The sequence below is a fragment of the Triticum urartu genome, chromosome 5A (genome assembly GCF_056163025.1).
Source record: "Triticum urartu cultivar PI428250 chromosome 5A, HENAU_Tu73, whole genome shotgun sequence".
NCBI lineage: Eukaryota > Viridiplantae > Streptophyta > Magnoliopsida > Poales > Poaceae > Triticum > Triticum urartu.
Window position 1 is genome coordinate 445724270 of NC_141877.1, and position 72089 is coordinate 445796358.

Consider the following 72089-nt stretch of genomic DNA (forward strand, 5'->3'; position numbering starts at 1 on the left):
GAGACAAGTAGTGTGCTCACACCCAGGCTTAGCTCTTGCCAAAGTCGCAGTTCGAAGAACCGGCTGTCCGGCTGGCAAGAGTCAAAAGCAGGAAAGGATGCCCACACGAAAAATGGCCAGGGACCAACGGACTAATATAACGAAAGCCGGTTTGCCGCCTACCACCGACCGACTACTAGAGTAGCCGGCCGGCCGGTTTCCATTCACTTCACTTCAATCCAAGAAAGCTCGAGTACTTGCCTCCCCAAAGAGGGAAGGCGGCAAAGGAAAAAGCCTAAGGATAAAAAGCATACGCGAATGGAAACCAAACATGCACATAATAATATTTACATAAAAGACCTCCAAGAGGCCAGCATTCAACATAGATTGGATACACCCCCAGTGGGTGGAACTGCGAAATCTTAATAAAGATTGTTCAAAAGACAACAAGCAGGAGAAATAAGGACGACAAGTCAAGTTGGCGGAGCGACCGACGGGCCGGGCTGGTCGGCGGAGACGGTTGTGCCGGCTGAAGGAGCGGCCGGCTAGCGAACCTCGGCTTGATCACCGCCTCCCGCAGAGGGCGCGCTTCCACGCGCCTCGTTGCTAGAGGCACGGTCGGCCTGAGGTCGGCCGGTTGTTCCACCAGCCGGTTCGACGTCTTCACCGTCCTCTTCTTCGTCATCCTCGCCCTCGTCGCTGGAGGCGATCTCCTCCGCCGAGTCTTCACCCACCGCCGGGTTCAGCCCGAACCACTCCTCCGGCTGGGCAACGCCGTCCTCATTGATTTCAGGTGCAAAAACACTGATGTCGGTGCACTCGGCGATCGTCAAAGCTCGCTGGGCGATAGCCGGCCGCACCTCCTCCAGCTCCGCGTCGGCCTCCAGCCGCCAAGTGCGCAGCTGGTCCAGGTTCAGCCCTGGGTACCAAGCCCGAACGAACTCCAACGCTCGCCCGGCTCCAAGACGGGCCGCCGACGCCTTCCAAGCTTCGAAGCGACCGACTGCGACCTCCAGCCAGTCGGCAGTCCGGCTTGGGTGCGGGGGATCGTCTCGCCGGGCCAAAGCGCGGCCAAAACCTGCGCCCCGGCACGTTGGAGCCGGCGAAGCATCCGATGAGCCGGCTGCAGCCGCGCCTGGACAGCCAAGAGCTGCTCCTCAAGCGTCTGGTTCGCGTCCGGCGCGATGTTGGCCCCCGCCTGACGGTGCGCCTCGCGATGGGCCTCGATGGTTTGGGCGGCGAAGGCGGAGTAGCCGGGAAAGTAGTCTGCACAAGAAAATAGGCAGCAGCACAAGTTAGGCCAAAAACCAGACGGCAAGGGGCAGGAGAGGAGCGAGGAAGACGGCTTACCGTCGATCAAGTCCTCAATGCAGCCGAAGCCTTCATCCAGCGCTCGCCGGGTCTCAGCCCAGCTCGCCGCCTCGGTCTCAAACTCTGCCTTCAGGGCGGCCTTGCTATCTTGCGCTTTCTGCAGGGCCGCCTTGTGGCTCCCCACTTGTTCAGCCAGCTTCTTGGCCAGGCGGTCACGCTCCTGGACCAAGGCTGCGTACTCAGCATCCTTGGTATGAAGGGCGGCCTGCGCTTCGCCGAGCTCCCTCCTCAAGTCGACGTTGGCCCCTGAAGGAAAAGAAAAAGAAAAACCAATAAGGAAAAAGTCGTCAAGGAAGATCTGACCCGACTGCTCAGCAGTCGGCCCGAATCTCGGGGACTACACCCAGTGGGTGCGCTGACGCGCCCCCACAGGAGACAGACAAGATCAAGCACTTACTTCGGCTGTCGGCCAGGTCGCCGGTCCTCCGACTCAACTCCCGAGCCTGGGAGTTGAAGGCGGGAGCACGGGAGTTATGATATTCCTGAAAGTTCAGACAGGAAGCAAAAATAAGGTAGTCGTCAAGAAAGATCCGACCCGACTGCGCAGCAGTCGGCCCGAATCTCGGGGACTACACCCAGTGGGTGTGCTGACGCGCCCCCATGGAAGAAATCAAGAGACCAAAGCGTCCAAGAATGAAAAACTCACCCGGATGGCAGCCCGCGTCGACAGGAACTCCTGGGTGAACTGCTGCAGTAGGGCGGCCTCAGCTTGAAGCCGGCTCCGGACCCCTTGAGCCGCCACATTCAGCTTGCCAGTCCCCCCGCTGGGAGTCCACTCGGACGTGGCGGTGCTGGCCGCCTCCAGATCCTCCGCCGACTGGCCGGTGCCCGCGACTCGGCGCGATTCCGGCGGAGCGGCGCCTACCCCTGCGCGCCGACGCGTCATCGGCTGCACCTCGAAGCCGGCTCCGCCCTCCGGCTCACCCCCGGCCGGCTCCTCTGGCGCCGCTGACGATTGGCCGCCTTGGCCCACTCCGATTGGCGCTGCCGGCGGCGCTCTCCCCGCGAAGACCTCGAGGTCCTCCCTCCTCTCCATCAGCGGCGGGTCTTGGACGATTTCCTCCGCCAAGGGCAATGGGGTGTCAGGGGCCACAGCTCGGAGGGGAATGGCGAGCAGCGGAGGCTGGTTACGCGAACCCCCCGCCTCCGTTCCCGCGGTCGCCGCCGCCGCCTGGGCCTTGGCTGCCGCGTCGGCCTGCTCCCTAGCCGCCTGGGCGGCCGCTTTTTCTGCCACCTCACGCTCCTCCCGCGCCTCGCGGGCGTTCCGCTCCATGGCCTCCCTGAGGTCGGCGAGGGGGTCCACGCGGCGGGAGCTCGAAGACCCTCCAGCCGGCCCAACTATGGAGGCGCCCGGACCCCGCTCAAGGAAAAGCGGTGCCCTGTCCAGCGAGCGGGAAAAGGTTAAGAAGAGTGTTCGAATAAGAGAGAACGATGAAAAGCATACGACAAGGCAATCGACGACTTACGCTGAAACCACCTGAGGCTGCTTCACCGCCTTGCGGAAGCGGGCCGCTTTCGCGGCCGCCTCATCTCGTTTGGTCGCCGCGGTGGAGGCTTTGGACTTCTTCGGCCGACTGCCGAAGAGGATTGACGCGGCCCGGCACTTCTGTGCGCCGCCGCTGGCAGCCGGCACGGTGGACGAGCCCGCTCCCTGATGGTCGGCCGCCGGCTGGCGACGCGGGGCGACTTCGGCTTCGGCGTCATCCGGCCAGTCCTCGAAGCTGGCGGTGAGCCTTGTGCCTCTGGGCTCGGCGTCGTCCCCCACGACGGCGTCTTCCATGGCGGCCGCCCCCAAATCCGGATCGTCGACGTCGTCCACCGTGCGGTCGGGGGCGTACTCGCGCTCTATCCCTGCTGCCCCGGTCGTCGGCGGAAGAAGGGGGTTCTGCTAAGAAGAACCGACCAATCAGAAGCCGGCCATCATAAAGCCGGCTACCAACAGAAAGAAGAAAGAGAGGAAAGCTTACCATGGGCGGAGGGTTGGCGGGAGAATACGGCACCTTGCCGTACTGCCAGTCCTCGGCGAGCTTGCAATTGGAGATATAATTTACCATATATGACACCTCCGCGTGAGGCATCTTCCTGGTGCTCAGCCGGCTTGGGTCGAAGCGACCGCTCATCTGACACATCATGTGGGGCCGGCTTTGGAGAGGAGATATCCGGCGCTCCACGAAGGCGGCCACCAAGTCGGCCCCGCTCAGGCCTTCCGACTGGATCATCAACCGAAGCCGGGAGACAGCAGTGTTCCCGGCCTGAGACAGTGACCGGGATCGGAAACTCCATGAGGGCAGCCTTCCAGCCGGCGGGCCGGCTACGTAAGCTGGCAGGTTGACGTGGTCTCCTTGCTAGGCGACGTTCTTCACGTAGAAGTACGACTTCTGCCAGATCTTCACCGACTGGATCAGGGGGATGGGCGGGAACGGGTTGTTCTCGCTCGACCTCCTCATGGCGATGAAGGCCCCGCAGGGGGCGGGCACGCCTGCGACGACGGTGCTGAGTTTGCTCTGGAAGAATTCCCCCCAGAGCTCCAGCGTGGGGAGCAGCCCCAAGAAACCTTCGCAGCGAGAGACGAAGGCCGACAGCGAGCAGCTGAAGGTTGTAGAACTCGAGGAACGAGCGCAGGAACCCGCTCACCGGAAGGCCGAAGCCGCGCAGGAAGTGCGAGTGGAAGACGACCCGCTCGCCCTCCTTCGGTGCCGGCGAGATCTCCGTCTCCGGCGCCAGGCGGACCCGCACGAGGTTGGCGTCGGGCAGGCGCCGAGTCTGGCGGAGGAACTCAACATGGTCCTCATGGACGTTGGAGCCATCCCACGAGCTCGACAGCGCCATGGCAGCAAGACGATGTGGCGGCGCGGTGGCGGTGAGACAGGAGGCTGCGGCGGCAACGAGAGGAAGAAAGGAGGACGAGAAGGAGCGGAGCGAGAGAGAGCGTGTGAACCTCTGTCTCTCCCCCTCCTCCTCCTACTTATAGGCTCGCCTGGCGGAGCCGAGGAGGCGCGGCGTGGGGAAACGTGGGGATCGATCGTGCCCACCCCCCCCCCCACGTCCCGCGCTTATTGCGCCCTAACGGCGAAATAAAATCGCCACGGGAAGGCGAGCGGTCCACCTGGGCCGCAGAAGATCAGCATTCGGGCCAAGGCCTAGGAGTGGCGGGCCCGGGCCTGCGGCGGCGTCCCGTCGCGCGCGTGCGCTGGTAGGGTCTCGCTGCCACGTGGCCCGTGGGAGGGCCCGCGGTCAGCACGCAGGTCGACCACTTCCCCGCCTGCAATACGCAGGGCTCCCCGAAATCGGCATACACCAGCAAAGCCGGCTCCTCAGGGTAGGAAGCTGACCAAGCTTCTCGTCCCTTTGTCCGCCTCGAAGCTCGATCAGCTTCGGGGACTACTGTCGGAGTAAATAGCCATGGGTAGCCTAGCCAGCTTCCCCTGGCCCTTCTGAAAAAATTACGAGCCCGTCTGGCTCTCAAGAATCCAAGACATGGGGCCGCCTTCCCCTTGCTGGCTGTCACCTAGGCCGGCTTTCGGAAGGCGGCCCGACTTTAGCCCTCATGAAGAAAGCCACGGGAAGGCCGACTTCGAGAAGCCGGCCGCGAGGAGGCCGAATCCAAGAAGCCGGCTCCCACAAAGCGGTCGAGACCGTACCCTCAAAGTTTGCATCCACCTAACGACGGTGCGACGGGGCGTGGCTACAGTGAAGCCAGCCACCCCCGAATCCCGGAGCATGCCTGGCACAGTGCGCCGTACGGGTGGCCATGACCCGTCCGGCGCGGCACTGTTGCCACGTTGCCCCTGATGTCATCCACGACGGGCTACCAGTACGGCCCACGGGCGGGGGGCCCCTTCGGGCAGAGAGACACCCGAAGGCGGCCATGCCTCCCCTAGTCGGCCCAAGATGGAGCCGGCTCTCCGCAGCCGGCTTGCCGCCTCCCTCGAAAGGAGATGCCCCATTAAGAAGACAAGACGCGGTGAGGCTACAGCGATCGCCCGCCGGGCGGCGGCGCTGTAGCCACGCCTACCACGACGAAGCCCATGTCACCAAGATAGAGCGACAGTGATCAGCCGCCGACCAGGTCCTGGACAGTGGGGCCTGCCTGTCGACCAAGGGGCCGGCAGCCGGCGGGACCCACCAGTCGGCGGGCCCCATCAGCCGGCACAGAAGCCGGCGAGCGCAGACACAGACGGCTGGGCCCCGCACCTAGTCGGATTACCATTGTACCCCCAGGGGGTAGGCCTATATAAACCCCCCGGGGCACCCATGCAAAGGGTTCGACCCCCTGCTAGTTTTAGACACCTTACAAGGAGAAGAAGCAAGCTAGCCGTGCCCTTCTTCCTCCTCCCACCGAACAGCTCAAGGAGCATTGTGTAGCTACTTGTCCATCTAGTGATCATGCGGAGACCCCGCAGAGCAGCAGTAGGGGTGTTATCTCCACAGAGAGCCCCGAAGCTGGGTAAGATTCGCCGGCGTGCATGTCTTCGCCTCATCCCGTTTCCAGGCACTGGCGACGTCTTACTGGCTCCCACAATGATAAGCCACCCGTTGGCATATGTCGCACCTACCACCCGACACAACCAGAGGCGTCTTCCTCCTCCTCCTCCTGTCAGATCGGCAAGTACAGCTGTGGTCAAGCATAACCCCAAGCATGCCAAGGTCAATTTGATGAATGCAGCTCAGGCAGAGGACTCGTCAGATGTGATCATGGGTAACCTTCCTGTTAATGATATTCCCGCAAAAGTACTTTTTGACTCTGGTGCATCGCATTCCTTCATGTCATTCCCATTTGCATCGGAGAACAATTTTAGTACTAAGGCTTTACCTAGAGCTATGCAAGTCGTCTCTCCGGCTAAGCGTCTGAGTTCTAGTTTGATGGTTCCAGATATTTCTATCTTGATGGGTGATTTCAAGTTTCTGGCTTCTCCAATGGTTCTTGGTAACTCGGATATTGATCTTATTCTCGGGATGGATTGGCTTTCTAAGCACAAGGCTCAACTTGATTGTGCAGCCAGGCAGATTCAATTGACTCATTCGTCTGAGGATGTAATTGTCTTTGCCGCTCGGGATAATACCATCCATCTGTTTTCTCTCAATGAGAAGGGTGAATTGGATGCTATTTCGCAAATTCCAGTCGTTTGCGAATATCAAGACGTCTTTCCAGAAGAGCTCCCAGGAATGCCTCCGCACCGGCCAGTTGAATTCGTTATTGATCTTGAGCCTGGCACGGAACCTGTGTGCAAACGTCCTTACAAGCTCGGACCTGAAGAGTTGAAGGAGCTGAAGAAGCAACTCGATATTCAAGAGAAAATGGGTCTCATCCGGCCTAGTTCTTCTCCGTGGGGTTGTGGTGTTCTTTTTGTGAAGAAGAAGAAGGATGGAACGGACCGACTTTGTGTTGATTACCGTCCAGTGAACAAGAAGACCATCAAGAACAAATACCCACTTCCCAACATCAATGAGCTATTCAAACAACTCAAAGGTGCCCAAGTATTCTCCAAGCTTGATCTCCGTATGGGTTATCACCAGATTCGCATTCGTGAAGAAGATATTCCTAAGACAGCATTCAGAACAAGCTTTGGTTCATATGAATACACTGTCATGTCTTTTGGCCTCGCCAACGATCCTCCGACGTTCTCTCGCATGATGAACTTCATCTTCGACGCCTACACCAATGACTTCATTTTGGTCTATCTCGACGACATTCTAGTTTTCTCGAAGAACAAGGAAGATCATGCCAAGCACTTGCGTTTGGTTCTCGATAAGCTCAGGGAACATCAGTTCTACGCCAAGTTCTCCAAGTGTGAATTTTGGGTTGATGAGGTTCTTTATCTTGGTCATATCATCTCTGCCAAGGGCATTGCCGTGAATCCTGAGAAGGTGTCTGCAATTGTGAATTGGGAACCTCCGCAGAACGTGAAGCAACTCCGCAGTTTTCTCGGTCTCGCAAGCTATTGCCGAAGATTCGTTGAAAACTTTTCTAAGATCGCGAAGCCTCTCTCTAATATTCTTCAGAAGCACATCAAGTACGTTTGGTCTCCGGAGTGTGATATTGCTTTCAACACTTTGAAAGAGAAATTGATCACTGCTCCAATTCTGACTCCACCTGATGAATCCAAGCCGTACGAGGTCTTTTGTGATGCCTCTCTCCAAAGTCTTGGCGCAGTATTGATGCAAGAGAAGAAAGTTGTTGCTTATACCTCTCGCCAGTTGAAGCCTAATGAGAAGAACTACCCACTCATGATCTCGAGTTGGAGGCAGTTGTGCATGCTCTTTTGACTTGGAGACATCTTCTATTGGGAAGAAAAGTGGACATTTTCACTGATCACAAGAGTCTCAAGTACATCTTCACTCAGCCTAATCTCAACCTCAGGCAAACTCGTTGGGTCGAAATGATTCAAGAGTATAATCCGAGTATTGAGTATACTCCAGGCAAGGCCAATGTGATTGCTCACGCATTGAGCAGAAAGGCCTACTGCAACAGTCTGATTCTCAAGCCTTATCAACCCGAGCTTTGTGAAGATTTCCGCAAACTTAATCTGCAAGTTGTTCCTCAAGGTTTCCTTGCCAACCTTCAAGTATCTCCTACCTTGGAAGACCAGATTCGCCAAGCCCAGCTTCTTGATGCTATGGTGAAAAAGGTGAAGATTGGGATTGCCAAGAGTCAGTCCAAGTACAAGTGCTACCGCCTTGATGATAAGGACACTCTTTTCTTCGAGGATCGTATTGTTGTGTCCAAAGGTGAACTTCGTAAAGTGATCATGAACGAGGCTCACAATTCTCTCCTCTCCATCCACCCTGGGAGCACGAAGATGTATCAGGACCTCAAGCAAGCTTATTGGTGGACTCGAATGAAGCGTGAGATCGCTCAATTCGTGAATGAATGTGATGTCTGCAGAAGAGTCAAGGCAGAACACTAAAGGCCAGCTGGTCTCCTCCAACCTCTTGCCATTCCAGAATGGAAGTTTGACCACACTGAAATGGACTTCGTGACTGGGTTTCCAAAGTCCAAGCGTGGCAATGATGCTATATTCGTTGTCATCGACAAACTCACCAAAGTGGCTCACTTTCTGCCTATCAAAGAGTCGATCACTGTAGCTCAATTGGCGGAACTCTATACCTCTCGTATTGTCTCTCTGCATGGTATTCCTCAAGTGATCTCTTCAGACCGTGGCAGCATCTTTACCTCGAAGTTTTGGGATTCTTTCCAGAAGGCCATGGGCACCAACATCCGCTTCAGCACAGCTTTCCATCCTCAAACAAGCGGTTAAGTCGAGCGTGTCAACCAGATTCTTGAAGATATGCTCAGGGCTTGTGTGATCTCCTTCGGCATGAAGTGGGAGGATTGTCTTCCTTATGCTGAATTCTCCTACAATAACAGTTTTCAAGCAAGTTCGGGCAAGGCCCCATTCGAAATCCTGTATGGCAGGAAGTGCCGTACCCCTCTCAACTCGTCTGAAACCGGTGAACGTCAGCTTTTGGGTAATGACTTAATCACGGAGGCAGAAGAAATGTGCAAAGTCATTCGTGATAACCTCAAAGCAGCCCAATCCCGCCAGAAGAGCTACTATGATAGTAAGCACCGTGATTTGGCTTTCGAGATCGGAGATCATGTTTACCTCCGTGTCTCTCCTATGAAAGGTACTCGTCGCTTCGGTATCAAAGGGAAGCTTGCCCCTAGATACGTGGGACCTTTCAAGATTGTCTGCAAGAGAGGCGACCTCGCCTATCAACTCGAGCTTCCTTCAAACTTTGCAAATGTTCATGACGTGTTCCATGTCTCTCAGCTTCGAAAGTGCTTCAAGACTCCTGACCGCACCGTCAACTTCGAGGACATTGAGCTCCAAGAAGATCTCTCCTATCGTGAGCACCTAGTTGCTATTCTTAAAGAGACTGAACGCAAGACTCGCAACAAGTCAATCAAATTTCTCAAAGTCAAGTGGTCACACCATTCCGACCGTGAAGCTACCTGGGAATGCGAGGATCACCTCCGTTCTGAGTACCTGGAGTTCTTTCAGCCCTAGATCTCGGACGAGATCCTTTCGTACTGGTGGAGTGTTGTAACACCCCGGATGTAACTTTCCCAATTTGTACTCCAACTCTTGTCGTTTCCGGCGTTAAGTTATTTTATTTCCTCGGGTTCGGGTCTTTGTCTCCGTGTGTTGTTGATGTTGTCATGCATCTCATATCATGTCATCATGTGCATTGCATTTGCATACGTGTTCGTCTCATGCATTTGCGCTTTTTCCCCGTTGTTCGTTTTGCATTCCGGCGCTTCGTTCTCCTCCGATGGTCATTTCTAGCTTTCTTTCGTGTGTGGGGATTAAACATTTCCGGATTGGACCGAGACTTGCCAAGCGGCCTTGGTTTACTACCGGTAGACCGCCTGTCAAGTTTCGTACCATTTGGACTTCGTTTGATACTCCAACGGTTAACCGAGGGACCGAAAAGGCCTCGTGTGTGTTGCAGCCCAACACCCCTCCAATTTGGCCCAAAACCCACCAAACTCTGCTCCATCATCTAGAGTGTTCAATCACGATCATGTGGCCGAAAACCGCACCTCATTTGGACTCTCCTAGCTCCCTCTGCCTATAAATATGTGGCCTCCCCCGAAATTTTCGCGGATGAAACCCTAGCTTCGTCCTCCTCGCGCCCGGACAAATCTTCCTCGCCGTCGGACATGTCCGCGCGCCGCGCCGGACCAATCCCCGCCTGCCACGTCAGCACGCCGGACCTCCTCTCTCCTCCCCGCCGCTGAAGCCCGCCGGCCCAGATCCGGCCCGCGTGGGGCCGAACCGGGCCAGACCCCGCCGCCCCGCCCGCGACCGCCCGTCGCCGCCACGGCGCATCGCCGCCTGCCTCCTCCACCGGCCGTCGCCGCCACTCCGCCTTGCCGCCATACCCCGTCGCCGCCACCGCGCGCAACCGCCGCCGCCGAGCTCTGCCACTTCTCCGCCGCCATCCGCGCTCGGCCGCCGCCCTTCTCCTCGCGCGCCAGCGCCGACCTTCGCCGCAGCGCCGTCCTCCCTCCGGCCGCCATCATCCTCTCCGGCGAGATCCGGTGGATCGAGACGAGATCCACCGGGATCTCATCCAAACACTCGTCTCGGATCCGCACCGCTCCGTCCCGCGTTGACTTTCGCGGAGGTGAAATTTCTTCTAAGTCCCGAAAATTTCAGTCCATATGCCCATGTTCGCGGCTCCATAACTTTGCATCCGTAGCTCCGATTCATGCATATAGCACATCAAAATGTTCATCTCAGAGAGTACATCATTTCATTCCATTGCATCATTTTCATTTGAGCTCATCTTGATGTCCGAAATGCTGTTAGAAGAGGGCTACTTGAGTTAATTGTCAGATCTGCTACTCCGTTTAGCACTTTTGTCATTTTTGCCATGATTAATGTGTGCATGCTATGACCTAATGCCCTACATGTGTTTTGTTAAGGGTTTTGTCATATTTCCAGAGGTGCAGCCCATGTATTTTTAGGATGTGTGAGGTGATTTGTGCAAGCTTGCAAAGTGGTGCACTTGCTAATTCTGTTTTCAGGGACTTAGTGATTTCACTAAGTCCTGGAGCTGTTTATCTCATGATGCCATATGTTCATGTTGGTTCCTAGTGATCCATGCCTCTTTTGAGGATGATCAGTAAGGGAGTTTTGTTAATATTGTAGTGCTCTATCCATCCATGTCTTTGTTTGCAATTATGGAGCACCCTAGCTTGAGTCAATCGAGCTCTACTTTTGCTACTTTGTGAATCTGGGCAGATTGTCAACTTGTTTGCAATTTTGCCGGTGTTATTGTAGTTGATCCATGCATGCTATGCCATTGTTATTGCCATGTCTAACTTGAATTTTGTGCCTTCTTAAGGTATGTATGCTTGTCTTGCCATGACTTGCACCGTGGTGAGTGCATCGAGCTCGTAAACATGCCCTCATGAGTTATGTTTCAGCATGTCCCAGTTTTTCACTAAGTCTGAAAACTGATTATGTTTTTGCTATGTTCGTGTGCTTGTTAGTATATTTTGTGATCCCTTGTGGCTCAAGGTCACTAAGGGACTTGTGTTAATCTTGTTGAGTAGCTCCATGCCATGTCTTTCTTTGTCATGTTCAGGTCCTGTAGCATGTTGTTTTGTTGCTCCGAAGAGGGCTATATGATCTGAAATTCCAGACAAGTGTTAATTTCACTAAGTCTGAGATCTGTTTTACCATTTGCGTTTTTGCCATACTTGTTTGAACCTCCTAATGGATGAATTGGCCGTAGCTTAGTGCTATACTTTTGTTAAGCATCTTGAATGCTTCCCTGCCATATATTTTGATGCCATGTTTGAATGCTGTAGCATGTTCATCTCATTGCATTTAGGTGCCTACTTGCTGTAAATCGCAGACCGGTGTCATATTTGAATCGCTTGCCATTTCCAAACCGTAACTCCGTTTCCGGTGATCTTTATATCGTTTTCAGGAGATTTAATCTCATATTTGTAGTGGCACACTTGGATTTCCAAGTTGAGGCCAGGTTCATGCATTTCCTGTCATATCTTGCATTTTGCATCCCGCATCGCATTCCGCATAGCATATCATCATTTCATCATATTGCTTGGTCTTGCACGTGGTTGATTGTATCCTTGTTGCTTATTTGTCTTGTTTGGGTAGAGTCGGGAGACGAGTTCGCTAACGAGGAGCCCATTGAGTTTGCTTTCGAGGATCCAGTCAACTCTGACAACTGTGCAGGCAAGATGATCATACCCTCGAAATCACTACTATCTTTGCTATGCTAGTTTGCTCGCTCTTTGCTATGCCATTGCTACGATGCCTACCACTTGCTTTCAAGCCTCCCAAAATTTCCATGTCAAACCTCTAACCCACCATTGTCCTAGCAAACCGTTGATTGGCTATGTTACCGCTTTGCTCAGCCCCTCTTATAGCGTTGCTAGTTGAAGGTGAAGATTGGAGGCCGTTCCTTGTTGGAACATTTATTTACTTGTTGGGATATCATTATATTATCTTGTTATCTTAATGCATCTATATACTTGGTAAAGGTTGGAAGGCTCGGTCTCTCGCCTAGTGTTTTGTTCCACTCTTGCCGCCCTAGTTTCTGTCATATCGGTGTTATGTTCCTGGATTTTGCGTTCCTTACGCGGTTGGGTTATAATGGGAACCCCTTGATAGTTCGCCTTGATTAAAGCTTTTCCAGCAATGCCCAACCATGGTTTTACCATTCGCCACCTAGCCCCTTTTTCCCTTGGGTTACCGGAGCCCAAGGGTCATCTTATTTTTAACCCCCCCCCCGGGCCAGTGCTCCCTCTGAGTGTTGGTCCGAACTGAGCTGCCTGCGAGGCCACCTCGGGGAAACTTGAGGGTTGGTTTTACTCGTAGCTAGTCTCATCTGAGTGTGCCCTAAGAACGAGATATGTGCAGCTCCTATCGGGATTTGTCGGCACATTCGGGCGGTGTTGCTGGTCTTGTTTTAACCTGTCGAAGTGTCTTGAATTACCGAGATACCGAGTCTGATCGGAACGTCTTGGGAGGAGGTCTATTCCTTCGTTGACCGTGAGTGCTTGTCATGGGCTAAGTTGGGACTCCCCTGCAGGGATTTGAACTTTCGAAAGCCGTGCCCGCGGTTATGGGCAGATGGGAATTTGTTAATGTCCGGTTGTAGATAACTTGAACCTAAACTTAATTAAAATGAATCAACTGAGTGTGTTACCGTGATGGCCTCTTCTCGGTGGAGCCCGGGAAGTGGACACGGTGTTGGAGTAATGTTTGCGCATGTTGTTCTCTAGTTTCTCGCTCGTGCTTTGCCTCCTCTTCTCGCTCTCTTTTGCGAATAAGTTAGCCACCATATATGCTAGCCGCTTGTTGCAGCTCCATATATTTACCTTGCCTTACCTATAAGCTTAAATAGTCTTGATCGCGAGGGTGCGAGATTGCTGAGTCTCTGTGGCTCACAGATTACTATTACACCAGATGCAGCGCCCGATGATTCCGCTCCAGGAGACGCGTACGAGCTCAAGTGGGAGTTCGACGAAGACTCTCAACGTTACTACGTTTCCTTTCCCGATGATCAGTAGTGGTGCCCAGTTGGGGGTGAACGGGACCGTTGTCGCATGTTGGGTTCTCTTTTATTTTGGCGCCGTAGTCGGGCCATGAGTGTTTGGATGATGTAATGTTATTTATGTACTTGATTGACGTGGCGAGTGTAAGCCAACTATGTTATCTCCCCTTTTATTATTACATTACATGGGATGTTTGTGAAGATTGCCTAACTTGCGACATATGCCTTCAATGCGATTATGTCTCTAAGTCGTGCCTCGACACGTGGGAGCTATAGTCGCATCGAGGGTGTTACAATAGACTTGCAAGATAGGATCAAGAACTCTCATATATTTATGAAAACATAATAGGTTCAGATCTGAAATCATGGCACTCGGGCCCTAGTGACAAGCATTAAGCATAGCAAAGTCATAGCAACATCAATCTCAGAACATAGTGGATACTAGGGATCAAACCCTAACAAAACTACCTCGATTACATGATAAAGCTCATCCAACCCATCACCGTCCAGCAAGCCAATGATGGAATTACTGACACACGGCGGTGAGCACCATGAAATTGGTGATGGAGGAAGGTTGATGTTGTTGGGGAACATAGTAATTTCAAAAAAAATTCCTACGTACACGCAAGATCATGGTGATGCATAGCAACGAGAGGGGAGAGTGTGATCTACGTACCCTTGTAGATCGACAACAGAAGCGTTTGGTTGATGTAGTCGTACGTCTCCATGGCCCGACCGATCAAGCACCGAAACTACGGCACCTCCGAGTTCTAGCACATGTTCAGCTCGATGACGATCCCCGGGCTCCGATCCAGCAAAGCGTCGGGGAAGAGTTCCGTCAGCACGACGGCGTGGTGACGATATTGATGTACTACCGTCGCAGGGCTTCGCCTAAGCACCGCTACAATATGACCGAGGTGGAATATGGTGGAGGGGGGCACCGCACACGGCTAAGGAACGATCACGAAGATCAACTTGGGTGTCTACGGGTGCCCCCTGCCCCCGTATATAAAGGAGCAAGGGGAGGAGGCCGGGCGGCCCCTATAGGCACGCCAGGAGGAGTCCTCCTCCTAGTAGGAGTAGGAGGGGGAAAGAAGTGGGGAGGGAGAGGGAAAGGGGGGCGCCGCCCCCCTCTCCTAGTCCAATTCGGACCAAGGGGGAGGAGGCGCGTGGCCCACCTCTGGCAGCCCCTCTATCTCTCCATTAAGGCCCATATGGCCCATTACTTCTCCCGGGGGGGTTCCGGTAACCCTCCGGCTCTCCGGTTTTCTCCGAAATCACCCGGAACACTTCCGGTGTCCGAATATAGCCGTCCAATATATCAATCTTTATGTCTCGACCATTTCGAGACTCCTCGTCATGTCCGTGATCACATCCTGGACTCCGAACTAACTTTGGTACATCCAAACTCATAAACTCATAATATAACTGTCATCAAAACCTTAAGCGTGCGGACCCTACGGGTTCGAGAACAATGTAGACATGACCGAGACATGTCTCCGGTCAATAACCAATACCGGAACCTGGATGCTCATATTGGTTCCTACATATTCTATGAAGATCTTTATCGGTCAGACCGCATAACAACATACGTTGTTCCCTTTGTCATTGGTATGTTACTTGCCCGAGATTCGATCGTCGGTATCTCAATACCTAGTTCAATCTCGTTACCGGCAAGTCTCTTTACTCGTTTCGTAATACACCATCTCACAACTAACTCATTAGTTGCAATGCTTGCAAGGCTTATGTGATGTGCAATACCGAGAGGGCCCAGAGATACCTCTTCGACAATCGGAGTGACAAATCCTAATCTTGAAATACGCCAACCCAACATGTACCTTTGGAGACACCTGTAGAGCACCTTTATAATCACCCATTTACGTTGTGACGTTTGGTAGCACACAAAGTGTTCCTCCGGCAAACGGGAGTTGCATAATCTCATAGTCATAGGAATATGTATAAGTCATGAAGAAAGCAATAGCAACATACTAAACGATCGGGTGCTAAGCTAATGGAATGGGTCATGTCAATCAGATCATTCACCTAATGATGTGATCTCATTAATCAAATAACAACTCCTTGTTCATGGTTAGGAAACATAACCGTCTTTGATTAACGAGCTAGTCAAGTAGAGGCATACTAGTGACACTCTATTTGTCTATGTATTCACACATGTATTATGTTTCCGGTTAATACAGTTCTAGCATGAATAATAAACATTTATCATGATATAAGGAAATAAATAATAACTTTATTATTGCCTCTAGGGCATATTTCCTTCAGTCTCCTACTTGCACTAGAGTCAGTAATCTAGATTACACAGTAATGATTCTAACACTCATGGAGCCTTGGTGCTGATCATGTTTTGCTCGTGGAAGAGGCTTAGTCAACGGGTCTGCAACATTCAGATCCGTATGTATCTTGCAAATCTCTATGTCTCCCACCTGGACTAGATCCCTGATGGAATTGAAGCGTCTCTTGATGTGCTTGGTTCTCTTGTGAAATCTGGATTCCTTTGCCAAGGCAATTGCACCAGTATTGTCACAAAAGATTTTCATTGGACCCGATGCACTAGGTATGACACCTAGATCGGATATGAACTCCTTCATCCAGACTCCTTCATTTGCTGCTTCCAAAGCAGCTATGTACTCCACTTCACATGTAGATCCTGCTACAACACTTTGTTTAGAACTGCACCAACTGACAGCTCCACCGTTTAATGTAAACACGTATCCGGTTTGCGATTTAGAATCGTCCGAATCAATGTCAAAGCTTGCATCAACGTAACCTTTTACGATGAGCTCTTTGTCACCTCCATATATGAGAAACATATCCTTAGTCCTTTTCAGGTATTTCAGGATGTTCTTGACCGCTGTCCAGTGATCCATTCCTGGATTACTTTGGTACCTCCCTGCTAGACTTATAGCAAGGCACACATCAGGTCTGGTACACAGCATTGCATACATGATAGAGCCTATGGCTCAAGCATAGGGAACATCTTTCATATTCTCTCTATCTTCCGAAGTGGTCGGGCATTGAGTCCTACTCAACTTCACACCTTGTAACACAGGCAAGAACCCTTTCTTTGCTTGATCCATTTTGAACTTCTTCAAAACTTTGTCAAGGTATGTGGTTTGTGAAAGTCCAATTAAGCGTCTTGATCTATCTCTATAGATCTTAATGCCTAATATGTAAGCAGCTTCACCGAGGTCTTTCATTGAAAAACTCTTATTCAAGTATCCCTTTATGCTATCCAGAAATTCTATATCATTTCCAATTAGTAATATGTCATCCACATATAATATCAGAAATGCTACAGAGCTCCCACTCACTTTCTTGTAAATACAGGCTTCTCCAAAAGTCTGTATAAAACCAAATGCTTTGATCACACTATCAAAGCGTTTATTCCAACTCCGAGAGGCTTGCACCAGTCCATAAATGGATCGCTGGAGCTTGCACACTTTGTTAGCTCCCTTTGGATCGACAAAACCTTCTGGTTGCATCATATACAACTCTTCTTCCAGAAATCCATTCAGGAATGCAGTTTTGACATCCATCTGCCAAATTTCATAATCATAAAATGTGGCAATTGCTAACATGATTCGGACAGACTTAAGCATCGCTACGGGTGAAAAGGTCTCATCGTAGTCAATCCCTTGAACTTGCCGAAAACCTTTTGCGACAAGTCGAGCTTTGTAGACAGTAATATTACCGTCAGCGTCAGTCTTCTTCTTGAAGATCCATTTATTCTCAATTGTTTGCCGATCATCGGGCAAGTCAACCAAAGTCCATACTTTGTTCTCATACATGGATCCCATCTCAGATTTCATCGCTTCAAGCCATTTTGCGGAATCTGGGCTCACCATCGCTTCTTCATAGTTCGTAGGTTCATCATGATCTAGTAGCATGACTTCCAGAACAGGATTACCGTACCACTCTGGCGCGGATCTCACTCTGGTTGATCTACGAGGTTCATTAGTATCTTGTTCTGAAGTTTCATGATCATCATCATTAGCTTCCTCACTAACTGGTGTAGGTGTCACAGAAACAGTTTTCTGTGATGCACAACTTTCCAATAAGGGAGTAGGTACAGTTACCTCGTCAAGTTCTACTTTCCTCCCACTCACTTCTTTCGAGAGAAACTCCTTCTGTAGAAAGTTTCCGAACTTAGCAACAAAAGTTTTGCCTTTGGATCTATGATAGAAGGTGTATCCAATAGTTTCCTTTGGATATCCTATGAAGACACATTTCTCCGATTTGGGTTCGAGCTTATCAGGTTGAAGCTTTTTCACATAAGCATCGCAGCCCCAAACTTTCAGAAACGACAACTTTGGTTTCTTGCCAAACCACAGTTCATAAGGCGTCGTCCCAACGGATTTTGATGGTGCCCTATTTAACGTGAATGCGGCCGTCTCTAGAGCGTGTCCCCAAAACGATAGCGGTAAATCAGTAAGAGACATCATAGATCGCACCATATCTAGTAAAGTACGATTACGACGTTTGGACACACCATTACGCTGTGGTGTTCCGGGTGGCGTGAGTTGCGAAACTATTCCACAATTTTTCAAATGTACACCAAACTCGTAACTCAAATATTGTCCTCCACGATCAGATCGTAGAAACTTTATTTTCTTGTTACGATGATTTTCAACTTCACTCTGAAATTCTTTGAACTTTTCAAATGTTTCAGACTTATGTTTCATTAAGTAGATATACCCATATCTGCTTAAGTCATCTGTGAAGGTGAGAAAATAACGATATCCGCCACGAGCCTCAATATTCATCGGACCACATACATCTGTATGTATGATTTCCAATAAATCTGTTGCTCTCTCCATAGTACCGGAGAACGATGTTTTAGTCATCTTGCCCATGAGGCACGGTTTGCAAGTACCAAGTGATTCATAATCAAGTGGTTCCAAAAGTCCATCAGTATGGAGTTTCTTCATGCGCTTTACACCGGTATGACCTAAACGGCAGTGCCACAAATAAGTTGCACTATCATTATCAACTCTGCATCTTTTGGCTTCAACACTATGAATATGTGTGTCACTACTATCGAGATTCAATAAAAATAGACCACTCTTTAAGGGTGCATGACCATAAAAGATATTACTCATATAAATAGAACAACCATTATTCTCAGATTTAAATGAATAACCGTCTCGCATCAAACAAGATCCAGATATAATGTTCATGCTTAACGCTAGCACCAAATAACAATTATTTAGGTCTAATATTAATCCCGAAGGTAGATGTAGAGGTAGCGTGCCGACTGCGATCACATCGACTTTGGAACCGTTTCCCACGCGCATCGTCACCTCATCCTTAGCATTCGCTTAATCCGTAGTCCCTGTTTCGAGTTGCAAATATTAGCAACAGAACCAGTATCAAATACCCAGGTGCTACTACGAGCATTAGTAAGGTACACATCAATAACATGTATATCACATATACCTTTGTTCACCTTGCCATCCTTCTTATCCGCCAAATACTTGGGGCAGTTCCGCTTCCAGTGACCAATCTGCTTGCAGTAGAAGCACTCAGTTTCAGGCTTAGGTCCAGGTTTGGGTTTCTTCTCTTGAGTAGCAACTTGCTTGCCGTTCTTTTTGAAGTTCCCCTTCTTCTTCCCTTTGCCCTTTTTCTTGAATAGTGGTCTTGTTGACCATCAACACTTGATGCTCCTTCTTGATTTCTACCTCCGCAGCTTTTAGCATTGCGAAGAGCTCGGGAATAGTCTTATTCATCCCTTGCATATTATAGTTCATCACGAAGCTCTTGTAGCTTGGTGGCAGTGATTGGAGAATTCTGTCAATGACGCAATCATCTGGAAGATTAACTCCCAATTGAATCAAGTGATTATTATACCCAGACATTTTGAGTATATGCTCACTGACAGAACTGTTCTCCTCCATCTTGCAGCTATAGAACTTATTGGAGACTTCATATCTCTCAATCCGGGCATTTGCTTGAAATATTAACTTCAACTCCTGGAACATCTCATATGCTCCATGACGTTTAAAACGTCGTTGAAGTCCCGATTCTAAGCCGTAAAGCATGGCACACTGAACTATCGAGTAGTCATCAGCTTTGCTCTGCCAGATGTTCATAACATCTGGTGTTGCTCCAGCAGCAGGCCTGGCACCCAGCGGTGCTTCCAGGATGTAATTCTTCTGTGCAGCAATGAGGATAATCCTCAAGTTACTGACCCAGTCCGTGTAATTGCTACCATCATCTTTCAACTTTGCTTTCTCAAGGAACGCATTAAAATTCAACGGAACAACAGCACGAGCCATCTATCTACAATCAAGCATAAACAAGCAAGATACTATCAGGTACTAAGTTTCATGATAAATTTAGGTTCAATTAATTTACTTAAAGAACTCCCACTTAGATAGACATCCCTCTAATCCTCTAAGTGATTACGTGATCCAAATCAACTAAACCATGTCCGATCATCACGTGAGATGGAGTAGTTTCATTGGTGAACATCATTATGTTGATCATATCTACTATATGATTCACGCTCGACCTTTCGGTCTCCGTGTTCCGAGGCCATATCTGTATATGCTTGGCTCGTCAAGTATAACCTGAGTATTCCGTGTGTGCAACTGTTTTGCACCCGTTGTATTTGAACGTAGAGCCTATCACACCCGATCATCACGTGGTGTCTCAGCACGAAGAACTTTCGCAACGGTGCATACTCAGGGAGAACACTTCTTGATAATTAGTGAGGGATCATCTTATAATGCTACCGTCAATCAAAGCAAGATAAGATGCATAAAAGATAAACATCACATGCAATCAATATAAGTGATATGATATGGCCATCATCATCTTGTGCTTGTGATCTCCATCTCCAAAGCACCGTCATGATCACCATCGTCACCGGCGCGACACCTTGATCTCCATCGTAGCATCGTTGTCGTCTCGCCAATCTTATGCTTCCACGACTATCGCTACCGCTTAGTGATAAAGTAAAGCATTACAGCGTGATTGCATTGCATACAATAAAGCGACAACCATATGGCTCCTGCCAGTTGCCGATAACTCGGTTACAAAACATGATCATCTCATACAATAAAATTTAGTATCATGTCTTGACCATATCACATCACAACATGCCCTGCAAAAACAAGTTAGACGTCCTCTACTTTGTTGTTGCAAGTTTTACGTGGCTGCTACGGGCTTAAGCAAGAACCAATCTTACCTACGCATCAAAACCACAACGATAGTTTGTCAAGTTGGTGCTGTTTTAACCTTCGCAAGGACCGGGCGTAGCCACACTCGATTCAACTAAAGTTGGAGAAACTATCACCCGCAAGCCACCTATGTGCAAAGCACGTCGGGAGAACCGGTCTCGCGTAAGCGTACGCGTAATGTCGGTCCGGGCCGCTTCGTCCAACAATACCGCCGAACCAAAGTATGACATGCTGGTAAGCAGTATGACTTATATCGCCCACAACTCACTTGTGTTCTACTCGTGCATATAACATCAACATATAAAACCTAGGCTCGGATGCCACTGTTGGGGAACGTAATAATTTCAAAAAATTTCCTAGGTACACGCCAGATCATGGTGATGCATAGCAACGACAGGGGAGAGTGTGATCTACGTACCCTTGTAGATCGACAACGGAAGCGTTTGGTTGATGTAGTCGTACGTCTCCACGGCCCGACCGATCAAGCACCGAAACTACGGCACCTCCGAGTTCTAGCACACGTTCAGCTCGATGACGATCCCCGGGCTTCGATCCAGCAAAGCGTCGGGGAAGAGTTCCGTCAGCACGACGGCGTGGTGACGATCTTGATGTACTACCGTCGCAGGGCTTCGCCTAAGCACCGCTACAATATGACCGAGGTGGAATATGGTGGAGGGGGGCACCGCACACGGCTAAGGAACGATCACGAAGATCAACTTGTGTGTCTAGGGGTGCCCCCTGCCCCCGTATATAAAGGAGCAAGGGGAGGAGGCCGGCCGGCCCCTATAGGCGCGCCAGGAGGAGTCCTCCTCCTAGTAGGAGTAGGACTCCTACTAGGAGGGGGAAAGAAGTGGGGAGGGAGAGGGAAAGGGGGGCGCCACCCCCCCCCCTCTCCTAGTCCAATTCGGACCAAGGGGGAGGAGGCGCGCGCCCACCTCTGGCAGCCCCTCTCTCTCTCCATTAAGGCCCATATGGCCCATTACTTCTCCTGGGGGGGTTCCGGTAACCCTCCGGCTCTCCGGTTTTCTCCGAAATCACCCGGAACACTTCCGGTGTCCGAATATAGCCGTCCAATATATCAATCTTTATGTCTCGACCATTTAGAGACTCCTCGTCATGTCCGTGATCACATACGGTACTCCGAACTAACTTCGGTACATCAAAACTCATAAACTCATAATATAACTGTCATCAAAACCTTAAGCGTGCGGACCCTACGGGTTCGAGAACAATGTAGACATGACCGAGACACGTCTCCGGTCAATAACCAATAGCGGAACCTGGATGCTCATATTGGCTCCTACATATTCTACGAAGATCTTTATCGGTCAGACCGCATAACAACATACGTTGTTCCCTTTGTCATCGGTATGTTACTTGCCCGAGATTCGATCGTCGGTATCTCAATACCTAGTTCAATCTCGTTACCGGCAAGTCTCTTTACTCGTTTCGTAATACATCATCTCGCAACTAACTCATTAGTTGCAATGCTTGCAAGGCTTATGTGATGTGCATTACCGAGAGGGCCCAGAGATACCTCTCCGACAATCGGAGTGACAAATCCTAATCTCGAAATATGCCAACCCAACATGTACCTTTGGAGACACCTGTAGAGCACCTTTATAATCACCCATTTACGTTGTGATGTTTGGTAGCACACAAAGTGTTCCTCCGGCAAACGGGAGTTGCATAATCTCATAGTCATAGGAACATGTATAAGTCATGAAGAAAGCAATAGCAACATACTAAACGATCGGGTGCTAAGCTAATGGAATGGGTCATGTCAATCAGATCATTCACCTAATGATGTGATCTCGTTAATCAAATAACAACTCCTTGTTCATGGTTAGGAAACATAACCATCTTTGATTAACGAGCTAGTCAAGTAGAGGCATACTAGTGACACTCTGTTTGTCTATGTATTCACACATGTATTATGTTTCCGGTTAATACAGTTCTAGCATGAATAATAAACATTTATCATGATATAAGGAAATAAATAATAACTTTATTATTGCCTCTAGGGCATATTTCCTTCAGATGCTGACGATGGTGACGGATTCCCCTCTTCGGAGCCCCGAACGGACTCCAGATCAGCCCTCCCGAGAGAGTTTAGGGCTTGGCGGCGGCTCCGTATCGTAAAACACGATGAACCCTTCTCTCTGATTTTTTTCTCCCCGAACACGAATATATGGAGTTGGAGTTGAGGTCGGTGGAGCCTCAGGGGGCCCATGAGGCAGGGGGCGCGCCCCCACCCTCGTGTACAGGGTGTGGGCCCCCTGATGTAGATCTTTCTTCCAGTATTTTTTATATATTCCAAAAATAATCTCCATTGATTTTCAGGTCATTCCAAGAACTTTTATTTCTGCACAAAAATAACACCATGGCAATTCTGTTGAAAACATCATCAGTCCGGGTTAGTTCCATTCAAATCATGCAAGTTAGAGTCCAAAACAAGGGCAAAAGTGTTTGGAAAAGTAGATACGACGGAGACGTATCAGAGACTGAAGGAAATATGCCCTAGAGGCAATAATAAAGTTATTATTTATTTCTTCATATCATGATAAATGTTTATTATTCATGCTAGAATTGTATTAACCAGAAACATAATACATGTGTGAATACATAGACAAACAGAGTGTCACTGGTATGCCTCTACTTGACTAGCTTGTTGATCAAAGATGGTTGAGTTTCCTAGGCATATACATGAGTTGTCGTTTGATCAACGAGATCACATCATTAGGAGAATGATGTGATTGACATGACCCATTCCGTTAGCTTAGCACTTGGTCGTTTAGTTTACTGCTATTGCTTTCTTCATGACTTATGCATGTTCCTATGACTATGAGGTTATGCAACTCCCGATTAGCGGAAGAACACTTTGTGTGCTACCAAACGTCACAACATAACTAGGTGATTATAAAGGTGCTCTACAGGTGTCTCCGATGGTGTTCGTTGAGTTGGCATAGATCGAGAATAGGATTTGTCACTCCGGTTGTCAGAGAGGTATCTCTAGGCCCTCTCGGTAATGCACATCACTATAAGCATTGCAAGCAATGTGACTAATGAGTTAGTTACGGGATGATGCATTACGGAACGAGTAAAGATACTTGTCGGTAACGAGATTGAACTAGGTATTGAGATGCCGACGATCGAATCTCGGGCAAGTAACAGACCGATGACAAAGGGAACAACGTATGTTGTTATGCGGTTTGACCGATAAAGATCTTCGTAGAATATGTAGGAACCAATATGAGCATCCAGGTTCCGCTATTTGTTATTGACCGGAGATGTGTCTCGGTCATGTCTACATAGTTCTCGAACCCGTAGGGTCCGCACGCTTAAAGATCTGTGACGATCGGTATTATGAGTTTTTGTGTTTTGATGTACCGAAGGTAGTTCGGAGTCCCGGATATGATCACGGACATAACGAGGAGTCTCAAAATGGTCGAGACGTAAAGATCGATATATTGGACGACTATGTTCAGACACCGGAAGTGTTTCGAGAGGTTTCAGACATATACCGGAGTACCGGGGGGTTACCGGAACCCCCCGGGGGAATATATTGGGCCTAATGGGCCTTAGTGGGAGAATAGGAGGGGCGGCCAGGGCAGCCACGCGCCCCTCCCCCTCTAGTCCGAATTGGACAAGGAGGGGGGCGGCGCCCCCCTTTCCTTCTCTTCTTCTCTCCCTTCCTCTCCAACTCCTACTCCTACTTGGAAGGGGGAGTCCTACTCCCGGTGGGAGTAGGACTCCTCATGGGGCGCGCCATAGGAGGCCGGCCCTCTTCCCCTCCTCCACTCCTTTATATACGGGGAGGGGGGCACCCCTTGGTGACACAACAATTGATCATTGATCTTTTAGCCGTGTGCGGTGCCCCCCTCCATCGTAATCCACCTCGGTCATATCGTAGCGGTGCTTAGGCGAAGCCCTGCGTCGGTAGCTTCATCAACACCGTCACCACGCCGTCGCGCTGATGAAGCTCTTTCCGGAAGCTCTACTGGATCGTGAGTTCGCGGGATGTCACCGAAATGAACGTGTGCTGAGCGCGGAGGTGCCGTACGTTCGGTACTAAGGATCGGTCGATCGTGAAGATGTACGACTACATCAACCGCGTTGTCATAACGCTTCCGCTTACGGTCTACGAGGGTACGAAGACGACACTCTCCCCTCTCGTTGCTATGCATCACCATGATCTTGCGTGTGCGTAGGAATTTTTTTGAATTTACTACGTTCCCCAACACGGCTTCGGCCGCCACTCGCTGCAAACGTGGGAGGCGCACCTTCTATTCGAGGCCAACGTTCCGGCGCCTCCAGACATGCGTGCTAGGCCGACAGGATGGAGGCGCAGCACCGGAGGCGTCCCCATCCCCCCACCGGTCGTCGTCACGCGCCTCGATTACTTCGCCGGCGAGGTCGGCCGCGTTCAGTCGTCGTTGACCAAGGAACAGCGCGCCTCCCCGCAGTACGCCGCCGACAACCACGAGGCATGGGCGGCATACTTCCAATGCCGTCAGGAGCAACGCCTCTCCTCCACCAACGGGGCGCCGGTGGTGGCGGGCGGCCGGTGGAACAGCGAGGGCCGACGCCTGTGGTGGTCCGTTCCCGACCGGACGCTCCGCGAGGTTCTCGCGCACCTCGAGGGTGGCAACAACCCACCGCTCACATACCCTCGAGGACTGGTCGTCGCTCCGGTGCCCCGCCGCGGCGCCGGGCAATGGATGCCAAGGAGGTTTGTCTCCGTTTCGTCGCCCTCATCCCGTTCCTCCTCCCACTCCTCCTCCCACTCCTCCGGCTCTCCGGCGGTGTTCGGCGTCAAGGCCGAGCCCGCAGCGGAGACCCCGCTCGGTCGGCGCACCCGCTCGGCCGACATCGTCATCAACGAAGGAGGCGGCCGCGCCTCGTCCTCGGCTCCTCCCCGACTCGTCAAGCCGAAGACGGAGCCAGGGCTCCCCGTCGTGAAGAAGGAGCCCGGGCTCGCCAGCGGCGTCAAGGAGGAGGTGCTCGACGACGAAGCGGCCCTCAATTGGGTGCGCGACGACTGGGTGCTGATGGAGAGGGAGCGCCAGTGCGCCGTGCTCGCGTGGTTCGAAGCTCGTCGCCATGGCCGGGACGAGGGAGGCATCGTCGTCCTCGATGACAGCAACAATGACGACAACGCGCCGCCACCGTCTGTTCGGCATGGAGACGCCGGATAGGGGTCCAGCAATGGCGGCCGCGCCATCAAGAAGGAGAAGGCCGCCGATGACGACGAGGACGGCGGCGACTTCGCCGCGCTGCTCGAGTTCTTCGCCCCATAGATTAGTTCTTTAAATAATTTATGTAAAACGCCGAACATGTTTAATATGAATATCAAGTTTACCGGATTTTAGCCTAACTTTGCCGAATTCAGCTTTTTTAAAATAAAATAAAACACGTCCGGGGCGACCCTGGGGCGAGCGGCTGGGAACCCGCTCGCCCCCGTGCCGATTTAAGCGCCGGCTCGCCCCTACGGGGCGCGTAAAATCGCCGCCTGGGGGGCCAACGGCTGGAGATGCTCTTAAGCAGGTAGATGTGCAGAACTCGTCTCCATGGTGTTATGTAGAAGTCTACTTGTGCCAACCACAAGGTCATGAGAATTCTAAAGTTCCACATTATGTCTACAAGCTTGATAAAGCCCTATATGGTGTCAAAGAAGCACTCAGAGTTCGGAATTCAAAACTCAGACCAAGTTTCAGGAAATTGGTTTCATTGCTTTGAAATCATACACTGCACTGTTCATTTTCGACAAATCTATAGTAACATTGGTTGTGATTATTTATGTTGATGATATTATTGTCACCAACTTTTCACAATATGTTATTTTAGCCTTACTCACGGATCTCAACGCTGAATTTGCTCTCAAAGATTGCGAGATTTGCATTATTTTTGGGGCATTGTAGTAAGGAGGAGAAAAGTTAATCCACTTCTAACCCAAAACAAATATGCCAATCCAAATTTTGTTGAAAACAAACATGCACACATGCAAGTCATGGCCTACTCCACCCTTGGTTATTGAAAAACTTTTGGCCCATGTTGGTTACCCTCTTAGTGACGAGGGTTCTATAAGATATGTGAGTGATACGTGAGTACAGTAGGCGATCTTCAGTTTAAAACTCTCACGCCTACCTCTTCTAGCCAGGAGACGAGGGTTCGATCCTCTTCGAGCCCATGTGCGGGGCTTGACCCCCTGCTTTTTTTCATTTTGTTTTTTATCTTTTCTTTTCCCATTCTGTTTTTGTCCTATTTTAAATGAATTCAGGATTTCCAAATTTCAAAAGTTGAGTGTTTTCACAAAAAATGTTGAAGAAATAATAAAATGTTTGTGAATTTTTTATCTTTTCTTTTCCCATTCTGTTTTTGTCCTATTTTAAATGAATTCAGGATTTCCAAATTTCAAAAGTTGAGTGTTTTCACAAAAAATGTTGAAGAAATAATAAAATGTTTGTGAATTCAAAAAATGTTTATGAAATCATAAAATTTTTGTGGATTAAAAAAAGTTGGTGGTTTTACAAAAATGTTCGTAAATTATAAAAAAAATCATGATTTGGAAAAGAATGGTTGGGCAATAAAATCGTGTTCATGATTTTGAAAAAACTGATCGTGTATTCAAAACATATTCGGGAATCTGAAAAAAATTGTAAATGAAATTTTAGAAAATGTTCACAAAAATTCAAAAAAACACGAATTTTAATTTTGTTGCCAAATTTTCAAAAAAATTCATCGATTCAAATACTATTTTTTGAGTCAATTTTTTTTCATGAATTCATAAACTGTTCATGCATTTCAAAAAATGTTCTTAACAAAAGTAATGTTTGTATTTTTTTTGAGAAAATCCAAAAAAAATGTTTGTCGATTCAAAAGTATTTTCTGTCTCGGATTTGATTAGTTTTTGAAAAGTCTTTATATGTCTAGGCGTTGGGAGTAGTTCACGGTCGATGCGGTTTGTTTTTAAAGCTTTAAAATTCCCTTGCGCAACATAATGACAAGTGTGGCGTGCAGTGGCAAGCCCACAGCCTTGGGATTTACCACGTCAAATGCATTGCGATCCTGTGGACATCGCGAGTATCGTCCGCAAGGGTGGGAAGAAAGATAAGTGACAACATACTGAGCCACCGTGTTAAAATAGAGGACGCTCATATGTCAAGGTATTGAGTCATACTTATATTTGGCCAGCGCATAATTGTTTTTGTCTCCCGTTGCAACGCACGGACATACTGTATTTGCTAGTAGACCTAATGAGCATAATCATATTTTCTTACTACTCATTGTTCATTTTGCTACTTTAACAACAATATTATGTACTCCATTTCGAAGCATGGAGTGCTTCCTTACTCAAGTTCAAATGCAAAGCCGACCACTACCTCCATTTCGGGTGCGCAGGAGGTTTTGCCAAAATTTGACAATTCAGATATGTTAGGCACAAGGACATTAACTCTACCCAATTTCAGGTCAAAAAATTAACTCCACCCAAGTAGGAGTACTACCTCCACCAGAACTCCCTTTGCATGCAGCCAGTGCATTCAAGTTTCTCTTGTCATTTTTTGGCAATGCCTGGGAAGAAATAGGAGTGAATTACTCGCATTAAACAACTACATGCTCATCCTGGTCGAGGTGCAACGGCTGAAACGCCCAAATATACAGCGCAGCGGATGGGGCAACTGAAGCAAACAAAAATGATCAGCTCATGCTATTAGTGTGTGCTGCTGCTACTACTAGTAGTAGTACTTTATGGCATGTCATCAGTGCCACGATCCTCAAAACTGAAAGCCACGGCCTCTCCTCTGCTCTAGACCTGGCAGGCAACCAGCCAGCCCCTTTCCCCCCCCCCCCCCCTGGTTTTACAGCCCTCTCCCATCATCATTTGGAATCGGAATCCTGTTTGTGTGTCTGTCGATTGCTTGTTCCCGTGATCTTCCTCCATCCTAGCCTAGCCCCCCTCATCGCAGGTCAATAACACCCGGTCATCCTCCAAGTATCTTGTCACCTGGCTCATCCTTTCCAGGTTCTTGCTTGCCGCACAGCCCCCTATTAATGCTTCCTCCTGTCAATCTCATGCTCAAATCCGCCTTTCTCCCCCCGTCTGGTTGCCGCTTGCTTGTTTTCGAAGCTGTTCCGATTGGCTATGTTGATGCAAGAGTTTTCATCTTGATTGACTTGAGGTGTTCTTGATTGGGCAGCCTTGCTCTGTTCGTCGCTTGGCTTTTCTTTTCGGTAATCCCTTCCCCGAGCCCTGAATTTGAGCTGGTTCTTGGTCCACGAAAGCAACGTCGATTTAGGGAAAAAGATCTTCCGTCTATAAAATATTTTGTCCTGATCTTAATTCCCTGCCATGTATAGCAGGGTTGGCGCTAGTTCTTGATTGGTGGGAAAGAAAACGCTCGTATTAATTCCCGGCCAGTTTTTGATCGGTTCTTGTTCCAAAGGTCGGCAAGGAATCCCAAGCTCCTGCCATCGACCGGCTCCCTATCCGACCAAGCTAGCGAGCGGGCGTGCGATCGGAATAAATGGGGGTCGCCGGCGGCAGCGGCTGCGTGGCCAAGGCGGCGGCGGTGGCGGTGGTGGTGCTGTGCATGGCTCGGTGGTCGGCCGGTGGCATGGGCGTGAACTGGGGCACGCAGCTGAGCCACCCGCTGCCGGCGAGCACGGTGGTGCGGCTGCTCAAGGACAACGGCTTCGACCGGGTGAAGCTGTTCGACGCCGAGGACGGCATCCTGGGCGCGCTCAAGGGGTCGGGGATCCAGGTGATGGTCGGCATCCCCAACGACATGCTCTCCGACCTCGCCGGCAGCACCAAGGCCGCCGAGCGCTGGGTCACGGCCAACGTCTCCAAGCACGTCAACGACGGCGTCGACATAAGGTACATTTGCTTCTGTGTTCTTTTTTCCTTTTCTTCGCTGTTTTTCCTTTTGTCCACGTCGATTTGGTCGAAGAAATATATCCCTGGCCGCTTGACAAGAAAATGAACGGCTTCGATGCATAAATTTTCCTTGTTCAATGCAGAAATTGAATGGCTTCTAATTAAAGGCTCCACTAGTGTAATTTTTCCAGTGGAATTCATGTGTATCCTGTGTACTACTCCACTCCCTCAAGATTTTACATTTGTACTCTTTTTTTCTGAACCAAAAAACCTTGTGTGGTAGTCGCCTAAGTTCTGGTCAGTTCGGGCGAGTTGTGCAGTGGGGTCCAGCCACAACTTTGGCATGCTACATCACACATTAAGGTTAAGGCGATCCTTTCTATCTTCTCCAGATGTCTGTCTTAAAACAAGTTGCGCAGCAGCAAGCTAGCAAGTGTTGCTGTCAAACCAAATCAGAAGCTTCAAAAGACATCGAGCAAAGCTAGCTTGCTAGGCCCCTTCACTTTAACGGGGAAGACCACAGCGCCAAGCAACTGAAATTCTCGTCTGCCCATAATTCTTTTTTCCTTTGCAACCAACAATTGTTTATATTTTAAAAGATTCCAATTTCTCGCAAAACATTTTGATTGAAAACAAATGACATGTGTGAATTCGGCAGTGTTTTTTATGCTTGCAATGTTCCATGGAAAACGTTTTTGTGCTTAAATTTTACTTTTGAAGCACTTCTTCTGGTGAAAATTTAAAGCATTTTCAAATTTCCACTACTCATGACGGGAGCACTTGCATGTGCCATGCATATAAAAGTTAGGCTTTCCTTCTTTCCTTGTCGTGCACTTCCTTCGCCAAGTGCTTACCTTAGGGTGAAAAACGATAACCCTATCTCTTTTGGTGATACTGATTCTGCCACTGCCGTGGGTTTGCCCTGATTGAGGCATCAATTTATCGGCAGTGAACAAAAGGCTGAAAGCTCAAAAGAAACCACAGCCGCTCCGAGAGAGAGTTTGACACGTTGGGCAATAGACTCATTATCTGCATCTATGTGCTTTTCAAAGTTATCTTGTCAAAGTCCAGCAATCCAGAAAGGTCATGCACCATCTCCAATTCTCCATGTATCTGAATTATTACTGCTTTTTCGCGTAGAATTATTACAGCCTTGTTGCCTGTGAATTTTTTGTGTTCGAGATTATTGGGTTATTCAATTCTGATTTTTCCATTATGGAGGTAAATTTCTTTTGTTCAAAGGAAACAAAACTTTCATGGCCGTTCAGCTGTCCCAATCTTCGTCTCACGAATATCCAGCTTCATTGCACAAATAATTCTCAAGACATTCTTTTTTGGGGGAAATGATCATCATGAGAACTCAGCATCAGGAACCTGTGTGCCAAATAATTCTTAGCACAAATATATAGTGACTATTTCTTGTTTGTGTGTGTGTATTTTTCCATGGTCGGTCATGCCATCATATGTGATGCAGATATATATCACAATCATCTCACCTCATATTCCACCTCTAATCACGATGCATTTAGCAGATTGCTCTGAAATTTAAATCACAGCAGCCAATTGTTGCCGTGCCAGTCCTGCTACTGAGTAACAACACTGACGCGATCGGTGACGGGTGCAGGTTGGTGGCCGTCGGGAACGAGCCGTTCCTGCAGACGTTCAACGGCACGTACCTGAACACGACGTTCCCGGCGATGCAGAACATCCAGGCGGCGCTGATGGCGGCCGGGCTGGGCGGCCAGGTGAAGGTGACGGTGGCGCTGAACGCCGACGTCTACCAGTCGGCGACGGGGAAGCCGTCGGACGGCGACTTCCGTGCGGACATCCACGGGCTCATGCTCGACATCGTGCAGTTCCTGGCGTCCAGCGGCGCGCCGTTCGTGGCCAACGTGTACCCGTTCATCAGCCTGTACGCGGACCCCAACTTCCCGCTGGACTACGCCTTCTTCCAGGGCTCCACCTCGCCGGTGGTGGACGGCGGCGTGACGTACCAGAACACCTTCGACGCCAACCACGACACGCTGGTGGCGGCGCTGCGCAGGAACGGGTTCCCCAACGTGACCGTCGTGGTCGGCGAGGTCGGCTGGCCCACGGACGGCGACGCCAACGCCAACCCGGCGTACGCGCAGCGGTTCAACCAGGGCCTCCTGGACCACGTCGCCTCCGGGAAGGGCACGCCGCTGACGCCGGGCGCCCCCGTCGACGCCTACCTCTTCAGCCTGATCGACGAGGACAGGAAGAGCATCCAGCCGGGCAACTTCGAGCGCCACTGGGGCATCTTCTTCTACGACGGGAAGCCCAAGTACCAGCTCAGCCTCCGCGGCAACGGCGGCGGCATGCTCGTGCCGGCGAGGGGCGTCGAGTACCTCCAGAGGCGGTGGTGCGTGCTCAAGCCCGGCGCCGACCTCGGCGACCAGAAGGTCGGCGACAGCGTCAGCTACGCCTGCGGCAGCGCCGACTGCACCAGCCTCGGGTACAAGACGTCGTGCGGCGGCCTCGACGCCAAGGGCAACGTGTCGTACGCGTTCAACAGCTACTACCAGACCGAGGACCAGGACGACCGGGCCTGCGACTTCCGCGGACTCGCCACCACCACCACCGTCGACCCCTCTACCGGGACGTGCCGGTTCATCGTCGGGATCGCCCCGACCAGCGCGGCGACGAGGAACGTCGCCGCCAGGGCAGCGGCCGTCCTCTTCGCGGTGTTGCTCGCGGGCGTGTTCTGAGTTCAGGATCGTGGTCGATGCTTTATTAGTTTAGCTGTCAATCTTTCAGCTTTTCCTTTTTCTTGGCAGAAATAGTTGTTCATCTTGATTGTCATTCGTGAGTAGGGTGTGAGCCGTATCCGGTGGAGTTATTGCATCTTTCTTTCTTTTTTGCCACCTTGGACATGCTAAGAAAATACAATGAGAAATACATGGTTTAGTAGCCTGCATATAGCACTACACCGTAATTTGTCCTCGTATAAGGTACGCATTCCGCTAGTCCCCAAATAATGATTACAGTGTAGATGCTTTCAAATTAAACAGTACAAGGAGTAGATGCTTTCAAATTACTTCATTAATGATTTACCATTTGTCTCTTATTCTAGTTGATAGATTCATATGAAAGTAACAGTTATGGAATAATATAAATTACTTCTATCGCTTTCGTAAGAGGTATTGTGCATCGAACCAAAATTATATAAATTTCAGAACTGCTATGAAATAACCTAGTACTTAAGCAGTTGGTCATAATTGATTCATATGCTATCTTGTTGTAGCTTCACTGATTTCACTGACTGCCTAGGCATAGCTGAAAACATGGGATTGTATGAGATTTATTTATCAATGCAGTACTGTGAAGAATAAATTCAAATGATTGCTTTGATATTTCACTTCAACATCTTACTCGTTCCTTTTATGTTGTAACATAGTCTTGAAATGGATACAAATGGATGTTTTAGTGATTTGTTATGGTCTTATGGATGCCTCGGAGATAGCACAAAATATCCAAAACTTGAGAAAGTGTGACAATCCTTTAAATTCGCATGTTGTCCGTTAGACTTAGTGGTTAACTAAAGTCTAATTATTGCGTGTATTGATGCATCCTAAGATTTGTTTGAATGTATTGTGTCACCGTGTTGGCATCCCATTTGATCCTCTATGTACATCAGCTTTAGAGAACCTTGTTTTTATCATATTACTAAGATGAGGAAAATCAACGTCGACAAATATTTGATATCGACATTGGTGGAGCGTTGGTGGCCTGAGACAAATAGTTTTCACGTACCTGGAGGAGAAATGGCTATTATGTTGCAAGATGTCAGTTGTTTATGGGGGTAGCCTATCAATGGTAAACCATTTGTTGGCTAAGCATTTGTCACATTACCACCAGTAGAAGATGGAGCATGTGCCCTGTCGAAATCAGGACCATGTGTATTACAATTTGAAAAGGCCTTGACAGATGTTTGATGCAATAATGAATGTATTGCACTTTCATACCTTTGTGATTGCCTTTTAATTATTGGTATGTTGCTTCCACCGCCGACTTGGCTCAACATGTCTCAGTTTGGCATGAAATTAACATATAACTCTATCACTTGCCACATTGTCCAGGATTTGGTCTTCTCAAAAATCATGTTCCATAATCTTTCCTCATATAATGAAATTAATTGAAAATAATATGATCCTGGGGATCCAATATCATAGCGAGCTTGGATATTCGGGTTGTTTTGAGCACTGACATTAACTTGTCTAAATCATCGACATGTCTCACTTTTGATGTCTTCAAAATTGGTTTTCTCGGATGCTGGAAATGTTAATTTCGGAGAAACACTATACTCCACACCCATGGATCTATGTTGCACTTCACCATCCATGTAAACCAGAATGATTAACATGTTCTTATACTATAGTCTGACAACTGAAAATTGGTCTACTATAGTCTGACAACTGAAAATTTGGCTTCTCGTAGACTAGCCAACTAAGAACCATAACCCAGGAATAAGAATCCAATCATTTACAAAGTATCCACTTGTAAATCATTGAATTAATCAAATTTTTTTGCGCGGCATTGAACTAATTGTATAGAAGATTCAAACAAATGAGATGCAATAAGATCGTCGAACAACTAACATGAACCAACCACAAAATCGATTGGAGGATCCTAATGAAGAGCGAACGGTGAGATGATGCCGCTCCTCGGTGTTGTCGGCTGCTGAAGGTTGCTTACCGTACGGTGGTCAAGGAGCACTGACTTCATGCATACTAAGGTTTATAGCTCACTTTCATATATGTCACTAGGAAACGACCATGTTTAGTCCGATATGACGGCTGGGCAAACCTCAAAACTCGACGTCGTTAGTAATAGCGTTCAGAGTTGAACGCTGTCTACAATGGCATCCGGCCGTGGACGCTGTCCTCAATTGCGTCCTTCTTATTTTTCAAACTTTCACCCAGCCTTTGACCGGTTTCAGAACTACTGGTTTGTCAATTACTTTCTCCGTTTTAAAATAGATTACTTAACTTTGTATTAACTTTTGGAGGGAGTTATTTATTTTAAAACGGAGGAAGTATTATCTATGGACTGGACTAACTATCGATCAGTCGTTAGTTAGTAACAGATCCTGACGATTTTCCACCTGTGCTCACCGAGGCTGCATGCACCGGAGCAAAAGCGTGACTTCATATACACACTTGCATACTATTTTATTCTTCATGCACAGTAACTCATTGGATGCATGCAAAAAAGACGAAATTGCTTACGTCAGCAAAGGTATAATCTAAATTCAATATTCAAAATGTTTTGTAGACCAAACAGTAACTCCGATTCAAAATCTGTTTTCACACAAAATATTCGTCATGACGAGATCTTCAAAATTAGATCCCATGTTGATATGTTCCGACAACTTTTTTTTCCGAACAAAAGTTACCACATCGGCTATGTAAGTTATCACGCATGTGCTACATATGTTACCATGTTGTTTACACAGGTATTACCGGGGCATAAAACTGATTTCTCTAACCTTCTTATCAGATACACATGCATGCATGCACAGGGACAAAAAGGTTGTCATTCTAGATTCTTCCTAGATGATTTTTTTTTAAAAAAAATTGTAGCTCAAAGATCACCTCGGATTGAAAAACTATTTTTATATAAAAAATCATCATGATGAGACCTTCCAAATTAGATCATATGTTTATATGTTCCGATGACTGCTTTTAAAAAAGTTACCATGCCTATGCTTTACACAGAAAATTAATAGAGCGTAAAAATGATTCCTCCAACTTTCTCATCACATGCACATGCATGCATGCACTACAGATAAAAAAGTTGATCTCATACTTTTTCGAAACTTCAAAAATATTTATAGCTTAAACCGTCGGTCCCGGAAAATCGTTTTAACATAAAAAATCCTTCGCGACAAGAGTTTCGAAGTTAGATCTCATATTAGTATGTTCCAACGGCTTTTCTCTAAAATGTTTCAACGCCTGTGCTATGTAAGTTATCAGCACTATTATGTGCATATTACCATACTATTTAGACGGAAGTTATCAGGGGGTGTGTTTCCATAACATTTCCGCCGAATCAAAAGGTGCCACTACATTTTTACATGAGTTATCATCTTTGTTGTGCGTAAGTTACCGTGTTATTTACACAAAAGTTATCGAGGGGGGTGTTTACAACAACTTTTTTTCCATGTCAAACTTTACATAGTGTTTGTATATAAGTTATCATGTCTATGAAGTTTATATTACCATGCTGTTTACACAACAATTACCGGGTTATGTTTCCAGGGTCAAAAAAGTTGTCGCAGTGTTCATACCTAAGTTATCAGGTCTGTAGTGCGTATATTACCATGACATTTACACATAAGTTACCGTGGTATGTTTTCAATAACTTTTTTCCAAGGTGAAAATTGCCGTGGTGTTTGTGACCTAAGTTATAAGTTATGTGGTGCATATATTGCCATGTTTTTTTACACATAAGTTATCAGGGGTATATTTGCATAAACTTTTCTCCTAGTTCAAAAAAACATTACCACGGTGTTTGGGTGTGAGTTATCAGATCAGGATTCGTATATTACCATGATGTTTACACATAAGTTACCGGGGTATATTTTCATCAACTTTTTTTTCTCAGGTCATAGTTACCGTAGAATTTGTATCTTAGTTATCTGGTCCACGATGCATATATTACCACGCTATTTATATCGAAGTTATCGAAGGTATGTTTGCAACAACTTTTTCCCTCGTCTCAAAAGTTATGAAGGTGTTTATGCATGAGTTATCAGTACTGTGATGTGTATAGAGATTAATGGGCTTATGGTTTTAACAACTATTTTTCCCAATTTAAAGTTACCGCAGTGTTTCTGCGTAAGTTAACAGGTCTGCGACTATGATGCGTGTTTATCATGTTATTTACACAGAAGTGACTGAGAGATGTTTTCAACAACTTTTTTCCTTGGTCAAATTTACCGCAGTGTTTTATACCTAAGTTATCAGGTCTGCGATGAATATATTATCATGTATGTAATTCTCAAGTCTGCAGCGCGTAAATTGCCATGCTAATTACAAAACAAAAGACCGGAGTATGTTTCAACAACTCTTTTCACCCAATTAGCAACATGCTAACTTTTGCATTAGCATCGCGGTAGCTATACATGAACAACTTGGTAACTTAAAAATTAGCAACCTGGTAACCCGTAGAATAATTCAAGAGATTTTTTTTGAAACAGCATAGTAATAAAGGTTCAACTACGTTGTTTATCTAGTGTGGACAACAACAAACGACGGTTGAATTGGTTGAGGGGCATGAAGTAAGCTCAGCCAACCTGAGTTCAAATCCCCTTTCTTGAATTGCCCTTGATGACCACCGTGGGATGACGATCGGACGCCTCCGAGGTCGTTCGGACCTGTTGCAAAATTCCGGCAGAATTTTAGCTTTCTCGATTATCTATTAATAAAAATTTCTTCACATTCCCACCGGTAGCGTTCGATCGATGCTAAAAAAAAGTAGCGTTCGATTGAAACCCGACCCGCACCAGATCTCACCAGATCCCATCGTCCAGCTCCCTTTCCGTAACAGCGACCAGCCAACAAACGGACCAGAAAATGCCAATTTCAGCTCCAGAATCGTGGCGACGATTGCTGTGGGCAGCTCTCCTCGTCGCTCCGCTCGCCGCTCTGCTCTACCAGTTCCCGATCCAATTCCCCGGCGCCCCGTACACAAAGGCCGTCCCCGCCATGGACGCCGGCGCCGAGCTGGAGCTGGAGTACGACATGCCGGGCGTCCTGCGCGTGCACAAGAGCGGCCGCGTCGAGCGCTTCGACGGCGTCGAGACCGTCCCGCCCTGCCCCTCCGGGGACCCCGCCAACGGCGTCGCCTCCAAGGACGTCGTCCTCGACCCCGCGGCCAGCATCCACGCCCGCCTCTACCTCCCCTCCGCCGCCGCCGCCGCCGCGGAGCCCGGCAAGAAGCTCCCCGTCGTCGTCTTCTTCCACGGCGGCGCCTTCTTCGTCCACACCGCCGCCTCCCCGCTCTACCACAGGTACTGCGCCTCCCTCGCCGCCGCGGTCCCCGCCGTCGTCGTCTCGGCCGACTACCGCCTCGCCCCGGAGCACCCACTCCCGGCCGCCTACGACGACGCCTTCGCGGCCCTCAAGGCGGTCGTCGGCGCGTGCCGCCCCGACGGCGCCGAGCCCTGGCTCGCCGCGCACGGGGACGCCTCCCGCGTCGTCCTCGCGGGGGACAGCGCCGGGGCCAACATGGCGCACGCCACGGCGATACGGCTGGGGAAGGAGGGCATCGACGGCCACGGCGGCAAGGTGAGCGGCGTGGCGCTCCTGAACCCCTACTTCTGGGGGAAGGAGCCGGTGGGCGGGGAGCCGACCGACGCCGGGTACCGCGGCGGCTTCGAGCGCGCGTGGGAGGTGATCTGCAGCGGCAGGTTCGGGCCCGACCACCCGTACATCAACCCGGCGGCGTCCCCGGAGGAGTGGGGGCGGCTCGGGAGCGGCCGCGTGCTGGTGACCACGGCGGAGCACTGCTGGTTCGTGGAGCGGGCGCGCGCGTACGCGGAGGGGATCAAGGCGTGCGGGTGGGACGGCGAGCTCCAGTTCCACGAGACCAAGGGCGAGGCGCATGTCTACTTCCTGCCCAAGTACGACTCGGACACCGCCGTCAAGGAGCTCGCCATGGTGGCCGATTTCGTCAGGCGCTGTTGAGATTTTGCTTCTTCGCCCGGTGAATGATTCGGCAGCGAAGGAGCACACAGTTTGTGATGTATTTCATGCTTTTTTTGTTATACATTTGTATGAAGTTCGTAAGACTGGTTGATGAATACTCCCTCCGTCCTGAAATTCATGTCGCAGCGGCCGTTTTGCAATTTACTCCTCATCCTTTTCCCGACAAAACCCGAAGTCCCTCTGTGTAGTCGCTTTCTTCCTCCTTACTCTCCGACCGGCCGGCGCCGCCTGTGCCGCTCCCCTCCACGCAGCTCCAAGCCGCCTGCGCCTTCTCTCCCTTCCCCGTGGTTCCTCTCCCTCCCTAGCGCCGGCGCCCTCTACCTTGCGCGCGTCACCGGCGCTCTCTTCCTCTCGCATGTCCCTCCGCATCGGTGAAAATGTGATTTTTTTCCCTCCGGCACTCCGATCTGCAGCGGCCGTGCTCAATCTACGTCGGGGACTACCAAGACGGTGCGACGGAGCTGCTTCTGCCGGTCGCCTGCACGGAGCTGCTGCTACCGGTCGTCAGGTGAGGAGCGCGTCTCTTGCAGCCGCGGCTACCTGGCCACGCAGCAGCGGCGACGGGATGGTGGCGGCAAGGGGGATCCTCCGTCCGCTCTAGGACTCCACACGGCCAAGGGGGCGAGCTCCTCCGTCCGCTCTAGGACTCCACACGACCAAGGGGGCGAGCTCCTCCGTCCACTCTAGGACTCCACCGCCAAGGGGGCACGCCCTTGCATCCGGGAGGTGCTCGAGCTTGTCAAAGGTGCCCCTCCCCTTCCCCCTCTAGATCTGATTTGCTGGTGAATTGCAGGTTCAAGTCACTATCTTTAAGCAAGATTTCAGATTTCTGATAATTATACTGAATCTTGAAGTGTACTGTCAACTGAACGTATTGGCAGAGTTCATATTTAGACTGAATGTTTACTACTCCTGTCAATAACATACTGAATTTTTAGACAATTTAATCTTGAAGTATAAACTGAATGTTTAGACAGAGTTCTTATTCATGTCTAAGTATGTAGGGACCAGACCTCAAACAGTCTGATCTCTGTGCTCCGGTGTCATCCCTGGATCAGTAATGCTGACACCACACAGTACTCGGAGGATTTATAGCAGAGTAGCAATCACACACTTATTACATCGAGTGTCTCAATAGAGAACTTATTACAATTAATATGGCTTAAGGCCATCTAATAACAATAACAGCGGAAGGCTTGGAAGATAAGTGAGTCCATCAACTCCAACGGCATCACTGAGTATAGAACCATGACCTAAAAACTCCTTAATCGTCGTCTGAAAAGTCTGCAACATTAACGTTGCAGCCCGAAACGGGTCAGCACAAGAAATATGCTGGCAATGTAACACATAGAGAGTAATGGAATGAAATAGCTATACTATATGCATATTTGGCTGGTGGAAAGCTCTATGGTTACAGTTTTGCGTAAAGCCAATTTTTCCCTACTTCAAAGGAATAAAATTTATTTAACTATCATGGTAGTTGTTAAACATTGAGAATGGTTGACAGCATTCTTAATCCCAATTAAGCATCATCATTAAACATAACCCAACAAAATTAATTTAGAGTAACATGTTGAGATTCACATGATAATCCAGGTACTAGATACTCAAGATGTCCATAACCGGGGACACGGCTAACCATGATTAGTTTGTTACACTCTGCAGAGGTTTGCGCACTTTTCCCCACAAGACTTGATCGCCTCCGTTTGGTTTCTTGCACTACATGGTGTTTGAGAAGACGGATGACCGAGACATAGTCTTTCAGAAGTGCTAGCACCTTACGATCGGGTAGACCGTACCACCTACATCCCCTACATCTGCTAGTCCACCACTGTAAGAGTTCGCACGACTTAGTCAACTATGCTAGAGCCCATAATAGCTTGTGGCTGCACACGGAAGTTTCTAGTATGAATAGTCTCATGATCCCTTTGAGCCTGGGTGGCGGTCCAAAAGAAAACAGGCAAGTCCTGGAATACCCAGGTGCCTCAATCCACCCAGATGTGTGTTTAAGTTGCCACCTTAGATAAACCATTAATTAACAAAACTCACATCTGTCATGGATATCACTCACCCAATCCACGTCTACTAGCATAGCATGGCATAATAAGCAAACGTAGAAGTAACTCCCAAAGGTTTGATAATAACAGGTAATAGGTACTACCTCAACTACTTCTCATCCCACAATTTAATTAGATTCTAATCATGCAATGTGTGAGGAATGATCTTATGCAATAAAACTGGGTAGTAGAAAAGATATGATCAAAGTGTTACTTGCCTTGCTGATGATCCGCGAAACCTAGAGATTCGAAGTAACAGGCGGCGCACTCCGGGTATTCTATCGCAGACAAACAAACAAGCATACAATAAGTACTCATCTAATGCACTGGTAAAACTCAAATAAGAGATCTAACCAGAAGGTTCAATTTAAGAACTCCGGTTGGCAAAAAGAATCAAATCAAACGAAGCAACGAAAGTCAAACGGTGAAAGAAAACAACTTCGTTCTACAAATCTGGATCTAGGGCAAATTTTACAGTAGCAAAATCTTATTTAAGTTGGTTAAACGGATAGATGGTTTCGAGACGAAACTCTAGGCGCTTGAATCGCCTGATTCCGATAAACGAGCGAAAAGTTACACTAAAACGAAAATCGGATCAGGAATCGCGATCAGAAAAATCGCGGATTTAATCCGAGAAAAAGAAAAATGACGAACCCTCGCTAGAACGAACGAACAGACGAACGCTCACTATTTAAATAAACCAAAAAACCGATCTATTTAAAGAAAACCGAATCTAAAAAAACCGACGAAAAAACCGATCTATTTTTTTTAAAAAACCGATGGCACGGAAGTCGAGGCGCGGCGAACCTCGGCGCGCGGAATCCGGCAGCGGCGGCTGTGGCGGGCGGCGGCGACGCGGGTGGCGGCGGGGTCGAGCGGCTGGGGCTAGGGTTCCCGGGTGGGCCGGCTTATAAAGCCACCTCGGGCCGGAGTCTTATCCGGACACGGCCCGTAGGTCGGTTCGTTTTTTTTATTTACGCGCGAAAAAAAAACTAAACGGACTCCAAAAATTACGAAATAAATTTTCACGGGCTTCTAAAATCAAGCCGCATAAGGTGAACATTTATTTGGGACCTAAATACAATTTTGAAAAACGCACATTTTTTCCTAAATTCAAATAAAACATCAAAAAACTCCGAAATAAAATCTTATTTGATTTTATTATTAAATCCTCAATATTTCTCTATTTTAGGAAAGTCATTTTATTCCCTTTCTCATATTTTTGTAATAGAAATAATTGATGATAAAATAAATAAAATCAAATGATCCTATTCTCAAAATTTGAGAAAACTCAAATATGAAAATAACGAAATCCCCAACTCTCTCTATGGTCATTGAGTTGCGTACAATTTCTAGGATCAACCAAAATACAAAAATAAAAATATGATATGCAATGATGATCTAATGTATAACATTCCAAATTGAAAATTTGGGATGTTACAAACCTACCCCCGTTAAGACGAATCTCGTCCTCGAGATTCGGGTTGGCTAGAAAATAGGTGAGGGTGGTCCTTGAGCAAATCTTCCTCTCGTTCCCAGGTGGCTTCATCCTCCGTGTGGTGTCTCCACTGAACCTTGCAAAACTTGATAACCTTGCTGCGAGTGACTCGGTTGGCAAACTCGAGAATCTTAATTGGTTTCTCCTCGTAGGTCAAATCGTTATCTAACTGAATTGTTTCCAATGGCACTATGTCTCTCAAGGGTATGTCAGCCATCTCCGCGTGGCACTTCTTCAACTGGGAAACGTGGAACACATCATGAACTCCTGACAATCCTTCGGGCAATTCCAACTTGTAGGCCACTTCTCCCATACGCTCCAAAACTCGATATGGTCCTACAAATCGTGGCGCTAACTTCCCTTTAACTCCAAAACGCTTTGTTCCTCGAAGTGGAGATACTCGAATATAAGCTCTATCTCCGACTTCGTAAACTGTCTCCTTGCGTTTAGAATCTGCATAGTTCTTCTGTCTGGACTGGGTTATCTTGAGCCTATCGCGAATCAGCTTCACCTTCTGTTCAGACTCTTTAATCAAGTCAGGTCCAAACAACTGGCGGTCTCCAACTTCGTCCCATGACAACGGTGTCCTGCACCTCCTTCCGTACAAAGCTTCGAAAGGGGCCATCTTTAAACTGGTTTGGTAACTGTTGTTGTAAGAGAACTCTGCATATGGCAAATTGTCGTCCCAACTAGATCCGCAATCTAGCACACAAACTCTCAGCATATCCTCCAAAATCTGATTGACTCTCTCGTTCTGTCCATCTGTCTATGGATGAAAAGTTGTACTAAATTCTAGCCTGGTTCCCAAAGTTTCGTGCAACTGCTTCCAGAATTTTGAGGTAAACTGGGTTCCTCTATCTGATACGATACTCCTCGGAACTCCATGCAGACATACGATCCTAGTCATGTATATCTTTGCCAACTTAGCACTGGTGTAAGTGGTCTTTACTGGGATGAAATAAGCTACTTTCGTCAATCGATCAACTACAACCCAAATCGAGTCATAGCCTGAACGAGTCCTGGGCAATCCCGTGATAAAATCCATGCCTAGCTTATCCCACTTCCATTCGGGTATCGGCAATGGTTGTAACAATCCTGCTGGCTTCTGATGCTCTGCCTTTACTCTCTGGCATACATCACAAACTGCTACATACTCTGCAATATCCTTCTTCATTCCGGTCCACCAGAAAATATCCTTCAGATCCAAATACATCTTAGTATTTCCTGGGTGAATTGAATATGGTGAATCGTGTGCCTCTTGCAGAATCAACTTCCTGATCTCCGGGTCATTGGGAACGTAAACACGGTCTTCAAACCATAGGGTGTCGTGCTCATCCTCACGAAATACTTTAACTTTTCCTTTGCTCAGTTTCTCCTTTATAGCGGCAATCTCTTTGTCGGTCTTCTGAGCTTCCCTGATTCTATCCATCAAGGTTGACTGAATCTCCAATGCTGCTACATAGCCTCTCGGAACTATTTCCACACATAGTTCACGAAGATTTTCTGCTAACTCCTTGGGTACTTCTCCCGTCATTAACTTATTGACGTGGCTCTTACGGCTTAATGCGTCCGCTACTACATTAGCCTTTCCGGGGTGATAATGCAATTTCATATCATAATCCTTGATAAGCTCCAACCATCTCCTTTGTCTGAGATTCAACTCCTTCTGGGTGAAAATGTACTTCAAACTCTTATGATTCGTGTACACCTCACAATGATTTCCAATGAGGAAATGCCTCCATGTTTTCAATGCATGCACTATGGCTGCTAACTCCAAATCATGTGTGGCATAATTTAACTCATGAGGCTTCAGTTGTCTTGAGGCATATGAAACAACTCTCCCTTCCTGCATAAGCACTGCTCCAAGTCCTCGACGTGAAGCGTCGCAATACACCTCATAATCTTTGGTCTAGTCTGGCAAGATCAACACTGGTGAGGTAGCTAAGCGTTTCTTCAACTCTTGGAAACTAGTCTCACATTCCTCTGTCCATATGAACTTGGTATCTTTCTTCAACAACTCAGTCATAGGCTTCGCAATCTTTGAGAAATTCGCAATAAATCTCCGGTAGTATCCTGCGAGTCTAAGAAAACTTCGGATCTCTCCAACTGTTGTTGGGGCTTCCCACTTGGTCACGGTTTCAACTTTAGCGGGATCTACTGCTATTCCTTCTCCGGATATAACGTGTCCGAGGAATCCTACTTCCTTCAACCAAAACTCACATTTGTTGAACTTGGCATATAATTGATGTTCTCTGAGCTTTCCAAGTACCAAACGCAAATGCTCCTTATGCTCCTCTTCATTCTTCGAATAAACCAGGATATCATCAATGAACACTACGACGAACTTATCTAAGAACTCCATAAACACTTTGTTCATCATGTTCATAAAATAGGCAGGTGCGTTAGTCAGAACAAATGACATAACGGTATACTCATACAGCCCATACCTGGTGGTAAAAGCTGTCTTCGGAATATCCTGTTCTCGAATCTTCAACTGGTGGTATCCTGATCGCAGATCGATCTTGGAAAATACCTTAGCTCCTTGCAATCGATCAAACAGATCGTTGATCATTGGTAGTGGGTACTTGTTTTTGATGGTTACTTCATTCAATCCTCGATAATCAACAATCATCCTTAATGATCCATCTTTCTTCTCCACTAGAAGTACTGGCGATCCCCAAGGCGAAGAACTTGGGCGAATATATCCCTTATCCAGTAACTCCTTAATCTGCTTCTTAATTTCCACCAAATCCTTTGCTGGCATCCTATATGGTCTCTTTGATATTGGCCCTGTGCCTGGCAATAGCTCAATCAAAAACTCAATATCTCTATCCGGTGGCATGCCTGGCAACTCCTCTGGAAATACTTCAGGGAAATCCCTTACCACTGGTACTTCCTCCTGCACAACTCCTGTTAGGCAATTTACTTGAGTCCTCGTTGGCACATGCCGGGATACATACTTGATCCTTCTCCCTTCTGGGGTGGTAAGCAAAATTGACTTACTAGCACATTCAATATTCCCTTCATACTTTGATAACCAATCCATGCCTAATATCACATCCAATCCTTGGGATTCCAATACTATTAGGTCTGAGGGAAAAATATAGTTACCAATCCTTAATGGTAACTGATCACACCATAGACTAGCCACATACTCTGCTCCAAGCGAGGTTACTAACATGGGTGACCTAAGGGCTTGGGTTGATAGGTTATGCTTATCCACAAATCCCCTTGAGATGTATGAATGCGATGCACAAGTATCAAAAAGAACGAGTGCAGTAAATGACTTAACCAAAAACTTACCTATTACTGCATCAGGCTGAGCTTCAACCTCCTCCACGCTAACGTGGTTCACCTATCCCCTGTTGAAAGGGTTCGGCTTCTTCCCAGAACTTCCATTGCCATTTTGGCCTTCAGGACATTCATTGGCATAATGTCCGGTCTTCTGACACTTAAAACAAGTGACTTGGCTCAGGTCCTTCTTGGCTGGGGTTGATGGGTTGGTGCGGTTCTGGCCGTTGCTTCCTTCATTGCCATTTCCATTCTTGGTGCCATTGTGATTGTGTGAGATACCTCCTCCACGGGTATGCTGAAAATGTCCTCCCGGTCTAGGGGTAAAACGTGGCTTCTGCTGAGCTCATGAATTGTACTTTCCTTGTCCATACTTCCTCTTGCGATTCTCAATTTGCTACTGCTTGCCTTCAATCATAAGAGCACGATCTACCAACTCCTGGTAGTTGTTGAAGGTGGCTACCATCAACTGCATGCTCAACTCATCATTCAGTCCTTCCAGAAACTACTCCTGCTTAGCTGCATCCGTAGCGACGTCATCTGGGGCATAACGTGCTAACTTACTAAAATCCTCCACATACTGGCCAACTGTTCGTCCTCCTTGGCGCAAGTTGCGAAACTCACGCTTCTTCATGGCCATAGCTCCTGCTGAAACATGTGCAGTACGAAAAGCCTGCTGAAACTGGTCCCATGTGACAGTGTCGACTGGGAAAGTGGCTGTGAAATTCTACCACCATGATGCTGCGGGTCCTTCAAGCTGATGTGCGGCAAACTTCACCTTCTCCGTATCTGTGCATCCTGTTGTGGTCAACTCCCTAGCTGTCTTGCGGAGCCAATCATCTGCTACTATCAGCTCAGTGCTACTGGAAAACACCGGCGGATTCAGCCTAAGAAAACGGGCTAAGTGGTCAACAGGTGGTGGTGGTGGTGGGTTATTGTTGTTGTTCCCCTGATTCTGATTCTGGACTAGCAACTGCATCAATGTGTTCTGCTGCTAGATCAACTGGGTGAGCTCCGGTGGAAAGGCAAATCCGGGGTCACGTCTCGGAGGCATCTGAGGGTTTAGAAAAGATGAGATGTAAGAATAGAGGGGGTCTAAAGAGAAAACACTACCCATATACACATGAGGCAAAAGCAAACAATTCACTTCATTCAATCAAACAAGGGCATACAATCGATCTAACTATCGCAAAAGTGCTCGGACTACTATATTTACATGGTGTACTACTACTACTGATGAGGTGGTCTACTAGAAATATTCTTCGGTTGCAGACTCCATGATATCTGCTCCAGCTTCATCAACATAGTCATCATCGCTTCCGTCTTGATCCAAATCAGTGTCGTCGATGATGATGTAGTCTTCCGGGCTAATCTGCTTGGGTTCTTCGTCTTTCTTTACTGGTGTAGGGCCTCCCATAAATATTCCAATCTTCTTGATTAGGTCATCATTCTTCTCCACCAATACTTCAATTTCCTCCTCATAATCTTCACGTGTAGCCTTGAGTTCTTTCTCCAGTTCTTTGATTCTAGTCTTAGCCTTCTTCAGATCTATCATATCGGCGCACATCTGGTTCTCCTGTCGTCGAATATGCTGATTTAGCTCCTGGATAAAAGCTGCGATTGATCTATCCTTCCTGGTGCTGATCATCTCCCAGTGTTCATCTCGGCGCCCACAAATCTGGTAGATAGTATCCTTGAGATCATTGCGGTAGACTTCTCCAATGCGTCCCATGGCGATGTGAGCTGCCATGCTCTTTCCTAGACTCCAAGTTGGTGCATCAAAAGAAAACTCTATGGGCTCAGTGACTGGCATGAACGTCCTTCCTGGAACTTGAACTTGAATCATCCAGTGCTCTTCTTCAGGTAAAGTGGCGTTGTAGGTTCCGGTGAAGCTTGGTATTCCTATGTTCAGGTATCTAGTGACTTCCTTCAAGTGACATCCAAAGGGTGTATCTTCATCCGGTTGCATGAACTTGTTCCTTGCATCCACCATCCTAAAAGGGTAGAAAAGATGAGAAGTCAGAAGAGAAGAGATGAATAGTGATCTAGGTCTGTAGCTTAGTGGTCGTGTCCTACAGTCAGCGTGTGCTCTGATATCATCTCTGTAGCGACCAGACCTCAAACCGTCTGATCTTTGTGCTCCGGTGTCATCCCTGGATCAGTAATGCTGACACCACATAGTACTCGGAGAATTTATAGCAGAGTAGCACTCACACACTTATTACATCGAGTGTCTCAATAGAGAACTTATTACAATTAATATGGCTTAAGGCCATCTAATAACGATAACAGCGGAAGGCTTGGAAGATAAGCGAGTCCATCAACTCCAACGGCATCATTGAGTATAGAACCATGACCTAAAAACTCCTTAATCATCGTCTGAAAATTCTGCAACATTAACGTTGCAGCCTGAAACGGGTCAGCACATGGAATATGCTGGCAATGTAACACATAGAGAGTAATGGAATGAAATAGCTATACTATATGCATATTTGGCTGGGGGAAAGCTCTATGGTTACAGTTTTGCGTAAAGCCAATTTTTCCCTACTTCAAAAGAATAAAATTTATTTAACTATCATGGTAGTTGTTAAACATTGAGAATGGTTGACAGCATTCTCAATCCCAATTAAGCATCATCATTAAACATAACCCAACAAAATTAATTTAGAGTAACATGTTCAGATTCACATGATTATCCAGGTACTAGATACTCAAGATGTCCATAGCCGGGGACACGGCTGTAACGCCCCAGATACGACTTTCCAAATTTGTATCCAACTCTTGCCGTTTCCGGCGTTAAGTTATATTTATTTCCTCGGGTTCAGGTTTTGTCTCCGTGTGTTGTTTCGTTTTCATGCATCTCATATCATGCCATCATGTGCATTGCATTTGCATACGTGTTCATCTCATGCATCCGAGCATTTTCCCCGTTGTCCGTTTTGCATTCCGGCGCTTCGTTCTCCTCCGGTGGTCATTTCTACCTTTCTTTTGTGTGTGGGGATTAAACATTTCCGGATTGGACCGAGATTTGTCATGCGGCCTTGGTTTACTACCGGTAGACCGCCTGTCAAGTTTCGTATCATTTGGACTTCGTTCGATACTCCAACGGTTAACCGAGGGACCGAAAAGGCCTCGTGTGTGTTGCAGCCCAACACCCCTCCATTTTGGCCCAAAACCCACCAAACTCTGCTCCATGTCCTAGAGCGTTCGATCACGATCGCGTGGCCGAAAACCGCACCTCATTTGGACTCTCCTAGCTCCACTTATGCCTATATATACCCCCTCCATTTTCGGATCTCGTCTTCCCCCTCGAAACCCTAATTCTAAAAAAAACCCGCACCGACGGACGTGTCCGCCCCGGCCGGACAGCGTCCGCCGCCGCAGCCCTCCCACTCGCCAGCCGCCACGTGGCACGGACCACTTCGCCGCGCCGCCGAAGCCCGCCGGCCCGCGGGAGGCCCGCCCCTCGCCCCGACGGGCCAGAACCGGCGCCGCCCGGCTCCCTCGTCCGACCGCCCGCGCCCGACCTCCTCTTTCCCGACACCGGCGCCGGAGCCCGCCGCGCCGCCGCCACCTCGGCGCGGTCCGGCCGCCCTGCCGCGCCACTCCACGCCGCCGCTCGCCGCCCTGAGCCGCCCAGCTCGACGCCGGAGCTCGCCGCCGCCTCCACGCCGCCACTCGCCGCTCGTCGCTGGCCCGGCGACCGCTCCTCCCCGCCGGCCTCGTTGCTCTTCTCCGGCGAAGGTTCCCGACGAACCTCGATCCACGTGCAGATCCATTCCGGATCGGGATCAGATCCACCCGCGCGTCCAACCAAACGCCACCCTCAGATCTGCACCGCTCCGTCCCGGATCCCTCCGTCCCGGGTTGACTTTCACGGAGGTATATTTTCACTAAGTCCCGGAGATTCCTGATCCAAGTTGCTATGTTCGCGGCCCCGTAACTTTGCATCCGTAGCTCCGATTTGGGCATATGATATAGCAAAATGTTCGTCTCGATGATTAAATCATTTCATTCCATTGCATCATTTTCATTTGAGCTCATCTTGATGCCCTAAATGTTGTTAGAAGGAGGCTTCGTGAGTTAATTGTCTGATCTGCTAGTTCATCTTAGACTTTTGTCATTTTTGCCATGATTATTGTGTGCATGATATGCCTATGAGTCCTTCATATGTTTTGTTAAGCATTTTGTATTATTTCCAGAGGTGAAACCCATGCATTTTTAGGATGTGTGTGGTGACTTGTGCAAGCTTGCAAAGTGAGGCACCCGGTAAATCTGTTTTCAGGGACTTAATAGTTTTCACTAAGTCTGGGATGTTTTAGTTCGTGATGCCATATGTTCAGCTAGTTTCCTAATGATCCGTGCCTCTTTTGAGGATGATCAGTAAGGGACTTGTGTTATTCATGTTATGCTCTATCCATCCATGTCTTTGTTTGAAATTATGGAGCACTCTAGCTTGAGTAAATCGAGCTCTACTTTTGCTTCGTGGTGAATCTGGGCAGATCGTCAACTCGTTTGCGATTTTGCCGGCGTTATTGTAGTTGATCCGTGCATGCTATGCCATTGTTCTTGTCATGTCTAGCTTGTATTTTGTGCCTTCTTAATGGATGTATGCCTGACTTGCCATGACTTGCACCGTGGTGAGTGCATCGAGCTCGTTTACATGCCTTCGTGAGTTATATTTCAGCATGTCTCAGTTTTCACTAAGTCTGAAAACTGATTGTGTTTTAGCTATGTTCATGTGCCCGTTAATATATTTTGTGATCCCTTTTGGCCCCAGGTCACTTTGGGACTTTTGTTAAGCTTGTTGAGTAGCTCCATGCCATGTTCTTACTTGTCATGTTCAGGTCATTTATCATATTGTTTTGCTGCTCCGAAGAGGGCTTCGTGATCTGAAATTTCAGATTAGTGTTAATTTCACTAAGTCTGGAATCTGTTTTGCATTTGCGTTTTTGCCATGCTTGTTTGAACCTCTTAATGAATGAATTGGCCGTGGCTCAGTGCTAGTCTTTTGTTAAGCATCTTGTGTGCATCCCTGCCATGTATTTTGTTGTCATGTTTGGTGGATGTAGCATGTTCATTTCGTTGCATTTAGATGCCTACTTGCTGTAAATCGCAGACCGGTGTCATATCTTAAAACGCTTGCCATTTCCAAACCGTAACTCCGATTCCAATGATCTTTATATCGTTTTCAAGCGATTTCATCCCCTCTATCCAGTGGCACCCTTGGAATTCCAAGTTGAGGCCAGGTTCATGCATTTCCTGTCATATCTTGCATTTTGCATCCCGCATCGCATCCCGCATAGCATATCATCATTTCATCTTGTTGCTTGGTCTTGCACGTGGTTGATTGTATCCTTGTTGCTTGTTTGTCTTGTTTGGGTAGAGCCGGGAGACGAGTTCGCTACCGAGGAGCCCATTGAGTTTGCTTGTGAGGATCCAATCAACTCTGACAACTGTGCAGGCAAGATGATCATACCCTCGAAATCACTACTATCTTTGCTATGCTAGTTTGCTCGCTCTTGCTTTGCCAATGCTACGATGCCTACCTTTTGCTTGTCAGCCCCTTAATTGCCATGTCAACCTATAACCCACCTTGTCCTAGCAAACCGTTGATTGGCTATGTTACCGCTTTGCTCAGCCCCTCTTATAGCGTTGCTAGTTGCAGGTGAAGCTTGGAGGCCGTTCCTTGTTGGAACATCTTTTATTTACTTGTTGGGGATACCATTATATTGCTATGTTGTCTTAATGCATCTATATACTTGGTAAAGTGTGGAAGGCTCGGCCTCTCGCCTAGTGTTTTGTTCCACTCTTGCCGCCCTAGTTTCCGTCATATCGGTGTTATGTTCCCGGATTTTTGCGTTCCTTACGCGGTTGGGTTATAATGGGAACCCCTTGATATTTTGCCTTGATTAAAGCTTTTCCAGCAATGCCCAACCTTGGTTTTACCATTCGCCACCTAGCCTTTTCTTTCCCTTGGGTTCTGCAGACTCAAGGGTCATCTTATTTTACCCCCCCCGGGCCAGTGCTCCTCTGAGTGTTGGTCCGAACTGGGCAGCCTGCGGGGCCACCTCGGGGAAACTTGAGGGTTGGTTTTACTCATAGCTTGACCTATCTGAGTGTGCCCTGAGAAAGAGATATGTGCAGCTCCTATCGGGATTTGTCGGCACATTCGGGCGGTGTTGCTGGTCTTGTTTTAACCTGTCGAATTGTCTTGTTGTACCGGGTTACCGAGTCTGATCGGTGTGTCTCGGGTGGAGGTCTATTCCTTCGTTGACCGTGAGAGCTTGTCATGGGCTAAGTTGGGACTCCCCTGCAGGGATTGAACTTTCGAAAGCCGTGCCCGCGGTTATGGGCAGATGGGAATTTGTTAATGTCCGGTTGTAGATAACTTGAATCTTAATTAATTAAAATGAATCAACTGAGTGTGTTACCGTGACGGCCTCTTCTCGGCGGAGTCCGGGAAGTGGACACGGTGTTGGAGTTATGCTTGCGCAGGTTGTCCTTCTAGATTCTCGCTCGCGCTTTGCCTCCTCTTCTCGCTCTCTTTTGTGTATAAGATAGCCACCATATATGCTAGTCGCTTGTTGCAGCTCCACATATATTTGCCTCATCCATTCCTATACGCTTAAATAGTTTTGATCGCGAGGGTGCGAGATTGCTGAGTCCCTGTGGCTCACAAATACTAATTCCAGATGCAGGTCCAGGTGATTTCGCTCCAGGTGACAAGTACGAGCTCAAGTGGGAGTTCGACGAGGACTCTCAGCGTTATTATGTTTTCTTTCCCGATGATCAGTAGTGGTGCCTAGTTGGGGTTCGATTCAGGGCCTTGTCGCATGTTGGGTTTTTCTTCTATTTTGGCGCCGTAGTCGGGACATGAGTGATTGTTTGATGGATGTTATTTATGTACTCTGATGTGACGTGGCGAGTGTAAGCTAACTATGTATCTCCCCCTTTTATTATGTATTACATGGGATGTTGTAATGATTGCCTGACTTGCGACATTGCTTTCAATGCGGTTATGTCTTTAAGTCGTGCCTCGACACGTGGGAGCTATAGCCGCATCGAGGGCGTTACAACGGCTAACCATGATTAGTTTGTTACACTCTGCAGAGATTTGCGCACTTTTCCCCACAAGACTCGATCGCCTCCGTTTGGTTTCTTGCACTACATGGTGTTTGAGAAGACGGATGACCGAGACATAGTCTTTCAGAAGTGCTAGCACCTTACGATCGGGTAGACCGTACCACCTACATCCCCTACATCTGCTAGTCCACCACTGTAAGAGTTCGCACGACTTAGTCAACTATGCTAGAGCCCATAATAGCTTGTGGCTGCACACGGAAGTTTCTAGTATGAATAGTCTCATGATCCCTTTGAGCCTGGGTGGCGGTCCAAAAGAAAACAGGCAAGTCCTGGAATACCCAGGTGCCTCAATCCACCCAGATGTGTGTTTAAGTTGCCACCTTAGATAAACCATTAATTAACAAAACTCACATCTGTCATGGATATCACTCACCCAATCCACGTCTACTAGCATAGCATGGCATAATAAGCAAACGTAGAAGTAACTCCCAAAGGTTTGATAATAACAGGTAATAGGTACTACCTCAACTACTTCCCATCCCACAATTTAATTAGATCCTAATCATGCAATGTGTGAGGAATGATCTTATGCAATAAAACTGGGTAGTAGAAAAGATATGATCAAAGTGTTACTTGCCTTGCTGATGATCCGCGAAACCTAGAGATTCGAAGTAACAGGCGGCGCACTCCGGGTATTCTATCGCAGACAAACAAACAAGCATACAATAAGTACTCATCTAATGCACTGGTAAAACTCAAATAAGAGATCTAACCAGAAGGTTCAATTTAAGAACTCCGGTTGGCAAAAAGAATCAAATCAAACGAAGCAACGAAAGTCAAACGGTGAAAGAAAACAACTTTGTTCTACAAATCTGGATCTAGGGCAAATTTTACAGTAGCAAAATCTTGTTTAAGTTGGTTAAACGGATAGAGGGTTTCGAGACGAAACTCTAGGCGCTTGAATCGCCTGATTCCGATAAACGAGCGAAAAGTTATACTAAAACGAAAATTGGATCAGGAATCGCGATCAGAAAAATCGCGGATTTAATCCGAGGAAAAGAAAAACGACGAACGCTCGCTAGAACGAGCGAACGGACGAATGCTCACTATTTAAATAAACCAGAAAAACCAATCTATTAAAAAACGAATCTAAAAAAACCGATGGAAAAACCGACGAAAACCGATCTATTTTTTAAAAAAATCGATGGCACGGAAGTCGAGGCGCGGCGAAACTCGGCGCGCGGAATCCGGCGGCGACGGCGACAGCGTCCGGCGGCGGCGCGGGTGGCGGCGGGGTCGGGCGGCTGGGGCTAGGGTTCCCGGGTGGGCCGGCTTATAAAGCCACCTCGGGCCGGAGTCCTATCGGGACACGGCCCGTAGGTCGGTTCGTATTTTTTATTATTTACGTGCGGAAGAAAAATAAAAAGAAATACTAAATGGACTCCAAAAATTCCGAAATAAATTTTCACGGGCTTCTAAAATCAAGCCGCACAAGGTGAACATTTATTTGGGACCTAAATGCAATTTTGAACAACGTACATTTTTTCCTAAATTCAAATAAAACACCGAAAAACTTCGAAATAAAATCTTATTTGATTTTATTATTAAATCCTCAATATTTCTCTATTTGGGAAAGTCATTTTATTCCCTCTCTCATATTTTTGTAATAGAAATAATTGATGATAAAATAAATAAAATCAAATGATCCTATTCTCAAAATTTGAGAAAACTCAAAATTGAAAATAACGAAATTCCCAACTCTCTCCGTGGTCATTGAGTTGCGTAGAATTTCTAGGATCAACCAAAATGCAAAAATAAAAATATGATATGCAATGATGATCTAATGTATAATATTCCAAATTGAAAATTTGGGATGTTACAAAGTATAAACTGAATGATGCTCGTCTTTAGTACTGCTACTGCCTGCGGCTTGAAGTGTCGTGGCGGGGGAGCTAAGGGAGGTGGCCAGGTCCTGCTGATTCGCTCGGTGCCTCTGACAGTCTGATGTCCTGAGGTTTTGAGGCGATTCTGCTCTCGTTTTGCTCGGTGGTTTCTGTCTGCGGAGCTGCTAATTTGGTAGTCTGCCTCTAGAAATGTTTGGAGTTTGTCTGGTAGTCCATGCGTGCTTCATCATGAATTTTCAGAGCATTTGCTGGTGGTTCAGATTTTTGTCTGGGCTTCAGACCTCGGTCTGAATTTGTACTAGTTTTGAACTGAAAAAACAAAGAGATCTAGGTGTGAACTATGAACTAGGAGTTGTACTCACACTGCACATAAAGAAGATGTTGTAAACTGTCTTGGTGAATTTGTCCCAATTGCAGAAAATTCAGTCATTCTAACTGCACATAAAGTAAATTTTAGAATGACTGAATTTTAGAATTTGTTCCAATTTGCTAAAAATACTCCGTGTTCAAGTTGAAAATGGCTGTGAAGGATTTTAGAAAATGGTTGTGGAGGATTTTAGAAAGTGTCATTTGTAATCAGTGTGCTATCTTTTGAGTTGCTGTTCATGGTGGGGAAAAAAGAATGCAGCTTAATCCTGCTATCAAACACTTTGCTCTAACCACTTCTACTCATAATTGTTTGAAACATTATTCACTGTAGTCTCAGTTAACTGAATTTTCTGAAGTCATTTTCCTGCTCACAAGTTGACAGAAAACTGTTTGAAAAAAAATTTGACACAAGTTGACTGAAACAAATTTAGAAATCATAGTGCTCCTGTGATTTAGATTCAGTAAACATGACAGTAAAATTGCTCTAAGAGTGCTGACTAAATAAAGGGCTTGCTGTATTAAGCAAATCAATTGACTAAATGCATCTTTAGCTGAATTTACTAAGGTAATATTGGTTGTGTGAGCTGAATTCACAAGGTGAGCATGTGCTACGGCTGTGCACTAACAGTGAGCACATTACCAGTTCTAGTGCATCCTAGTGAAAATCTACCCCAGTCCAGTGCATCCTTTCATATAAATCCATGATGCACAAAAATTTGGTCACAGTAAGTACTCCAACAGTGATTACAGTCAAAGTGAATTTCAGATGATTGCTTTTTCAATTACCAGTTCCAATTTCCATTCAGTGTAATTCACTTTCAATTTCAGTTTTTAGTGCAATTCACTTTGAATTTCAACTAACTTTCATCTGCACTACTGTATGACTTTCCTATCAGCCGCCAGCAGCAGCAGCAGCACAGGCATGGGAAGGCAATAGGAGGCAGCAGCAGAGTTCGTGAATCGGGGGGCGTCGGCGTCGGCCACCACCAGAAGAGGCGTCGCCGACCAGCAGCAGCAGGTGGTTCCCCTTCTTCTTGGTGCTACTCGTCAGCAGCAGCTGGCGGGCAAAGCGGGCCTTCGCGGGGGCGATGCGCGGCAGAATCAGGGGCGGCGACCTGTGTCCTAGGTGGCGCCGGTCCTGCTCATTGGTGGGCGGGTGGCAGAGATCCTGCTCGTGGGTGGCGGAACGGCGCGCCAGCGGTGGGCGGCGGAACCAATTGGCCGAGGCCCCGCTCGTGGTGGGTGGGTGGCGGAGGTCCTCCTGGGCGGGCTTGTCGGCTGCGCAGGGCATGTATGTCGGCGTCCTCCTGGGCGGGCTCGTCGGCGGCGCAGGACCTGCTCGAGCAACGGGCGGCTGGCCGTGGGGGGTGGGGCCGCATGGGCGATGGATAGAGGAGGAAGAAGGGGACGGGGACTTATTTGTCAGAGCTTTAAAAGCATAAGGGCTTTCTTGGAAAAACGCCACTGTACTGCGCTCACGACATGAATTTCGGGACGGAGGGAGTACTTCTTCTGATTACAATTATTAACACGAAGCAAGGGATCAATTTTGCAATGGCAACAAAAACACACGGCAGTGTCCTCTGACCTCTGAATGAACAACTGCCGACAAGGAAGCGTCCACTCGGTCCATCAGAGTTGAAGACTCATCCGACATGTGTCAAATTCATGACTGCACAAGTGCAGCTATTCTACCCGCCTGGGACATTATGGGCGTGCTTGGTTGCCCGCATGCAGCCAATCAGGCCCGTGCAGACTGGTTCTTGTAGAGGGCTTATCCAGAGAGCGGGCAGACTGATTCTTGCAAAGTCTCCATTTCTGCTCGGCCAATCCATCAGCTCTTGGTGCTGCAGCCGCCCGTGTGGGTTCTCGAAGACATAAACAGCTAGATGCGGTCGTTTTTTGGGCCGGGAAGGACAAGGTTCATGGCGGGCAGTGTTTGGTTGCTTGGGACAAAATCTGCCGCCCGTTGAATTATGGAGGGCTCAGTATCAAAAACTTAAGAGTTCAAGCGCTTGCCTTGCGAATTAGGTGGGAATGGTTGAGACGCATTGAGCCTGAGCGGCCTTGGCAAGGTCTCGGCATGATGATTGATCCGGAAGCTCGAGCCATTTTTGATTGCTTGGTGCGCATTGAGGTGGGACGAGGAGATAGAGTCCTCTTTTGGAAGGATCGCTGGATACATGGCCACTCTGTGCAAGACATCGCGCCTCTCATTTTTGAGATGGTCGATACACGCCGCATCAACGCCAAGACAATGCAATGGGCACTCGAGGAGGAGCATTGGTCCCTGGACATCCCCATCATTTCTTCACACATGGCTCTTATCCAGCTCATGCATTTGAGGTACGCCATTGCTTCGGTGCAGCGAGATGACCGGTCGCCTGACAGTTTCCTGTGGCCTTGCGCATCCTCTATGGCATACTCGGCAAAATCCGCCTACTCTCGTCTTTGTGAGGGTCTGCCGAGCTGCCCTTACGCTGTAGCCATCTGGAGAAGCCTTGCACCTCTCAAATGCAAGGTTTTTGCTTGGTTGGCTTGCCAACTTCGCTTGTGGACGGCGGACCGACGCACTCGTCATGGGTTGCAAGATCACACCTCGGTTGCTATACTTGCTTACAGGACGAAGACACTGTTGACCACATCTTGGTGCAATGTGGCTACTCGCAAGCCACTTGGATGGGTTGTTTTGACAAGTTACGTATTCAGATCTCTTGCCCCGTGAGTACGGATTCCTTTGTGGAATGGTGGATGTCGCAACGATTGGGTTTCGCAAAGGAAGACAAATGTGGGTTCGACACCATGGTCATTTGCACGGCACGGTCACTTTGGAAGCAAAGGAATGCCAGGGTGTTCAACAGAGCGGAGCAACAAGTGGACGCACAAGTACTCGTGGAGAAGATCCTTGAGGAGCTTAGCGAGTGGAAGTTGGCGATTCAGGGAGGCGGTAGTTTACAACGCTTTGTGAGAGATTAGCTTCTGTATTCTGGCAAGAGTGGGGGCGTGTGTGCGTTGTCTTCGGGTGCCTCGCACTCGTTAGACTCTCTTGTAAATTGTGTTTGCTCTCTTCTATAAAAGTAAGGCACGCGCTTTGCATGCTCTCGAAAAAAATGCCCGTGTAGAATGTGCGTGGCCTATTTGGTTGGCTAGGCTACATGCGGTTTGTGGCCTACACGAAGCTTAAAGCAGCCTATAGCCTTGCGTGACGGAAACTGCCAAATCGGCAGTTTCTCACAAGCCTAGCTGGGCGCGGCCACACGTGCGAGGCAGTTGCACGCCTCGGGCAGCGCGGGAGACGGAGGGGGCGTCTCATAACTTGCCCCCACTCTTCTGTCATCGCCCAGACGCACCGTTCCCACCGCTCCCTCTCTCTTCCTCACCCTCCCTTCCTTTCCTCTCCTTCGATGGCTCCGCCACGCCCACCGCCGCGCCGCCTTCTGACGCCCGTCGACCAGCGCATCGCCAGCATCCAGGAGCGTTGGCTGGCCAGGCTCCAGAACTCAGGCCGCGACCTAGCGTCGACGTTGCGAGCACCGTCCCCCATCTGCTGCCGGTCAGCACGAGCGCCGACCAATGCGGTGCCGGCCGCTCCTGCTCCGCCGTCGATTCCGGACCTCATGGTCCAGGACTCGGCACTGGTGCCGTCCATGGAGCCGCCCCTTCTCGGGACCCCATTGGGCAGGGGGTTTTCTTGACCCCCGTCCAAGGGTTTTCTCCTGTCGGCGGGCCGTCCTTCTCGACCTCCAACGTGGCGATGAGAACGGGGCCGATGCCGCAGGCCATCGCCAGGGCCGGCTCCTCCTCTGCTTCGCCACCTATCTCCTTCCCGCCGGGGTTTTCACCTCGGCCTCGGTTCGCCGCGGCTGCGCATGCTCCGGTGAGTCAAACCCTCTCAATGCTTGCTCGTAGATGTAGATTAGGGGTTTATTTCTTAGGCATGTGCTAGTAGTTACTGGATTCGATAGGATTATATAGGATTCTAGCAGATCCGATTGGTTGCGATCCCAATCGAATCTAATCGGACTGATTTGTTCTTGTTTTGTACAGTGTGTGTGCTAGGATAATTTTCTTATGCTACTGCTAGTGTGTCCTATGATCTGTGTTCATGCTAGTACCTGTGTTGATGCTAGAATCATGTTCATGTTGACTGATGAATGTTATACTGATGGCATGTTCATGTTGACTGAATAATGCTAGAATCATGTTGACTCATGGCATGTTCATGTTCAAGCTAGGATCATGTTCATGTTGTTGTTCCTGTTGCTAATATACATGTTCAAGCTAGGGTTTGTGTTGAATGTTATACGTGCATGTAGTAGGACCATTTTAGGATGCTGCCAAATGTACATGGCTACACATGGGTGCTATTGGCACTTGTTGTTGCTATTTTTAGATGTTTCCATGTTTAGGATAGTGCACTAATGAGTGGCAGTTGCAGCAAAGCAGATGCCACTGATCAGTGGACTTGCCCAACAGCAAGTGACATTGATAAGTGGAGGCAAATCCCACTTATCAATGGCACTTGCTGTTGGGAAAAATGCCACTTATAAATGGCACTTGCTGTTGGGCAAGCCCACTGATCAGTGGCATTTGCCCAACAACAAGTGGCATTTGTCACTGATCAGTGGCATTTACAGCCAGTGCCATTGATAAGTGGCATTAGCTAAAAGAGTTTGTGCACTGATCAGTGGCATTTGCTCTTGGGAAAATGTCTCTGATTAGTGCAATTTTGCAAAGAGTTTGTGCACTAATACTTGTCATCTTACCAGATGATAACCCACAACTATAGGAGATTGCAACAGTTTTCGAGGTAGAGTATTCAACCCAAATTTATTGATTCGACACAAGGGGAACCAAAGAATATTCTCAAGTATATTAACAGTTGAGTTGTCAATTCAATCGCACCTGAAAGACTTAATATCTGCAGCAAAGTTTTTAGTATCAAAGTAATATGGAAGTAACGGTAACGGTGGCAAAAGTAACAGTATTGGTTTTGTAGTGATTGTAACAGTGGCAACGGTAAAGTAACTAAGCAGAGATCAACATGTAAAAAGCTCGTAGGCATTGGATCAGTGATGGATAATTATGTCGGATGTGATTCCTCATGCAACAGTTATAACATAGGGTGACATAGAACTAGCTCCAGTTCATCAATGTAATGTAGGCATGTATTCCGAATATAGTCATATGTGCTTATGGAAAAGAACTTGCATGACATCTTTTGTCCTACCCTCCCGTGATAGCGGGGTCCTATTGGAAACTAAGGGATATTAAGGCCTCCTTTTAATAGAGTACCGGACTAAAGCATTAACACTTAGTGAATACATGAACTCCTCAAACTATAGTCATCACCGGGAGTGGTCCCGATTATTGTCACTTCGGAGTTACCGGATCATAACACATAGTAGGTGACTATTGACTTGCAAGATAGGATCAAGAACTCACATATATTCATGAAAACATAATAGGTTCAGATCTGAAATCATGGCACTTGGGCCCTAGTGACAAGTATTAAGCATAGCAAAGTCATAGCAACATCAATCTCAGAATATAATGGATACTAGGGATCAAACCCTAACAAAACTAACTCGATTACATGATATATCTCATCCAACCCATCACCGTCCAGCAAGCCTACGATGGAATTACTCACGCATGGCGGTGAGCATCATGAAATTGGTGATGGAGGAAGGGTGATGATGACGATGGCGACGGATTCCCCTCTCCAGAGCCCCGAACGGACTCCAGATCAGCCCTCCCGAGAGAGATTAGGGCTTGGCGGTGGCTCTGTATCATAAAACGCGATGAATCCTTCTCCCTTATGTTTTTCTCCTCGAACGTGAATATATAGAGTTGGAGTTGAGGTCGGTGGAGCATCAGGGGGCCCACGAGGCAGGGGGCGTGCCCCCACCCTCGTGGACAGGGTGTGGGCCCTCTGGTGTTGATTCTTTCGCTAGTATTTTTTATAAATTCCCAAAATATTCTCCGTGAAGTTTTAGGTCATTCCGAGAACTTTTATTTCTGCACAAAAATAACACCAATGCAATTCTGCTGAAAACAGCGTCAGTCCGGGTTAGTTCCATTCAAATCATGCAAGTTAGAGTCCAAACCAAGGTCAAAAGTGTTTGTAAAATTAGATACGATGGAGGCATATCAACTCCCCCAAGTTTAAACCTTTGCTTGTCCTCAAGCAATTCAGTTGACAAACTGAAAGTGATAAAAAACTTTTACAAACTCTGTTTGATCTTGTTGTTGTAAATATGTAAAGTCAGCATTCAAGTTTTCAACAAAGATTATGAACTAACCATATTCACAATAACACTTAGGTCTCATGTTTACTCATGTCAATGGCATAATCAACTAGCGAGCAATAATAGTAAACCTCGGATGACAACACTTTCTCAAAACAATCATAATATGATATAACAATATGGTATCTCGCTAGCCCTTTCTGAGACCGCAAAACATAAATGCACAGCACCTTTCAAGTTCAAGGACTGACTAAACATTGTAATTCATGGTAAAAGAGATCCAGTCACAGTCATACTCAATGTAAACTAATAGTAATACATGCAAATAACAGCGGTGCTCTCCAACTGGTGCTTTTTAATAAGAGGATGATGACTCAACATAAAAGTAAATAGATAGGCCCTTCTCAGAGGGAAGCAGGGATTTGTAGAGGTGCCAGAGCTTGATTTTGAAATAGAGATGAATAATATTTTGAGAGGTATACTTTCTTTGTCAACATAACAACCGAGAGATCTCGATATCTTCCATGCTACACACATTATAGGCGGTTCCCAAATAGAATGCTAAAGTTTATACTCCCCCTACCACCAACAAACATCAATCCATGGCTTGTCCAAAACAACGGGTGCCTCCAACTAACAACAATCCCGGGGGAGTTCTGTTTGCAATTATTTTAATTTAAGCAAGGGACTGGGCATCCCGGTTACCAGCCATTTTCTCATGAGTGAGGAGCGGAGTCCACTCCTCTTGAGAATAACCCGCCTAGCATGGAAGATATAGACAACCCTAGTTAATACATGAGCTATTCGAGCATACAAAACATAATTTCATTTGAAGGTTTAGATTTGGCACATACAAATTTACTTGGAACAGCAGGTAGATACCGCATAGAGGAAGGTATGGTGGACTCATATGGAATAACTTTTGGGGTTTATGGAAGTGGATGCACAAGCGGTATTCCCGCTTAGTGCAAGTGAAGTCTAGAAAGAGACTGGGAAGCGACCAACTAGAGAGTGACAACAGTCATGAACATGCATTAAAATTAATCAACACTGAGTGCAAGCATGAGTAGGATATAATTCACCATGAACATAAATATCGCGGAGGCTATGTTGATTTTGTTTTAACTACATGCGTGAACATGTGCCAAGTCAAGCCACTCGAATCGTTCAAAGAAGGATACCAACCTATCATAACACATCACAGCCATTTTAATAGCATGTTGGCACGCAAGGTAAACCATTATAAACTCCTAGCTAATTAAGCATTGCATGAGCAACTATAATCTCTAATTTTTATTTCAAACACGTTTCATTCATAATAGGCTGAATCAGGAAAGATGAACTAATCATATTTACAAAAACAAGATAGGTCGAGTTCATACCAGCTTCTCTCATCTCAATCAATCCATCATATATCGTCATTGTTGCCTTTCACTTGCACGACCAAACGGTGTGGATAATAATAATAGTGCATGTGCATTGGACTAAGCTGGAATCTACAAGCATTCAATACAAGAGAGAAGACAAGGTAATATGGGCTCTCTGTTAGATCAACAATAATGCATATGAGGGCCTCTCAACATTTTCATCATGGTCTTCTCCTCTCGACCCCCAAAGAAAAGAAAAGGAACAAAACTATTTACACGGGAAAGCTCCCAACAAGCAAAAGAAGAACGAGAAATCTTTTTGGGTTTTATTTTAATTACTACTACTACAGGCATGGAAAGTAAACTAGCTAAAAGCTATAACTAATTTTTTGGTTTTTCTTAAGGTTTTTCAAACACACACGAAGAATGCTGGAAAAAGAAAATAAACTAGCATGGATGATACAATGGAAAGTATGAACACCCACAACTGGCATGAGTGTGTGAACATGAATATAATGTCGGTGAGAAATACGTACTCCCCCAAGCTTAGGCTTTTGGCCTAAGTTGGTCTATGCGCACGGATCAAAGCTACTCTCTCCGGTAAACGAAGGAGTGTCCTCTGGGTGCCACTGGTTGGCGATCTCCTCCGGATTCCACTGATAAACAGACTGTCGATAAGGGTCAGGAGATGGCTCAGGCTCAGGCTCTGGGGATCGTGTTCGCTCCCAGTATGCATAAATGTCATCGGGCAAGATGATGTATGTGCCTGAATAAATGTTAAACAAAGAAGGTGCAAGCAGGGTAATAATCTGACAAGTCTTTTCACTGAACCAGGTTATAAATGAGACTCTTCTCCTTATCATCGCAAATAAATTCATGTGCTACCATACTTTTATAGTCTAAGAAAATAGGGGCAACACCTTTTCTTCTTTCTCGTAGTGTCTAATAGGTATCTCAAAATATTTAGCAAGACGCGAAGCAAAGATACCTCCAAAAACGGGGCCCTTTGTACGGTTTAGACTCAACCGTTTAGCAACCATAGCACCTAAACTGAAAGTTCTGTCACGGAGTAAAGCATGGCGCAAAATGACGAGCTCAGGGGCATTGAGGCCCTCACTGTTCCCATCGCCAATTAAACATCTACTAGCAAATATTGCATAATAACATAGAACAGGAAAATGTATTCTAGTAGTTCTTGCATCCGACACTTTTCTCGTTTCCCCTATAGCAATCATATCAATAAATCCTGCCACATCCCTAGGATGTGGTTCCTCAACGCTGCCCTCAAAAGGCAACTTGCAAACCGCACAAAAATCATAAAGTGACATCTCCTTAAACTCACCATATAAATAAAAATCCACCGAAGGTGGCGATCTCCTAGCATGGAAATGGAAATTTTGCACAAAAATATTAGTGAGTAGGAGATATTGTTAGCTCGTCGTGGAGGAAGTCGGTGAGGCCTGCATTCTCAGCCAAATAATAAAAGTCCTCATAAATCCCGGCTACTCTCAAGAACTCATCACAAGGCCATTCGCACGGCCGGACCTTCGCAGTGCGAGGGAGATTATATTTGCGCTTCTTATTCTCTTCACTTTGCTTATCCTTCGAGCTTCGGCTCGAAGAGACCCTCAACAATCTCTTCATCATTTTCTTTCTCTGGAAAATTTCTGAAATTTTTAGTGACTCAAAATAAAAGTGAACCAAACTAAACAAGATTGATAGCAACTACTCCTACAAGTGCCTAGAGGACATATCATGCATTAAAACTACTTTTGACCACATAAATTTGACATGCAAGCTCAAGAACAGGGTCACCTAAGCAGCAAAAATTTGCAATAAATAAAGCACTAGAACAAAAACTAATTGGACCATTGGAGGAGTCACATACTGAAGAACAATCCCCCAAAGCAGTTTTGTGAATGGAGCTTTGAGCTAGGAGATCGAAAATGGCAGCAAGATGAGCTAGAACTCGGGTTTGAGCTGGTGGATGATTTTTTTTAGAGGAAGACAAAGTGTGTGGGTGCAAGAATATGTGGAGGGGGCCCACATGGGACCCACGAGGAAGGGGGCTCGTCCTGGACCCTCGTGGCCAGGTGGTGAGGCCCTCAGGCGTGTTCTTAGTGCCAATAATTCTTAAATATTCTAGAAAAAATCATATAAAATTTCCAGGGCATTTGGAGAACTTTTATTTTCAGGGTATTTTTTATTGCAAGGATAATTCAGAAAAGAGACAAAAAAAACTATTTTGGCTTTATTTAATCTAAATAACAGAAAGTAAAAGGATGGTACAGAGAGTTGTGCTTTCTAACTTCATCAATCTCATGCTCATCAAAAGGAATCCACTAAAAAGGTTGATCAAGTCTTGTTAACGAACTCTTTCCGAATAACATGAAACCGGAGAATTTTCGAATAGCACTAAGTTACCTCAACGGGGATATGCACACCCCAACAATAAGAATATCATATTTCTTCTTGACATTAGGAAGAGGAAATTCAAAACCTCCAATAGTAATCATTGGAATTTTCCAATATAATTGATAATGTGGACTTGAGGTTGTTTCCTCGGAAAGTGTACCATATGCTAGTATATGGTCAAGAGGCTGTTTTACCGGTGGAAGTAAATTTGAATGCTTTGAGAATAGCCAAACAAAATGATTTATCGGTAGTAGACTTTTATAACTTGATGATGGACAATATTGATGAGGTTGCCAATAAACGTTTGGCTGCTTTGAAGGCCATAGAGAAGGACAAGTTGAGGGTAGCAAGGGCTTACAATAAGAAAGTTAAGTTGAAGAATTTTCAAGTTGGCGATCTCGTCTGGAAAGTAATTCTCCTGATTGGTTCAAGAGACAGAAAATTCGGGAAGTGGTCTCTGAGTTGGGAAGGTCCTTTTAGAATTGCAAGAATAGTTCCCAGAAACTCTTATTTGGTGGAATCCGTACAAGGGGAACTGTTACCTCGAGCTCTCAATGGCAAGTACTTGAAGAAATACCACCCAAGTGTGTGGCAAGAAGCCTGAGTGGGCAATGGCCGATATATGATTATCGCCCTTAGCACAAACATGGCCGATACCTGATTATTGTCCTAAGGAAAATAAATGGCCGATGGAGTGTTGACATCGTCCTTAGAACAAACACAATACAAGTTATTTTTCGGCACACAAGCTTTGCCGAAAAATAGGGGGGCATGTGTTGACACCAGATTTTGGCATGGTCACGAATCAGGGTTCGTATGCAAAAGTTAGAGGCAACACTTCGCGGGCCGGGCCTGAGTGAGAAAGTATTCGACCTTTGCCGGCTGAATGAAACCTTGCCGGGGTAAAACCTTGCCGATGTGAGGGCTTACCGGCGTGGAAAGCTTGCCGGCGGAGAAGCTTGCCGGCGTGGAAAGCTTGCCGGCGGAGAAGCTTGCCGGTGTGAAATCTTGCCGAGGGAGAAACCTTGCCGAAGAGGAACTCTTGCCGGGGTAGAAACCTTGCCGAGGAGGAATCTTGCCAGGGTAGAAACCTTGTCGAGCTAGGGAGAACCCTTGTCAGTGTAAAAACCTTGCCGGGGTGAAACCTTGTCGGTGCGGAAAACTTACCCGGGTGGAAGGCCTGCCGGGGTGGAGGTTGTGATAGTCAATCCGACCAGAAGCTGAAGATGGGCTCAAATGATTATCTAGATGGACTCAAATGGAGAAGTGATCTACATGAAAGAGTTCTGTATTATTGATATGAACGTCTTTGAAATTTGGGTCATCGCCGTCCGATTTCAGCTCGAAGGCCGAAACTATGCTCGAAGTACCAAGATCTTATATTCAAAGTACAGTTTAGCCGATTAAGCCCCCAAGACAACCTCAAATGAAAAAATGATCTACACGGGTTGTCTTCGTCTCGTCGAAACAATCAATTTTGATATAAAAATCATTCAAATCCGAGTTCGTATGCAAAAGTTAGAGCAATCGGAGTGCAGCCCTATCACGAGGCGAGATGTGGCGCGCCCCACCACACACATGTCTGACGGGTAGCGCGAGGAGATAGTCTGTGTTGCGAGACCGATCTGACCCTCAAGATGATCTCTGATCAAAAAACCTTCAACATGAAAGTTGTTCGTCTCGTCAAAACGGTCAAGATTGCTTTTGGGCTTGTTTTCATCCGAGATCGTTTACCACCGCAAAAAGGACCGGCAAGGTGCAGCCAGTTTAAACCGAACAGTTTTGGAAAGTTCGGATAAAACCAGTCCGAATTTGACTAGGGTTTCGGACGTGAATTGATGTAATTTTTTTGTAAGGAAAGCCTAGATAAATCCTTTGCTTGTACGGGAAGTCCAGCCGCCTCTTATATATGTTGGGGGTGACGGCCGATTGAAACAACACACAATCGAACAAATCAATATACTACTTTTTCATCTACGTTTTATCTCTCCACCGTTTTTCTCTCTCGTTCTTCGTTGTTCTTCGTGTTTGAGAGCTGCGAATCCCGAGGCTCTAGGGGCGAGCGAATCAACCTAGGGTAGCCCATAGCCGCCGCAATCCCTGAAGGGGTCCCTCCCGGGTGCGCGGGGTTTCGGGTCTGCAAAAGCGCCCGCCGACTGTCTTGCGTATCGCGCTGTCGGTCGGGTCTCCTTCGACGTGAGCTGCGGTGCATCACCCCCGGTGTTGAGGGTACACGTGACGTGTTTGTGTGTCAACACACTTTTTTGGCGACTCCGCTGGGGATCGAAGATCAATTGTCATCATCCACCATGTCTGATATTCCCAAGCCATCTGAGGCAGACGCCGATAACATCATTAAGCCCACTCTTGATGAGATATCGGCCGATCATCGCCAAGTTTATGAGGAGTACAAGAAGGCGCGCGAGGAGAAGGACTTGCAGGAGTTCCTTGCAAAATTCAAGAAGGATCGCCAAGGCAACATCACTCCGATTGAAGAAATCAAGTTCCCTCCTCTTCAAGCCGAGCAGGTTAAACCCTCTGTAAGTACTGCCTTTTCTCCTGAGCAGTGGGCTGAGATTGAAAGTCGTATTGCTGATGGTAACAATATAGTCTACCAAACTTTCATAGAAAATACTAATTCTCAGAAGAATACATCTCAATCGTCTAGAGGTAATGATGGTGTAGCTGCTAGTGTGCAAAACCCTAATCTGGCTTTACCTATTGCATCGGCGCCTCCCGTGCCGATGGCTTATTATCCTACCCAAACAAATCAGATTGTGGCTGCACCCATTAGTCCTATCATGAGCATGCCAGGTTCGGTGGCAACGCCGAACCAAACCCTACCTACAGCTACAACCACTCGACCACTACCAAATTATGGGTCGACATACATACCACAATTCTTAACCTACAGCTAGTAACCCTACTCCTCCTATGCCACTGCCACAAACTTCATCGTCCACTATGGATGATGGTCTAGCTAATCTTAGAGAGGAGATGGCTAAGATGCTTCGAGAGAATTTTGGAGTTGAGTTACCTCAGAATCGGATTTACCAAAAGCCGTACCCCGAGTACTTTGATGCCATCCAGTGCCCTCCAGGATATAAAATTCCAGATTTTGTTAAGTTTAATGGAGAAGGCACAAAAACCACATGGGAGCATGTTAGTCAGTATTTAGCACAATTGGGTGAGGCAGGCTCATTGAATGAATTGAAAGTGCATTTATTTCCTTTATCATTAACTGGTACCGCATTTTCATGGTTTTCTTCTTTACCCCATGGTTCCATTCGGGTTTGGTCGCAGCTAGAGCAGAAGTTTCATGATCACTTTTATAGCGGCGACAATGAACTCAAGTTGTCACATCTAACATCGGTTAAATAGAAGCATGATGAATCGGTCTCCGATTATGTCAAGAGATTCAGAGAAACAAAAAACCGGTGTTTTAGTTTGGTGATAACCGAGAGGGACTTGGCAGACCTAGTGCTGAGTGGTTTGAGAACTCCCATTAGAGAAAAGCTAGAAGGCTATGAGTTCTTAAATATCAACCAAGTCTTACAAAGGTCTTTGGCTCAGGAAAGTCGAAGCAAAGACCTCAGAGAAGTGCATAGATACAAAGCCGATCATCCAAAGATGAATATGGCGGAATATGATAGTGATCACTCGGACGATGAGGGTGATGTTTTTTATACTGATTTTTTTTGGCCATTTAAGGCCAAACCCTTTACTTGCAATGATCTGAAACCGATTCATAAGAATCGTGATGAAGAAATGAAGTTTACTTTTAACATTGCTAAGTGTGATAAAATATTTGATGCTTTGCTACGGGCTAAGATTATTAGAATATCTCATACATTACTGCCGTTTGAAGAGCTGAAACGGCACGCTTATTGCAAGTATCATAATTCTTTTTCTCATGCTACTAATGATTGCAATGTTTTTCGACGGCAGATATAATCGGCCATTAATGACGGACGATTGAACTTTTCTGAGATGCAAGTTGATAAACAGCCTTTTCCAATGAATACCATGGATTTGGAGGGAAAGAAGCTACTCATTCGGCCGGAGGTTGCCGAATCTGCTAATAAAGCTAATGTCATTGTTGGTGAGCCCAGGAAAGACAAGGAGGGTGACAAGGTCTTGGGGAGACAGGTTGTGCTTGACAAGCAACCCTGTGGCAAGGAGACAATCAAAATCACCATCAAGAATCCTACACTCGGGGGGCAACCGCAAGTGCAAGAAAATACTCGAGTTAAATTTTTCAAACCCAAGAGTCCAGAAGTTGGCAAGTGGAAGAGGAATGAGGCAAAAGTGCAGCACAAGAAAATCAAGCCAACTTTTGATATGTTGTTGTCCAAGTATGCCAATCATGCGGCCGGTTCTAGCTCTAACCGGTCATCAAATTGGAAGCGCTCAAGGTCACCTCCTCGGGAAGAATTTCAGCATCATGCAAGGCCATATGGGTTGTGGGCGCCAGGACCATGGATGCCGCCACCCCCCCCCTATGTGCCATACTACGTGGGGGACTTCAATGGAGGATGGAGGCAGTCCCCAATGCCCCATTATGCTTTTCATCCGGGTTGGGCAGAACAAAGGAGGCCCGTTTGTGAGAGACTTTCTTATCCCACACAAGGCCGTTTAAACAATAGTATCAATCGGCCAGTGCAAGATAATCAAAAAAGGGTCGGCAAGCAAGAATGGCGTGTTAAGTCGCCAAGTACTGTAACGGTCGAGTCAAGCAAAGGCAAGGAAAAAACCGATGCCGACTCACTCATCTTGGGCACCGAAACATTCGCCATACTATAGCCGATTATGCATAACGATCAGACTGAGCCGATACTTGCTATCGCACCAAAGTACTCGGCTAATGACCTTGAAGGAAACACCAGCCAAGTAAAGATGAGATATCCTAAATGCACTCAGCCAAACTGGTGTCCTCCAGGGCTGACAAAAATACAAAAGAGGAAACTACAGAGGTTAAGGAGTCAAGAGATGACAAAACAAGAAGCCGAGAAGCAAAGGGATAAGTTGTTCAATGATACTCGGCCCATGGTGCCTACAAAACAAGTGTGGAGGCCTAAACAAATACAAGATGCAGTCGCTTCTGCACCTATCACAGCAGCACCTGCTCCACCAAAGGAGGATGATGCGACAACTATTACATCGTCTGCGACACTTCTTACTTCTCCTTCACTTGGACAAATTTCAGAATCGGTGGATGCACTTGAAGAAGAGGATGATATGTTGGACTATGAGTCTACGCCGGTTCATGAAGGTATGGATATCAATATGGTGTATTACTTACCTGCTGAGTTTTGAGCTGTAGATGAGGAAGGGGAGGTGGCCCAGCTGGATTTTGGCCCTAAAAATGCAATATTCGAGAAGCCAAAAGACCTAGTAACGCATCTGAAACCGTTGTATCTCAGAGGTCATATCAATGGATCACCGCTCACTCGGATGCTTGTTGATGGTGGTGCTGTGATGAATCTTATGCCGTACTCGGTCTTCAAAAAATTGGGGCTGCATGACGAAGAGTTGATAAAGACCAACATGGTGCTCAATGGATTTGAAGGCAAAGAGAAAACTGAAGCCAAAGGTGTGATGTATGTGGAGCTCACGGTGGGAAGTAAAACTTTGGCTACCGCATTCTTTGTCGCTGAGGTGCAAGGTAACTACAATGTCATACTAGGCCGTGATTGGGTTCATGCAAACCAGTGTGTGCCGTCCACTATGCACCAGTTTTTGATCCAGTGGGTTGATGATGAAGTGGAAGTCGTTCATGCGGATAACTCGGCCTGTGTTGCTTTGGCCGAGGCATCCGTAGATTGGCAACACCCAAATGCTACTTGCTTGACGGGACGTGACTTGTCAGAGTTTGATTTTCTCAGCGCAACCAAGAATGGTTTCGTGCCCGTCTCTTTAAAGCCGACTGAATGCAATCAGCTCCAAGGTATGATATGTTTAAATGGATCCTAACTCAGAGTGGTTACAAAAGCGACTTGTAGAATATCGGTCTAATGAGAACGATATGTATGAGTCCATAGAAGAGTTAGATGATATGGATAAATTAGGACAAGGTTTTACATCGGCCGATCCATTAGAAGAGATAGATATAGGAGATGGTTCAACTCCTAGGCCAACATTTGTAAATGCAAATTTAAAAGCCGATCATAAAGATAAGTTGATCGAGCTATTGAAAGAATATGTTTGTTGCTTTGCATGGGAATATCATGAGATGCCAGGTTTAAGCCGAGAGCTAGTGGAGCATCGGTTACCTATAAAGGCTGGTTTTAGACCATATAAACAATCGGCCAGAAAGTTTAATCCAAAAACATATGACCGGATCAAGGAAGAGATCGGTCGTTTGCTTAAAGCTAATTTTATTAGACCTTGCAGGTATGCCAAGTGGATTTCTAACATTATCCCAGTGGAAAAGAAAGGATCCGGCAAGTTGAGGGTGTGCATTGACTTCGGAGATCTGAATAGGGCTACACCCAAAGATGAGTATCCCATGCCAATAGCCGATATGCTTATTAATGATGCTTCTGGACATAAAGTTATTAGCTTTCTAGATGGTAATGCCGGATACAATCAAATTTTTATGGACGAAGAGGACATGTCCAAGATAGCTTTTCGTTGCCCTGGTTTTCTTAGTTTATTCGAGTGGACAGTGATGACATTCGGATTAAAAAATGCTGGCGCCACATATCAAAGGGCTATGAATTTGATTTTTCATGATTTAGTCAGTGTCATACTTGAAGTCTATATTGATGATATTGTTGTCAAATCGGACGCTTTTGAATCTCACTTGGCCGATTTGCGTTTAGCTTTTGAAAGAATGAAAAACTATGGACTAAAGATGAATCCTTTGAAGTGTGCATTCGGTGTGTCAGCTGGTAAGTTTTGGGGCTTCATTATCCATGAAGATGGCATAGAGATTGATCCCAAAAAGATAGAGGCCATACAGAAAGTGGAAGCTCCAACATGCAAGAGAGATATGCAAAAGTTTCTTGGCAAGGTCAATTACTTGAGGAGGTTCATAGCTAATCTGTCAGGGAAGGTTGATGCGTTTACTCCTATCCTTCGGTTAAAGAATGATGTTGATTTCACTTTGGGGGCAAAACAGCAAGAAGCATTTGATATGATCAAGAATTATTTGTGCACTCCTCCGGTGATGAAAGCACCCAAGCATAGGGAACCCTTCAGGCTTTACATTGCAGCAGAAGGAGTTATTGGTGTCGTTTTGACTCAAGAAACCGAAAGAAAAGAGCATGCTATTACATATTTGAGCAGGCGCTTATTGGACGCCGAGACAAGGTATACATTTATTGAAAAATTATGTCTATGCTTATATTATGCTTGCACAAAATTGAGACATTATTTAGTGCCGAGTGCTTGCGTAGTAGCTTGTCAGACCGATGTCATTAAATACATGTTGCATAGGCCAATTCTTAGTGGTAGAGTTGGCAAGTGGGCTTATGCTTTGATTGAATATGATTTGGCGTATGAATCTCTAAATCCATGAAAGGACAAATTGTTGCTAATTTCATTGTTGAACATCGGATTAATGACAAGCATGATATTGATATGAACCTTGTTTCAGTAGTACCATGGAGATTATACTTTGATGGTTCAGTTTGTAGCAATGGC

General features: G+C 47.2%; 1 protein-coding gene and 1 pseudogene across 5 annotated transcripts; both read left to right on the forward strand.

Annotated features, from left to right (window-relative positions):
* Positions 1 to 28414: 28414 nt before the first annotated feature.
* On the forward strand, positions 28415 to 32410 carry LOC125509588 (glucan endo-1,3-beta-glucosidase 5-like). Of its 5 annotated transcripts, none has more exons than XM_048674583.2 (3): positions 28415 to 28826; positions 28956 to 29472; positions 31097 to 32410. In XM_048674583.2, the coding sequence occupies exons 2-3, from the start codon at positions 29120 to 29122 to the stop codon at positions 32199 to 32201; spliced, it is 1458 nt and encodes a 485-aa protein (XP_048530540.1). In that variant the 5' UTR covers positions 28415 to 28826; positions 28956 to 29119; the 3' UTR covers positions 32202 to 32410. The 5 variants fall into 5 exon arrangements, with proteins under 5 accessions (XP_048530540.1, XP_048530543.1, XP_048530542.1 ...); XM_048674586.2 differs by having other exon boundaries at positions 29039 to 29472; XM_048674585.2 differs by having other exon boundaries at positions 28415 to 28617.
* A 4583-nt stretch (positions 32411 to 36993) lies between these two features.
* On the forward strand, positions 36994 to 38344 carry LOC125509590 (putative carboxylesterase 7 pseudogene; annotated as a pseudogene).
* Positions 38345 to 72089: the final 33745 nt, after the last annotated feature.

Excerpts from the sequence above, each read along its gene's own strand:
- LOC125509588 (XM_048674583.2), top strand. The coding sequence starts at position 29,120 with ATGGGGGTCGCCGGCGGCAGCGGCTGCGTGGCCAAGGCGGCGGCGGTG. Across the intron at positions 29,473-31,096 it reads AACGACGGCGTCGACATAAG|GTTGGTGGCCGTCGGGAACG; the intron begins GTACATTTGCTT and ends TGACGGGTGCAG.